Genomic DNA, 56,274 nt, shown 5'->3' with positions numbered 1-56,274 from the left:
TATATTTCATTTTTACAAATTCAATACATTCCTTAGTTGTTTCACTAGATTGATGTCTAGGATTTTCATCCCCCCACGTGCCTTCTGCCGTGCAGTTTTGCTTTCATGGGCCGACCATAATAAACTGCGGTGTCATACTTACTAATATAAGAATGTTAAATAGTAATGAGAAATGATAGTCACGAATTCAGGTAATTGTTTATCATTTCTTACTGTTGTCGTATTGGTGTTGGTGTTGTGTTGTCATAAAACCTTTAGTAATTAGAATATCAGGGTAAGCCAATCAGCGGCAGAGTAGGGCGGGGCACTTGGGTACCCTTGGTTCCGGAAGTAAAAGTCACATTTATTTGTCCTATATATCCTACGTGGCTCATGGTTGGAGCTCTTGTGCGGCTCTGTTTCTTTAATAAAAAGTAGAAAGTACAAGCTTGTATAGACAAAAATTTGGGGGACGAAGTTATCTACGAAACATCCAATCACCGATCTAAAATTATGTCACGTGCACCAGTAGCGGTGGGTGGTAACTACAGATTTATGCTATCGAGGGAACTGATTTTATAAGTATCAGTATCAACTCACTTTTATTTTTGACGTAAATTCTGTTTGAATTCAGCGATTATGACTCCGTGTTTTGTTACCAACTGCACCAGCGCAGCGTTTTGAATTCGCTACCGCCCTGATTCACTCCTCTGACTGGATCCTTCTCCATGGCAACGGCGGCTAAGGCTCATGGATGTTGTAGTACCCAGAGCCGTTCGCCATGCAAAAATGACCGAGAAAGCATGATTTTTTCAGACACAGTGTTGAAATAATTGATACACATGCTCATAACGTAAACCCATACCGTCTTTATATTAGCCTAGAGGGTCCAGTCTTTCTATATCAAGCACCACTGAGGACATTGCGGAAAGAAACCAATTAAATGGGAATATAGCTAGAAGGAAAGTCTTCCGGAACCAGTGGGCCCGCCCACTTTGCAACTACGGAAAAGCCGCTGGGTCAAACCACTGTTAAACCCTTCGCGATCAGCGATCTCGACAGTCCGACATTCTTCCAACGGCGAGATAATGACGAGAATGGGGCCGCTTTACAAGGCAAAGAAAAAAACTGCTGCATTTATTGATCGGCGCTGAAGTTTGCCGATATTCGATAGCGACGGACAGCTTGATGGTCAGAGGGAGCAGCGGCATAGAACGTTTCAGGTGGCGGCTTCAAGGAGACTGCTGTGATGCTACGTAGGCAACTGGAAGAAAGGGGCTTTTCTACCATGAGAGAGTGTGTGTGAGCCCGGTTTTCTGGAGACACAAGAGCTCTACCAATCCGATTTTGGGTGTTTTTATTTTTGTTTTTTTATTTTGTGTATTGGTTTGTTTTTACAGATAAGCTGTTTTAGGATACAGTGAGGATACACGGCGAGTGGTGAACTTTTGGGGAATGGCAGGTCGAAGCCGAAGAGCATGGTTTAGTGTTCTGTTGGGACTGGTTGTCGGGTTCACACTGGCTTCCAGACTCATTTTACCCAAGGCGACAGAGTTGAAGAAAGCTGGACAAAAACGAAAAGCAAACCCTGCCGGCTGCGGGTTGAACGGGGGTCTCAGAAAGGAATACGGCGGAGTACAATGGCCACCGCAAGATAACGGTTCACCGGCGACCGAGAAACCTGGCTCCAGGTCCAATAATTTCCTGTTCGTCGGCGTCATGACTGCCCAGAAGTACCTGAACAGCCGGGCCGTGGCGGCACATAGGTAGGTGATGTGTCAGAGAGCAGAGAATGCTGCTTTCTAGATAATATGTCCATTCAGCTCTCTTATGTGGAAGGTAACGGTCCACCAGTCCCCCTGTAAATCTGAACCACTTTCATGTGGTCTTCTTTATAAGCTTATCTAGCAGGACATGGGCCGAGAAAAAACACTTTGGGACTGGGTGTAACGTTGCAGGCCTTCAATACCCCAACGTTACATTTATTAGGTAGCTAGCTAGCAGCAGTTATTTCTCCCCATTTTCAGCTGAGGTCAGTGGTCCACACTGACTGCTACCACCCAGCCCTACGGTGTTTATTAAAGGGGATTCTTCACAAATATGTATCAAATTAGGTGCTGCGTCATATGTGGAAGTGTATGTACTGACATGCTTTAATTCCGAGAACAGCCCGGTGATTCGTCATCTCATGTTATGTTCTAGTAGGTGAAATGTTTGCTATGTGCTGTAAAATGACCACTGAAACCGCGCCAGTCTCTCCTTTCATGTCCCCTTAATGTAGGTGAAATGAACTTATTCCACTCTGTCTGACTTTTTCAGAAATGATGTGTATCATATTGTGCCTCCTCTTTGAAGCTGCATGATGTTATCACTGAGTGAAGTATGAAAACCCAGGACCCAAGTTGTTTTTTTGTTTTTTTTTTATGCCTGCACTGTGTCATCAGATGGAAATATTCTGCACGTCTGCTGCATCATATTAGCCACACTTCCTCAAACTACAGCCTTATAGATTTGGTATCTTTGGAAACCTTGAGATAGGACTACAGTTTTTCGGTTTTGCATCGTAACTCAGTCTGATTTTTTTCTCTAGTTATTCAATTACTCATTTAACCAAAGACATTTAAAAACATGGAGAAATGCCACCCTCACAATGTCCCAGGTGACACCTTCAAATGTCTTGTTTTGTCCGACCAACAGTCCAAAAATATATATAGTCTGAATGTTTGACAGTCTTCTTCACATATGACTTCCATGATTAATGAATTATCAAAACAGTTGTTGATTAATTATATCCTGTATTAGTCATCAGTAAATGTATTAATTGTTTCAGTACTAATTTAGGATCTTCACTGGCATTAGAAATAAAGCTCTGTGGGTTTGAACATTATTTGGCTGCAGAGTATGAGCTTGTGCTGACTGACCCACTAGCATGTCAGGTTAACAGGTTATTAAGATGGTGACTTGAAGTGTCTCATCTATCCAAGTGAACATAATGTGATATATTTGGTCTGCTAGTCCTGCATGAGGACGACAAGGCTACCAAGACAGTATACCAAACCAGGACTTCTCAGATCTTCTCATTTCAACAGCCACCTCATGGACTCACATCTGAGTTCTGACTTGAGTGCTGGCATTTCCTCACTGCACTACACACAGATTCATATTCAGTCAGAACTTGATATGTGTCTGTAGAGGCGTCCTGACATTTCTACTGAACACATTCTGGGACTTCAGACAGAAGTGTATAACTCTCATGTAGACATTATTGACTCCTGCACTGATGATGTACATTCAAGACCCAGAAGTCATTTAGGACTTTATGCTCTGCTATTTTCCATCAGCTTTTACTGACTTTATTTTGCACCATTATTTTCTTCTGATGCAGATATTGTCAAGACGGCCAATAACATCTGATAGAGACCTGCTTCACAGACTTCATTTATACATGTCTGTCTACATTGAGCTTCCTTTTTTTGAAAACAAGTTAAATCAAGGGTTCATTGCCTCAAGGATTGTCTCAGTTGTCCCGGTCTGTTTTCAGCCTGATGAGTCAGACCCATGGAACAGGATACAGGCTGCACTGAATTTGTTATCTGTTCACTGTCTGACTGAGGAGTACATCTCCCACTGGAAGCATCTAGAGTTTGACTTTTGGAGAAGTTGTGTGTAGCTCTTGTCTGTCTCTTAGCTGCGGTATATTAAGAAGTATGTCAGCATAAAAAAAGAAAATAATAATCAAATTGTCCACAAATACCAGATTGACCATTGCTTCACATTACATTCCCTCATCCCTGCGTGTTTTAGTTGTTTTTTTCGTTGCCCATCTCACATGCGTCTGACAGAAATGCACGTGAATGCATCCGTGTATGCAGAAACCCAATGTAGTATAAAAAGACCAGTGTTTGCGTCCATGTCTGCATCAATTTTTATGGCATCTCTTGCCCTTTAATCAGTACAGCTGTCTACAGCAGCTGCGTGACAGCTCACTTCACTTACACTTCTGCTATGTGTCTAACAAGGACCTGAAGCATATTTTTGTGCTTTTTGCTTTTATTCAGGCTTAAGTGTATAACTACAGTTATTGTGCATTGAGATGTGATGCCACAGGGTTCACAGAAGTACAGTGGCTGAGTGTGTCCAGTGATACTGAGGGAGGACTGCAGCTGCTGCTGACAAGCCGCTTTAGAGTCGCTGTCTTTGAGACAAGAGGTTTCACTCCTGGTCCTGTATGGAGGTGATGATTTATCATGTATGCATTTCTCTTGTGTTTCAAACTAGTTGACACCATATACTATACAAGCTAGGGCATTTCTAATCTTGTCTCAGGAAAGCACACTGCGAGCTGGCTGAGAAATGCATGGAGCAATCTCATGGAAATGCTGCACACAGATGAAAAGCAAGCATGCCTCTGTGTCTACCCTATTAGGTTTAAATGATTTCTGTAAAATGTTGAAATTGTACCAAACAAGGGGATATGATGGACAATCATATATTCATTTTCAAAAAAAGTTTTTTATTTTACCTGCAGTATCCAGCCACCTCACAACAATTGTGCATGCCAAGTATATTTGTTAAAGTATATTTGTACTTTCCACCTTCAGAAAGGGTCCATGTGAAGTAAATTTCATTAGCTGCTCATGTCAGTTTCCAAAATTATGACCGTTTGTGCATTCTGTGTGGACACGGTCGTACTGTATGTACAGAACATGTGAGCCTCCCATTTGGACATTACTATTTAGCATTTACTTCCTAATATTACAGGTTGTTGCATGTTAGAGATAATCCCACTTATGTGTGTGTTTGCAGGACGTGGGCACAGACAATTCCAGGTCATGTCGAGTTCTTCTCCAGCGAGGGCTCTGATACGTCCATACCGATTCCCATAGTGGCTCTGAGGAATGTGGATGACTCGTACCCACCCCAGAAGAAGTCCTTCATGATGCTCAAGTATATGCATGACCATTACCTGGACAAGTACGAGTGGTTTATGAGGGCGGATGACGACGTCTACATCAAGAGTGAGAAGCTGGAGAGCTTCCTGCGCAGTCTCAACAGCAGCGAGGCCATATTCCTGGGACAAACAGGCATGGGAGCCCGGGATGAGCTGGGGAAATTGGCCCTGGAGCCCGGAGAGAACTTCTGCATGGGTGGGCCAGGGGTAATCATGAGCCGTGAGGTCCTCAAGAGGATGGTGCCTCACATCCGAGAGTGTCTACAGGAGATGTACACCACCCATGAGGATGTGGAGGTGGGCCGATGTGTCAGAAGGTTTGCCGGGGTCCAGTGTGTCTGGTCCTATGAGGTAAGATCATTAAATTTTGTTTATAACTCATATTTTTATGTTATTGACACACACATTTCAGGATTCAGAACCCAACTGCATTTAAGACTTAAGGACCCTAATAGAGAAAAATCTAGAGTATTGAGTAGTAAACTGTCTACGACAGAGGTTCAGGTGGACAGGTGCATGTTAGTGTTGTAAAAACAGTTGAAAGTTAGTTCTTGTAGTTTGCTAGTACAGTCAGCAATTGAAGTAATAGCAGCATCTGTGACACATGGAGCTCATGGAGACAACGAAGGTACTTGCCTGCAAAAACTTCCAAAGGAAGGCACCCAGGAGGATCCTGATCAGATACCTGAACCACCTCAACTGGCCCCCTGTAAAGGAGGAGTGGCTCCACTCTGAGCTCGCTTTGGATGTCTGAGCCCCTTACCCTATTGGTGACCGTCTACAGGATACATTTAGGCCATGTGTATCCAAGTTCTCATTTTTTCTGTCTCTACATTAAGCTCATTTCCATAAGTGAGGGCTGGATCATAGATCTACTGGTAAATCGAAAGCTTTGTCTTCTGGCTCAGCTCGCTTTTCACCACGATGGTCTGTTGCACCAGCATTACCGTTCGTGCTGCAGCAAACTGCCTGTTGATCTCACATTTTACCCTCACTTGTGAAAAAGAACTCAAATGAATGTTTTCTTTGGCAGCAACTTACTTGCAACCTGAAGGAGAAGGCCACTATTTTCTAGCAGAGGACAATTGTGAATAAACATTCATGAATCTGCTCAGAAATCATAGAAAAAAGACACTATGACACACCTATGCCAGCACTCAGCAATGGCCCACAGCAAATTTTCTTCAGTATAAAAGTAATTCAGTGACAGTCATCATGTGCATCCATGGATATGTTGCAAACAGGAACTAATTTAGCATATTTTTAATGATGCTAATATGCCGAATGGTAACTCAGGGCCCTTTATCCCCGTAATGTGATTCATTCTCAGCATTAGACAAGGGGTAGAATTGGGCATCTCACCAGCATTTATTTGCCAGAAAACCGTAAGTATATTCTGATAAATGAGAAATGGACTGCATTTAGTACTTCTTTAGTCTTACTTACCCCCCAAACACTCAAAAAACACAAGCCAGCATTCACCCATTCACACAACATTCATACACTGGTGGCAGAGGCTACCACGCAAGGTGCCAACCTGCTCTTCAGGAGTGATAACCATTCATACATACACTCAAATGCCACAGCTGTTGGGGGTGATTTGGGGTTCAGTATCTTGCCCAAGGATACTTTGACATGTAGACTGCAGGGGCCAGCCATTTAGTACTATAACTGCCAAATCATGTACATGCACCATCACCCATGTGTATGTGCATGCATGCATCATGTCTGTGGCTGCTAGCTCTGCTGTGGCACAACTCATTTTACAGGCGGTTCGGTGTGGAATATAGAGCAGTGTAATTCAATACCACCACACTGTCCACTCCTGAAAATGACAATAGAGATGAGTCAACATCACTCTGATGCAGTATCAACAAACGTGAACATTAGAAGCTTCAGAATAAGATGATCTATTGCAGGACAGTTGTAGCACTGTATTACACTGCACTGATTTACAGATAGTCATAAACTGGTAACTCTGTAAGGTAAAATCAAGAAGTATTTCATACGTGGCTACAATGGTTAATCAGAGCTGCATGATGAGAATAACTGTTTTTGATGTCCCTGTGGTTTGATGACTAGAGGGAGTCATCAAACTGTCTTCAGTAGGAGCAATAACAGAATGCTGCACTGAATGACAATGTCTCTCCTATGAATTTGTGTTTATGGAGAATTAAATTATTCCAGTCACACTGAGATCCTGAGAAGCCCTTCAGGGACTCCTGGCGATCTTTGGACCAACTAAAAAAGACATTATGCAGGCCCCGGTTTGTTTGTTTGTTAGTATGAAATGTAGTCGTCATGGACCATGTAGAAAGGCCATTATACTCAAGAAAAGAGAAGAGATGCTTTGTACCAGATTGAGCTCCCCTCCTTTGCAGGTAGACACAATGTACTGTATATGTATGTATGTAGATTAACAGGGTTTACTTATATCATGGTATTTTGTATTCAGCGTGATCAGTCGGTGAAGGATAATAGAGCACTTATACTTACTGTAGTGCACTGATCTGATTTTCTTAAAAGCTGCAGTCAGAATTGGGCCTACCATACATTTGGCTGCTATCACCCAAAGCTGAGCAATCAGCCCCTTTGGATCCATCATTTTGAGTGCAGCTAGTTGTGCGTTGCAGCTCAGTAGAAGTGTCTCATACGGTTGTTTTTCCACTGGAGAGATGTTTGTCTTCTTTAGTGGAATAACAGAACGAAGACCATTTAATCTGTGTGTAGCGGACTGATGACCATTTGTAGGTAAATTTAGGGTCACAGCAATCCTTGTTTTTGTGTGTTGGCCCTGACCTTTGGGCTGACATTTGACCTGACTCAGTTTACAGAAGAACATTCCATTGGCTGGCACATATTGTCGTGCCTGCACTGTTGTGTGATGTTTACACTAAAAGGTTTTGTTTTGTTTAGATAGTGGCACACATGGGTATGTTGTATATTCAAGAGACTTGATTGCTTACACATAAATCACTTAAAGCACACAATACTCAGGGCCGAGACACGCAATTACAAACACAAATATTAAATTCAAATCACACTGCACATAATAGCAGTCAAGGGTGGAAATAACCTTAACTCTTCAAAGAGTAAAGTGAATATGTGTTTTTCAGCAGGCAGCTGAACTGGTTGTACTGTGCCTGCTGGATTGTATTTCATGAGTTCCCTTTGAGACTTGTGCAAATGTTGTGATTGTTATTAAAAGTCAAAAGTTATTAAGACAGCACTGCAAACCAAACCAGCCCACCACAGTGCCCCCCCCCCCCCCAGATAGAGTTATGAAAAAAGTGCTGCGGGTCTTGTCACCAGAGGAGAGTGTGTTTCTGTTCGCACTCAACCTGTTCTCTGACATGTCTAGGCATGGCCGTGCCATAGATCTGTTACTCATGTGACCAGTGTTCGCATGAATCCAAGCCCTTTGAAATAAAAGCATGTTACATAGTAATGTGGAGGTTTAATGAAGTGACTGTGAGGTGACAGGAGCTCTGATCTGTGAATGATGAAAGCTGTCTTTGTCATGTGCACAGCTTCCGTCTGTTCTGTCTTCTCGAGTAGTGGTGCACTATTCAACTTTTTTTTAAATTGCTGTATCACCACTTATAACCTCTCATTGCTTTGGACTGTATGTTATCCACTACACAGTCACAACACGTGCCTCCAATCGACAACAAATTCCCAGACTGTTGGCCTCAGCATCGCATCAGTTGTATGGAGCAGGATGAATCTGAAATCTAACATCACGTTACAACAGCAATGCCTCTGGCTGTCCTAATATCTTATCAGTTTTTTTTTTGTTCAGGCTCTCAGTTGAGAGTGTGCGTTGGTGTAAAGGGTTCCTGTCCATCGGTTAGACAAAAAATAAGGAAATAAATAATGTAGTGAAACCACATAGTGTGTGCTAACACATCAGCTTCACACACTGATAAAGGCTTGGCAACAAGTATAATGTCCTCTGAGAGGCACTGCAAATGAATTTATGCATGTTTTTTCTTTTTAGGTCTTTATTCTCCAGTTTTTTTGTAGTCTTCTTAATCAGTCTCTACCAGCATGTAGACAGTATCTGTGATGTCCTTCTCTCTGACCCTTGACCATGCAAGGCTAGTAGATGGTGGTGGGCTTGCAGCAGAGTGTGTTTTGAAGTTTTTTTTTTTGTTGCCATTTTAGCCATGTCTCACTGTAATGATGGAGAGCTGTTGTGGAAGAAACAGTCTCCTATCAAACATAAGAGCAGAGCATGCAACCGCAGAATGGTTCTTTTGGTTCTGTCAGCATTGCGTGGTAAAAGCCTAAGAAGGCGAAGGGGCCTATCCCAGCATGCATTGGACCAGAGGCACTTAGAGAGAGGCAGGACACCCTAGATAGAGTGCTGGTATATCCCAGGGTGAACACACAGAGTCACAGTGTTTGAGAGAATGGGTTCAACTACTGTAATGAATAATGACCAGTGTCTTTGACTGTCATTGCAGCAACTGCTGAATCATCTGCTCAGTGTCACAATCTGTCTTACAGGGCTGTTTCAAAACAACTGACTTCTTTAAATGAAAACCTTGAGGAATAATGTCTGACTGCCCTGTATTGACTTTTGACATCAGTTCTGATATATATCGTATTCTCTCTGATGCATGATTTATCCATTTCACATCCACATCAGTTGTTACTGCTGCTTGCTCAGTGTGTCCATCTAGATGTCCTCGATACACGACATCACATATTTTTCTTCATATTTTATTTTGAAACTGTAGACCGCTTGCTGTGGTTGCCATCTGACAGCCTTGCGTCTCAGGTGACATGTTACATAATGCATGTGAAGTTAATAAAAATACAGCTTGTTTATTAAAAACTAGAAAATGAATATTCTTTGAAAACAGAATTCCAAAATACTGTATACCATAGATTCACAATGTTTATTGATGGAGTAACTTTGGAGTCACAGGGGGGCAGAAAAGTATGGGAAGACCTGTGTCAGGGAGTATACTAACACACTGGACACAAGGACACTGACCCATCACTGCTTTCTCACAGTTCTTTTTCCTCATAATTTTTTTCTTCTTTTGTGGTTTCAGTGCGTCAGCTCTCAGACAGCCTATATTTCTAGCTCAGTCAGGCTCGCCCATGGTAGACCTATGCACAGGAAGTTAGCCTCCCACGCTCATGAGTGATGCCTCAACATGCTCTTATCTCTCTGACTGTTTCTCAACCCAACGTCCTCCCCTGGCCCTGTCACACACTCTCTTCCTGAATATGGTTCTGATGTGTGAGAAGCCACTGGTTCTTCCAAGTATTTTTATTCCACTGTGAATTCCCAGCACAATGTTTCTTTTCTCAGTGTTCCCCAGTATAGGAACACAGGACTCCTGTGACATTAACAGCACTGTAGGTTAAGTTCTGACCATCGGTTTGTGGTTTCCCTTTCTGTCAAGTCGCTGCTCTGTGGTGCTGAAAGTTTGCACCAAGTGCCTGTTCTCTTCTGTGTGTACATTTTCTGAGACCAGTTGCTGTATGATTTAAATGTTAAGGGACTTAATTTTAGATTCTATTTTATTGAGGATCAATTTTATACAACCATTTTGACAGTAAACCCAGTTGCATTGAGTTGCTTCAGTTTGATAACAGAATACGTTTCTTTCGGTGAATGGGTTTGGTGTTAATGTCATATTTCTGTATAAATTATTTGTGTGCCAGGGTACAAGATACACTCTGAGGTCTATCTGCCAGTGGCTGGTAAACGGATGCCTTATGTATGAAGAATAAAGCGCTAGGTGTCAAACCTGAATACTTATTCAGTATCAAGAACAAGTTTTACTAAATTGTTAAGATATGATTGTCTTTGTGTTGGCACTGGTGTATATGTTGCATTGTATTATTCTACTGATGTAACACATTAGATTGTATAGCCAGCAATCTCTTTACTAACTTGAGTTCTTCTTCTTCTTCTTCTTCTTCTTCCTCTTCGTCTTCTTCTTCGTCTTCTTCTTCTTCTTCGTCTTCGTCTTCTTCGTCGTCTTCTTAATAATGAGAGGATGAACTGTTCTGTCTGCTTCTGTATACTGTATGTGTCTGTCCTTTCCTGTTGTGGAGTGTGCTCAGACGGCCCAGTATGTGGTGAGCGCCGTGTATTTTCAGACATCCTGTGGCCACCACTCTGTGTGTTTCTCCTCTGTCTGTCCTCAGCAATGCCTTTGCATCGTGCTAAAAGTAGGCCCTGCGAGTTAGGCCCAAAGAGCAAATAAATGTTTACACTCATGATTCAAAAATAAGCAGAAATGGAAGGCCAGAGTGCTGAATTAGCATGAATTACAGCTCTGCAGCATGAAGTGCAGGCTGTGTGTGGCTGCATCAGCAGTGAACTGGTATGCCGGATGGTGACATTTTGGGAGGGGGCATGAGTTAATGAGAGACAGAGATTTTATAGGTCTAGTAGCAACTACTGAAACCTGTAAAAGTCTTCGTTACTGTAGGTGGGCTTTTTCTGATTAAGCGCTATTCTGTCATGGTGCACTCATATCTCATTCTGCACAGGATTTTGCTTCTTCCAGTGCATGGCAGATTCTCCAAATGTTACAATATAACAACTTGTTATCTTAATTAATTTTTTTCTTAATTTGCATACATGTGGCAGGTATGCTACCTCTGTAAACTATGTGCATGGTGTTTTGCACGTAACACACTATTGAACACAGCTCATATTGCAAGCTTTTGCAATGTAGCCCTTATCAGACATGCATCTTGTTACGTAATTGTGATGGCAGTTTTAGGTGTCGGTCTGAATAAACACCTGAATCACTTCCATTTAAAAGCCACAAAAGCGATGTGGCAAGGCCAGACCTGAAACATTTCTGTAGTGCTTTGAACGCGGCACACGTCTGAACTAAATGCTGTCTTGTTCTGCCTTTGTAGGAGCACTGTTATAAATTCATCACTTATTTGGCATTTTAATCACAAAGAAATCATTTCAAATGAAGTAACCAGGAGGCACAGTTAAGTTTTGCAGGAGATTCTTTTCCTAGGATCTGTCAATAAATATCATCTTCCTGAAGCATGCTCCTCACTGCCCAACTTCTGTCAACACATTACAACCTGTCCAGCTCTGACAACATTAAGTTCCATAGCAACTCTGGTCAGCGATATTATGGTGACTGTGCAGTCATTTCCATTTGAAATGTGCTGATACTTTGGGCTAAGGACTTCCTGTCGGAGAGGTGAAAGAATACAAGGTGGTGTCCAACAGTACCTGCTCAGACTCGATGAACACAATCTTTTTAACACATCTTCTAGGGTATGCTACCCCTGAGATAAATAACTAATTGAAAGTGGAACCTTAAAATGACCATCACAGTGATTTATGATATTTGATTGGAAAAAAAAAAAATCAAAAAGACAAAGGATCCGGTCCAGCACTACCTGAATGTCACAGGTCTGAGTCCTGCTGTGACCCTATGGCCTGCTTACTCTCTGTGGTGTTAATGTCTTTGACGTGAGCAGTAAAAAGCACTGAGACCATCCCATCACCAGCCTGCATGCCAGCTCACAAATAAGATCCAACACAGCTAATGGGAATCACAAGGCTGCACTGCTGGGAGCTATGAGTCTACCTTCTAATCCTAATTTCTCCTGAGTGGCCTGCAGCGCTGCCAAATCAGCAGCTGGCCCTCTCACTGTGCACTGCTGCATGTGCACTCATCCCAGCAACAACAGCACCATTGTATGCTCACCTTACTGCCCTTTTTCTTCTGGACTAACGACATTCTCCTTTCTACTTTCCTATCTCAATTCAGTTTGTACATATTAGTAGGCTTCTCTTTCACAGCCAGCTGCACATGGCTTCAGATCTAATCTGATAAATGTGTTGTTGTTTTGTTGCTGTTTCCTCTTAAATCTAAGAGGGATTTTTACACGAAGAGTGGAGGAAGCAGTGGGAAGAACATCTGCATTCAAGCACACATATATACAGTGTAGAGCTGGGAAGTGCTGCATGATAGAGAAAATATATTTTACAGTATAGCTATGAGTGGTGGTTCCAGGTTCAAGCCCCAGGTTCAAGAGGCTCAAAAACATCTTGAGTTATGAGCAAATTTGTGATCGGCCACGTCCATTTCCACATATGGCACTTCAGATGTTGGTAAATACTTGCCCCCAGAGCATGCACACTGAAATGGGTGAAGTTCTGTCTAGTGGATTGTGAGGTTTTTGGTGTTGGCAGTGCCCCCTATAAGTCAGGCTCAAAAAAACTTAGGTAGACCTAGGCCAAAACACAATGATGATTGGACAAATCGCTAATGAGTCATGGTCATTTTCCTGCTAAGCCCCGCCCCTTGTTATATTTTTTTGGCTGACGTTTTTCAACTAATGTCGCTCATTTTTAATACAAACGTGTATCTCTGTCCCGTGATGCGGAACACCCATTTTGGTGTTGAAACAGTCCTAGAGGACTGTGTGTCTTAGGTTTAAATGTCTCTGTCAGGGTAAGAATCATTCAGCCTCACACATATATGTGACATAAGTGATACAACATTGCGAGTTATTTGTTAATTTAAAAGAAGTGGAGGAGCACCAGTGCTGCCTTTGTAGAACTAGCTGAATGTGTTACTGTGAAATTATAAAATTCTTAACATGTGTGGTCACTCTATTCAGATCACGCCATCTGACATGTCTGTGGGGTTTCCTCCTCACTGCAGTGCTACAGGGTGTTGCATGTTAAAATGTATGATACAGACCACAATGACCAAACGCACAGCTCTCACTGAACGTTGTGAATGTCATCAGGTGTGCTGTTCACAGTTTCACATTCTTCCTACCTTTCATTGATTTTATTTGTTAATACCATTTTTTTCATGAAAGGTAATATCCACATACACTGTCCATCTCAGGATATGTGTGTGCGTTTGCATGAATGTCTCCAGTGATGTCTTTCACCTACTTGGTTTCAGTGATTGACGAATGTTCTCAGGCTGAATGGGTGGTGGTTGGCATGAAGTGAAAGCTGAAGGCAATCAGCAGTGCCACCTCCCATTCAGACTGGCTGTCCAGGCATGATGCCGTACCTGCGGCTAGAGCTGAGTCTTGCCTGATTAAGAAAGGTTCATTTAACTTTTTGGTTGTCGGCCCAAACAGCTTCTATTTCCGACATGTGTTCTGGTGCCCTGGGAGGAGCTTGCGTAAGAGGATCACAACACACAGCATGATTGAGCACACCAAGTTAACACACTCCGTAGCTGGAATGTAGCACTCATCGCAAACTATGGACAGTAGTCCAGCACATAGTTGGCATTAAGCTTCACCAGGTAAATCGTAACTACTCTCACGGCCACGAGGCCGGCTTCTGGCCTGACATACACCATAGCAAGTATGTTACCGTCCAGTATTGTTTTGTTGTTGTTGCCCATTTTGACTGCTGATTGAAAAGCATGTTTTCACTAATCTGCAGCATTCATTGCTACTCAGTCAATCCCAGTAGTTTCTGGATTATTAGAAAGTATGACCATGGGAGCAGGCAGTGTTAAACCACAATGCCTACATTGTGGTTCTTCAGGTCAAATTTCTTGAGATCCTAAAAGGATTCTTACAAATGTTCTATACGAATTCGAATTCCCCAAACTACTAAATATAGACCTCAAACTGACCTCAGATTATTTGCTGCAGCATCATCAAAGAGCAATGTGTTTGTCACAAACCTAAGTGAACTTCTGTCAGCTGAGCCTTGCTGCCTCCTCAGCAGCTCCTGCCAGCATTGCCTCATGTCTGCCTGGTAGGGGTGGCTGATATGACCTAAAATATATATCATAGTATTTTTGTTTGTTTGTTTGTTTTTACAGTAAATGTGTTACATCACGGTATTACAAAGATAAAAGGTATACTCCACTCAAAGCATGATTGTACTTTTTTCACTGTACTGGCAATGCAAGGGAACATATCTTAAGAAAGGAAAAAATGATTAAAAAAACACATGTTTGTTGGCTCCAAATAGAAATGAAAATGAGGTATAGGCCTAATGTGTTTTGGGAGGAGTAAACTGCCTCATAATGTAGGTTAATTAACAGGCAGAAAACAGTCAGTGTGCCACGGGCATGTCTATCAAGTACATTTACATAGCACAGCAACAGACACACATACTGTCGCAGCATGCAGCTTTCCTGTACCATGAAAAGCAGCTGAGCTTGTGTTGCGGTATAGAGTGAGGAGATAACGTACTACACAAAAAGCGATGAGAAAAAACAGTTTCCCTTATCCAAGCTCTTGCTCTGGTTATTTAGCTGGCTTCAAATAAGGCTAAACGTTCACACAGTTTCTCTTGATGGTCCCTCAATATTAAATACTCCAACATTGCTCCAGCGTGTGGGTCTACAATAGATGCTGCTAGCCACATTGTTTGCAGAACGTGCTAATGACAAATTCAACAGGCTAACCAGCAAAATAGCAAATCCGTCCAAAGTAAAATGATCAGAACACTTGTTGTACACTTTGCTGTGTAGGCTCATCCTGACTAAGTTGTCTGGCCTACTGCTGTTTGCAGTTGTTGTACACTTCTGTTTAGGGGACTGTATTACATATCCAACCAATGTCAAAATCATAATTTTGTCGTGCCTCCAATTAGTAAGAGTGAGGACGTGTAACATCTGCTAACAGACTGTGCCTTCATCAGGCTGATATGCTTTTGTTTGCAATTGGCAGAGAAATACAACAGCAAAGGACAGACAGCATAGTGCCCCACAACATCACCAACAATCCAGATTCATGTGAAATAGAATGCAAGAGATAATCGTATCGTTATATTGGAAGATACAAAGGATCTTTGAGCACGGATAGTCCACAAAAACTGGCACCCTCTACCTTCATCCTGATGGTGACAACTTGTCTTCACCATAGAGAGGATTTGATACACGACTGCCTGGCCACCCTTTCCTCACCACTCAGGATTCACTAAGTAGTGTCATACTGTGTTGTTGATGTGTCTTCATGCTTGCTCTGAAATCAGGAATAATTTCCTTAGTTTTCATGACAATTAGCCGAAGAAAACTGGCCTCAGCAGTTCCAGGGAGACATTCGATCATCACATGGCCTCATCCGCCAAAGTTGTTCATGGCTGTAGTGGAGAACACTAGTCACTGAGCTGGTCTGCAGCAGCCACTCAGCTGTGGAAGTCCTCCTGTTATTAGAGTCCGAGTTTGTGTCAGAGCCAGCAACAACAGGCGGACAGCAAATATCGGCCCAATATTAGATCCATATTTAATGCCTTCAGTGTTTTTCAAATATCAAAAAGCTCATAATCAGAAGGCGGTATCACACTTTGAACAAAACGAAAGGCTTCTTTTTGGCAGAACGAACAGTCTTCAATTACATCCCCAGGAGGCTTTCACAGGGAGGCATGGACAGTCCTCAATTATGTCCTCAGGAGCACATTGACCACACATGGCCCAGCTATATGCTAACGTTCAACCTAGTCTTCTTACACTTTGTACTCTTTCATTCTTGCGAATGACCTTGCCACAAACAGGTAGCCATATATAGCAATTTTATATTCTTCCAGGTCAGAGAGTTTGGTGAATCTCACTTGGAACACTGACTTGAGTTGTAGCATAAAAATAAGAAAATGTTCTTGCATGAGGCCTATTGTGTCTTGTTGTTCTTGAAAAGCCTTCTTCCAGGCACAGATCCCTGATCGCAGGCTGAGGTCCAGCCTGGTCCAGTCAGTGCAGTCAGAGAGAGAGAGGGCTGCAGCAGGCCAGGCTCCACCTATGTGTCCAGCCCACTGCCAGCTCATGCTTCTGCTTTCCTTTTTTACACCACCTCCTTTTTTCCTGCTCTAATTGTATGCTTACCAACTCTGCCAGGACTGTTGAAGCAGAATGCTGGCATTTCTTCTCTTCTCCATTCACAAAGCCACAGTTTTTACTTTTATACTAAGGTTATATGAAACTGGTTAACTGGAGGGCTTTGTACCCCATTTACACTTGATGCTACTTTATGCACGTTGGGTAGATCAGATAGCTATCAACTTTTGAAAAATCCAAATGCAATCAAGAAACAATGAAGACAAAATATCGCTGTACCCCCACAAGCTGAGGAGGACACATTTGAGACACATTCCAGCCAGAGTGTAACTGGATCAGCAAGTGGTATCCGGAATGAAAACGAATAACACTGGGACTGTTTCAGCATCCACATAATTTTGTGATGACACTCAACAAATGAATACTAGTCTGGAAATCTTTTCAGTGTACTCTCCATTCCATCTGCAACAGAAAGGAATGAAAAACACTTTGTTGTGCATGCAGTCCATCTATTCGCTTCACTCCTGTGTTCATGCATTTGTTGCCTGTTAGTTGTTAGGTACCTAGCTTGCATTTCTGTCAGGTTGTACCAAAATGTTATGTTAGGCTAATTGAGACGTAGTAAATTTGGCTGATTGTGAAAGGTTGTGTATTAAATTCACACGTGGATATGACACACGTGGAGTGATAAGTGTGAATGGTGCCTTTGTCATGTTGGTAGCTGTGCACTGTCACGAGACAGGCCTGTGTTTCCTTCATCTTTTCATTGCCACAGTCAGCATACACGCTCCCTCTCGAGGAGGAATTTTAGAACACATTTAGTGAATGTGTTGTGCATCGATGAAATTCAATATTGAAGTCAACTGCTTCCAGTAGTATTAAAGCAACTCTTGCCTTTTTCCACATCTTTTCTTTTTCCCCATATCTTTGTTCTCTCCCAGTTTGACTGTCTGCTTTCTCCTCCTCCCCTCTTGTCTGTCTTGTACCCAGAAGCCTCCTCTTCTCTTTCCTGTCTGCTTGGCCAAAGCTGCTGGCATTTACTGGCACTCTAAAGCTCTCTAAAGCTCTGCCACTGTAGGCCTTAGTCATGCTCCTGGCCTCCCCCTCCTCCCTCCTAACATTTTTCTTTCTCCCTCCTTCAACTCCATAAGGGTAAGCACTGACTGTTGGGAAATGTAGGAGAATTGTGGAGAATGTAAAGCATAAAACAGTCCATTTAAAGACACTTTTCAAATCAGTCCAATCCAAGTTGTACTGACATAGTAGACACACTGAAGGGACATTTAATGGCTGGTGTGGTGTTCGGTTTGCTCATCTCAACATCTCCAAGTTTAGACCAGGACCATGTTGATTGATCCTTTCCGCTAAATGGGATTGTTTAAAACCCTGGCCAGCACACCAGGGGAGGGCCGGCCTCTCTCTGCCATCTGCTGACTGCAAAGTCAACCCTCTGCTCAGAACCAGGTTCAGTGTCAGCCTTTGCAGTGTATCTAAGTGTATCTGCTCTATTCTTGTTTTCATATTCCAACATGTCGCAGTAGCTATTGTAGTGATTTAATGCCTTTAAACTGACAATCTGTTCATTTCCTGTCTGATTTAATGATTTTCCTATTGACTGTTCCAAAGTCTAGATCTACAATATAACAGCTGTTTCCTACTAGCCACAGTCTAGATCTAAAAATATTAGGCTGGCCATCTGAGTCCCAGCAGAAAGTGTTCTTTGTGGAGTTCACAGTGTGGACAGATGCACTAGATGTGGCTCAAGAAAGAAAACTGCTCAGGTGTGCTGAGTTATCAGATGCAGTGGAATGGGGCTTTTGACCTTGGACCAGACTGGTGAAGTCGGTCGCTGAGGGTTTGTGGGCAGATCAGCTGCAGTCCTCTTTGGTTTGTGCAGGAACCTGAAGCAGACAATGACGACTTTGTCAGAAGTAGCCATGGGTGAGAGATTTATACGACCCATCACGCCTCCCCCGTCCCTTTGACAGCAGGCTGACGAACAGAAAACGTGTTATACAAATGAATGCATTTGCAGCATGCTGAGATGTTAAACTGCAATCTCTAGGTTCTAGCTTATAAATGCTGTTCATGTCAACATCCATAAATATAACAACAGCAAATATGGCATAACCATTATCAGTGCATAGTATTTTCAAAATTCACTCGTCCAACTCTGCAGTCATGTTCTCTACTATCTATTTCTAAAAACTGTTTAGTCTTTTTTAGCATTAGTTGTCAACTTGCAGTTAACCCTCCCTTTTAATTGTGCACAATAATTGTGTGTTTAACCTTGGAAGAAGCATTGGGGTCTGTCAACGTGCCGGTCTATGAACTTTTGATATGGTGACATTTTCTTTTCATTTAACTCTGAATTAATCCTCTATATGAATGTGCTTTGGGTTAGAAACGTTCCCTTGTCTATCTGGCTTTGTTTGCTGTTTCCTGTGAACTTTAACTGTACAAGTTGCTGTTCTCTTGTCATTTTGATGCCAAACCATTATTTTCTCACAGAAATGCACGTAGACTAGCCAGCATATCCCTGTGTTTGTTGTTAATGGGAGGATTAGCCCATTCACATCGGTTAATTGGGCTGAGCAGTTGTCAGCTGGCTGCCATTACGACTCATTATGTGTTTCTGTGTCAGTCTTTTAGTGTCAAGGGCCGTAAAACAATATGGAACGACCACAATGAGCTTAGCTACATCTTAAAAACATTTATGCTTGAGCCCAACCTGATGAATCAACTGGAATTTCTTCCAGAGTGCAGTAACCAGCAGTTGGTATTTATTTGTGTGTATTAACCATTACAGTAACACGACTTATTAACACATTTTCTGTTACTACCCCAAATTGGCAATAATAACGGGGCATATTTACTAAGGGTTAGCAGACATTTTTGGTGCGAAGTAGCCAAATATTGTTTGTCCATTCCTGTTGAGCTGCATTTTGCACTGGTGAAGTGACACTGCAAATTGCTCGATAGCCCTAAATTGCACGGTGCATGTAAAGCAACATGTATTTCAGGGCGTTCTCTGTTGGACTGCAAAATGGGAGGAAAGAAAGGGAATTCAGACAGTTGGCAAAATCAATAATAATTTTTGACTGACCACAAGCACACAAATACAACAACTGCCATACACTGCTATAACAATCATAAACAGTTCGAACAATGAAAACACATATTACAATACATTAAAAGGGGCATATAAAAGCACTTCCCTAGAGTTCTTCTGCAGCACCAGCACAACATTAGACAAAAGACAATTGTATGAAAAATAGAACTAGCCTGCATTTTTTCATGCAGCTTAACAAAAAGATGAAATAATGAGGTTATTTCTGTAAATTCTCTCCGCCTTTCATTTTTTTTACCTCTAAACAGCCTAAAGATTCATATTGCAACAGACCAAACACACAATTTTCAGGCTGCTGATTTTCCTCCATCTTATCCACATAAAACCTCAGTGTATTTTTTATAGTAAATAAGCACAATTTCACTTTAGCACCTAAAATGGCCTGCAAATCTTTATGAAGTACCCCCTTGGTGTCTTGCATTCCGTCGTTTCAAAAAAATATGAAGGACATAACAGTTCATTAGCTGTTCATCAAAATTCCCCAGAGAAAGTCAGCCTTTCTACTATTTGCCATCAAACTAGTGGGAGTTAATCCACTCAAAGGAAGATGATTGTCAGTCATTTCAGATGGTCATCAGACTAATTTGGACTCAGAAGAAAATATACTTAAAGCTGAAATCAGGTTAGGACAGAATATTACCTGGATTTTGTAAAAATGTCCATGGTTAAAATTAGTTAAAATGTTGGGATGAGGGAGAATAAGTAGATGTACTTTTAAGGATTTTAATTAGATAGTGCAAAGTTTTTTGTGGAAATACCATATCAGAAACATATTATTATTCGAAATACAATGTTTTATATCTTTAAACATGTCTGGAAGGGATCTGTAACTCAACCATGCCTAAACTTGAGCCCTTGCTATTTTCACGGCTCGACTCTTATGCCATCACAAAACAAAGGGAACGCACACAGTTGCACCGGGAGAACAAACATATCATATTCACAACATATTTATTTACAGAAATGGCAACAGAAAGCATTAACTAAATATATGAAATGGGCAATCAGTAGATCATTAGCGTTAGTGGGGGGATGTTTAAAAGTGCAGTGTTATATGGTGTCAGATAAAGATAAACACAACTAAACCAAACAAAGAAACCTTGTGTTATAAGTGGGAGAGCCAGCAGTGAACCCAGGGAGAGAAGGAATGTGGACGGAATCCTAAATGCATTCTGGATGGACTGGCCAGGTGCTTCCAGGTGCACAGCTCCTCCCACCAGGCAGGACCTGAAAGGACACACAGGACACATGCAACAGCCGTGGGCAAGATGTAAACCTTCAGACTGGGGCAGAGTCTGAGGGCGTCACGGTATTGTTTGTAATTTTTCCAAATTACTGCTGATATGACATTGGGCTGTTGGTACTGATACAAAGCAATGCATTCTTTCAGTACCTGAGGTTGCGAAATATATATGTTTTTCTACACAACCTTTGATGTAGGAACAGATGCAAAACTTCTGAAATTTTAAATGCTTCTAAAAACAAAAAGCTGTACAAGATTGATCTTAGTTTTCAAGTGCGTCAAGCCGTGCCAAAATGTCCCTGAGATGGGCCATATCTAGTGGTGGGTCAAAACGCACCTGCAGGCCTCCAAGCAGGTTGCAACGACATCAGATGGCCTCCAGCAACATTCAGCAACAAAAAAATAGCATGTTGCTATTGCGAGACATAGCAGGTGCTTCATCAGTTTAAATCTCCATTTTTCAAGTAATAAGTGGTAGATGACGAGCAAAATCTTAACAACAGCCTGAAAATCTGTGATGATAAGTGGCTGGCTACCAACAACTGTGCTAAACAGCAGTGCTAAAGATGGTGCTGCTTTTAAATGTCATGGACTCAAGACAGTTAAAGACACCCCTTCAGGTGGGTAGCGCTGGGCTGACACACCCGCGTCAAACCAAACCAACCAGCTCCTGCAAACTGAAACAAAAGCTCAGAGATGTTTTTGCTACTGAGATGGCACACAGCACAGGCATGTTGTTTGGGAGAGCCCTGATTTACCCCAGTGGCTCTGGGGCATGGGGTGGCAAAAGGATTTTCTGGCCACTTTGAGTTCTACCTGGGAATATCTGGCTGTGGGAAGTGAAGTAAAACACTCCTGCTCCTCTCTACAAGTATCTGAACAAGCGTAAGAGCAAAGCAACATGTAGTTAGTTGTCTTGGTTGTGTGGATAGACATGAGCAAAGCAGCTCTGCACTGAAGCAAGCTGATGTTGCAGAAAGTCCTCATCTTACTATTTTGCTCTCTGACAGCGTATTGTGACTGATGTTGGTCTATAAATGCTGATACTGTTTGAGATATAAGATGCAAATTTTGTGAATGTGTGCTATAGTTAGGAATATATTGTAAAAAGCTCCAACATCAAGTTTCATTTCCGCTCTGGAGAAATGGAAATTTAAATACTGCAAACTATACCCTTTATCATGAAGGCAGCATATTTAGAAGAAAAAAGAAAATAATCCAAGTCTTGAGAGCAGCACATCTGCCTTTGATTCTCTCTCTCTCTGTCTCTCTCTCTCTCTATATATATATATATATACATATATATATATATTTGTCTTCTAAATATGCTGACTTCATGATTATATATATATATATATATATTACCCTTTTTTTCTTTTTTGCCCTCTGCCCCAGCATATTTCTTACAGTTTCATAAATTTGTGCAATTGTGGGCCAGGTTTAGTGTGCTTGTGTCTTCCAAGCACATTGTTAGTTTGTTTGGAGGGTTGCCAGGGCCATGCATCATGCCTGGAATGTAAAATATGTTAGTTGTTCCAGCAAAGGCGTCTCAGGTAGTTGTGATGTGTCTCAGTTTAAGGAGCTGACGTTTTGATCTGTCCATAAATTGTATCTCCCTGCCTGTTTTACATTCTGCTGTTCAACCATTATCACCTCTGCTTCAACCCTCTGCCTGTCCATCACGGCCCTGTCTCGCCGCGCTTCTGTCCCCCCACTGCATGTCTCGTACTGCGTTTTAAGATCAATGCCAAAAAATGAAATATATTAATCATCAGCTCATATGCACAAAAAGACGGATCACTTTAATAGACTATGAAACACTGTGAAAGAGCCAGTTGGAAGTGTTGAGACTCTTCTCATGAGATCGGTCTGACTGTTTTCCCCTCGGGTGCAACTGGGACAAAAGAGGTTGGAAAAAAAAACTTGTTAAAACAGAGCAGCTCTCTGTAACCAGTAGAGGAACGGCTACTGGTCTGCCCGGCAGATAAAGCAGATTTAAGCTCTGTGGCTGACGTTGGCCTACATTGGAGGCAGTGCACTAACCAGTAAGCCATAATCTTTATCCATCCATGCCAGGATGTATTTGTCTGTATGTCGATCCACCCACCACTCATCATCTAAACATTGACTCATTGTTCTGCCTCTGTTCTGGTTTGAGCAGATTGGAAACTGAGTTTGTAGAATAGAGTCTGGATGTGTAGGATTTCTTGGCTCACCACCACCACACTCCTGATAACTCCTCTCCTTTCCAGCAGCACAACGCCCATTTAATGATGATTTGTCAGCAGCCTTTAACCATTTGCTGTGCCTTACGTTCCCTCTTCACACCCCATCAGTACACACACTGGAAGAACAGTTTCCCTAACTAGACTTTGTTTGCAGAGCCACATGCTTGTATCAGAAATATTTTTTAAAATGTTCAGTTGAGATCTTTTACTTGGTCTTCTTTCATTGTGGCTAACTGCTAAAATAATAAAGATATAAATCTCAGGGATGTGGAAGTGTTTTTGATGGAGAGGGGCCTGTCTGTTGCGTTGCTCAGTAACAGCTGCACTGACACTCTCACAGCAGGTAGGTCTTGCCAGATGTGTATTCTGACTTGAGCTCATGTGGGACTGAGTTAAAAGCATCATGTCTGTAAATGAGCAGGTGGCCTAAAGTGCTAAAGAATAGAAATGAAATTGACTTGAGCCCCAGTAGAGTGTCATATTGCCACTATTGACCTGGATCTGCTCTGATCAGCTCTGATTATGGCGCGTCATCAAATAAAAGAGGGTTTTTAGAAGCAGGGGGAGTGTGTGAACTGTGAAGTTCAGGAAAAGGTACTTCTTATTGTTCTGTTTTATCATACTGCTGCCAGTGCTGCCGCTCGCTCTCTGTTCTTCTCTGCTCAGATCCACCACATTTAATTGTCTCTCATTGTCCTCGGGCCTGACTGTCCATGAGTTCCTTTCAGATCAGGCCTCATTTTTTCGAAAATTGTATGGATGTCTGGTTCGGATTAAAATATCGTATGTTTTGTTTTAGCACATTGGTATGTCCAGTTGAGTCACTGAGCCAGGTGTGGCTATTTCAGCTGCTGTAAGGGAGTTTTTGCTCAGTAAATGAATTGATAATGAAAATAATGACTTGCTGCATCCCCGGGATTCAGACAACATAACAGGCAGCAAGCAGGCGGCTTGGCCCTGACAGAGCTGCAGCAGGAGCCCTGAGGCTGGTCCATTCACCGTGCTCGATCCATCATGACACCCATCACAGTCAATCACAGTGGTGTTTTTAAGCCTCCAGCATCCAATTAGAGGAGATTAGTTTCTAAGAGTCTTACAATGACCATACAGGTCCTCACCATGTGTTTCCTCCTCATAGATACATCACAGAGGAGCTGGCACTGACACTGCATGTCACACTTCATGTTCACATCAACATGGCCTTTTACCTGCATGCCGTATGTTGTTGTGCACAGACGATTTAACATGCATGTCAGAAGGCATATACCAGAGATTGTGGATCGTACATGCTGACACCAGTATCTTACCACTTCACCACTGATTTGTAGCAGCAAGCAGCAATGAAATCACCGCCCACTACACACCAGCCTTGCAATTTACTAATGAGGTGAAATGTGATTTATAATTTAGAAATCAATACTACAATTTATAAGAGCTTGCCCAAAGTGCTGAATCTGGTTGATATGACTAAGCGTAGGGCTATGGTGAGGGAAAGAGAATAAGAGACAAAGTGTAAGTAACTGCATGTGTTGTTGCATAGAGTATGAGCCTCTCATATTGATGAACTTCACTATAAACAACCTCGCAGTTGTGTGGATGACACCTAATCCTCTTCTGTTTTCATTTTAGACCACTGTATGTACACACAGTATGCATTAGATGCATTTATTCAGTGTCAGAACATACCAGAGGGGGCCCACAGTCAGAGAGAGTAACACTCTCTGTACACTGTAATAGTGTAATAGTGTGTCTGTGAAAGATGCATGTAAAGAAAGTGAAAGTCATTGTCTAGCCCTGCCATACAAATACAGGCCGGCTGTTGTCTGCTGCTCACCTGTATTCACTCGCCACTAACAACCATGTGATAATGTGAATAAGATGATAAAACAGCTTAGAAATACTTGTATACTACTGTGAGTAAAAGAGCTTCATGTTGTCAGAGAGCTTTTCTCTGTTTTTCCTGAATGGATTTAATGATGGTGACATTAGTGTTTGGACAGGATTTCAAACGTGCTGCTCTGATGATGGCCAGACAGTGTACAGATCTGGCAGACTCATTTTAGAACTGGGCAGAATGTCTGCCAGATCTGTTGCTATTTGACATGTGTCTTTTTGAAGGAGGTCATGACGCCTGATTAATCACGTGAATCAGCGGTCTGGGTCGATTGCATTTCTGGCATATCAGCAGTTTTCGTCTCCAGTTTGAGCACTTCCACGGTCTGATTTTTCTTCATGGCTGCTGTCTAAAGATCCAAGCCAATGCTGGTTATAAACCAGCCAAAACTCATTTAAAGACATGTGTCATGAAGTGAGTTTTTATGCCTCCGTGTCCATGACAGCCATGGCCGGACGTACATCTGTACATATGCCTTCGTACAGTTTGTAGCTTCTACTCCTCTGTAAAAATAGTCTCTAAGTAAAGCCGGCATGTTTCTCATTTTTCTCACAGGAATCGTGTGTCAGTATAGTGATAACTTCCACTTTGTCAAAAAGAATACACTTTTTATGAAATTCCTTCAAAGTCTTGACTGCATATGTCATACATTCAAGTCTGGTCAAACATGGATGTAAACTGCAACTTGACTGGTTGGCGGAGCTGTGGCGACATACAACCACGAGGTACTGATTCTAGTTAACCTTTAAAATACCTATATCGGCATATAGGTGTCCAGCACCGAGTGTACACGGGATGCTTTGTAGCTGTGCTTGAACATGACAGCTGTCCAAACCTTCTTTGCGATGACTCGTTTTAAATGTCAGTAGAGCAGACGTCAGCTGTGGTTGAGCTTTTTCTTTATTTTTTCACACCATGTCACCATAATATAATTCAGATTTTATCTGCTGCGCAGCAGCCTGGTGGTGACTGCTGGTCAGCGTAGTGCTTCCGAGGAAATGTGTAAATATGACAATGAATTGTGAATTCAGCTGCATTAGACACAGTATAGGTAATCACAGAGAGGTTTAATAGGGCATCTCCTTCCCTGACTTTTCTTCTTCTTTCTCGGTCTCACTAACTGCAAAACATGTGTAACTAGTTTTGCTGTGTATGTGTGAGGACAAAGTCAGACACAAATGTCACCCAAAATTGATTTTAAGTAATTTGCCAATAAATACAGGACTTTAAATACATTTACAAGTGAATTTCACGCCCCAGAGATGCAAGCTGCTCCGGCAAAAATAGACCTGGCACATGCAGAGAGCGGTGTGGGGAAAGCAGTGAGCCATGGAGCTGGTGGACACACACACACACACACACACACACACACACACACACACACACACACACAGCTAAAATGGTTAAAATGGCAGTGGACTGTCTCCAGCAGCTGCAGCCCAGGCGAAACGCGACCCAGCCAGACTTTGTGTACATTGGCTGTAAAGGTAAAATCTGCAGTCACCACCCACCATCCAAGGTCTGCATGGCATTCCTTCATTCTATCAAGCTGTGTGAGGATGCCACCACAGACAGTTATCACATCTTGTCCAATAGGGGATTAATTGCTAAACTAGAGACACACGATACCATGATGGCATGCAGGGGATTCACTGGATTTGGTGAAGGAATCTGTGGCCATGTGGCCATCGACAGGGTTTGTAATTTTGTTGAATCAGTGATGGGTTACAGCTGTCACACCGAGTAGCTTCACTTACTGTGTCCTGTCTTGGTGCTCTTCTGGCCTTCTCTGCTAAGAGATGAGTAGAAGGCAGTGTTGTCCACAAGGTGATAATTTAAGTAATGACAGGTGAAGATTGCTAGTTGCTTGTGTTGGCAGGAGGGGGGCAGGGGAAATACTTGAGTGAAAAAGTTCCTCACCCAAAAGTTAATACTGTATTACTGTACTACTATAATATTAATCCTGTGTCCTCTGTGTATTGGTTTATATGTCCATGTTTTGAGATGTCTGTCTCTGGGGTTTGGGATTTTTGTCTCCCTCTCTACAGTGAGGCTCCTTAACAAAGTTTGCCAGTTAGGTTGATTGAATAGCCTTTGTCCATTGACAATACATGTAAAACCACTAAATGTAATTACATAATTATCTATCCAACGGAAACAACATTGCAGAAATGGGAAACAAAATATGTGAGCGGTGCACATTGGAGCAGGGTAGGTGTAAACAGCATAAGAACTTTTGGGTGTTTTTCGTCTTTTTGTCATTGTTGTTGTTTGTCAGTACAGAACATTTGATTAAAAAAAGAATCCCTAGAAAATCTTATCTTGACCCCAGATCTTTGCTAATCCTAGAAACAACCTATGCTGAGGTGTGTGTGAAGGTCACATTAGAACAAATGTTGTCCTTGATGAATGTTTCCACTACTGGTATTCAGACTGAGGAGATAAAACTGTCTCCACAGTCATTATCATATTGCTGAAATGCTATTCCTTGTAAAGTAAAAATGTGTCATTTACTTGAAAAAAAATGAAATGCAGACAGACATTCTTTGAATTCCTGCAACCTCCCAGGAAAAGCAAACCCAAGTCATCAGTTAGCAACCTGGACAGAGCGTATCTGTCCAGACAGACAAACCCACCCCCCCAAGACAGGAACTGTTGCTTGTCAGCAAGCCACATCATTGTCTTTAAGAGAAGATGGGCTGTGTGGCTTCCAGTCTGAGGCTCCTCTTGGTTGCCTCTCTGGGGATCAGCTGCAAATGTGTGGGTTGTAGCTCCTTCCACGTTCTTCGAGATGAGCTGTTTTCTTAGCTTGGCTGGTGGGTGGGTGATAACCTTGTCTGGATCTGGTGTGTGTGTGTGTGTGTGTGTGTGTGTGTGTGTGTGTGTGTGTGTGTTTTGTAAATAAAGAGCGAGCTGAGTCCCCACCCCCTACTGGGAATCACTAGGGGGCATAATAAGATTTGGGGATGGAGGCCTAATGGACCTGCTCATATAAAGAACACAGTTTGCTCTCAGTGTGCCGGGACTGGAAAAAAGTAAGATCTAGGGGTTGAGAGTGTAAGGTGTTTGTTCATGCATATGCACTTGAAGGAGAAGGAATTCCTTGCTCCTATTGCAGAGTGCTCTGTGCGGCTGTGGGATTAGAAAGCTGTCTTTGTCTGTGAGCTGCAGGAGGTTGGAGTTGGGTGGAGGGCTCAGGTTGCTGCTAGAGCATCGACTTGAGGGGAGCGAGGATGCCGAAGAGAGAGGAAGGATCAGGGCCCAGAGACAGGAGCACGATTGTCCTCAGGCACGATGCCTCGCAGGTGCTGTGTGTATTTCCACATCAATCAGTCAGTGCCACATTCATTTTTAGATGTCAGTGTAATTACTGTAAACAGATGAAACTATCATCAAGATTTGTTGCTGCCATATCTTGATGATATGTTGGATATAATTAACACTGCAGCGAGTCTACCTTTCCTGTATTAATTGGTGACATCTTCTAATGTCATTAACAGTCCAAGAACCCATTGATATTCACTTCACTGCAATGATGTGAAACAGAGAAAAAGCAGCAAGTCTTTACACTGAAGACAATGGAAACAGCATTCTTGCTTGATGCAACAATTAATTGATTTTCTTTCTATCAGCTAATCCATTAATATGACTATGAATAAATTAAAAAATTGTGACAAGTCATACATCAGAATTTATATCTTGCAGTTTGATATTATGTTTGACAAACTGTTCAAAACATAAAGTTTCCAGTTTATGATGATTTAAACTAAGAAAAGTGGCAAATCGTAACTATTTGAAAGCCATTACCAGCAAATTTGTGTTGTTGTACTTATAGATTATTGAACTAATGATCAAAATAGTCAATTGTTTTCTGTCCATTTAATAGGTTGTCAGCTAGTTATGTCAGCTGTAGACACAAGTGGATTTACTACCATTTTAGGCTCAATAGCAATTACAAATGGAATCAGAATTTTCACTTCTTACCATTCTTCCTGTGGAAGAGAAGCACTTTGTCAAGCTTTGATAGACTGCCTGTACTATGGAAAGTTCCAAGAATGTGAACATGAACCTATTATCTTTTTGGTTTTTGTCAAAACAACACCCTGTTACCTTAGAAAAATGGTGTCTCCTTACTTCAGAATAGTTTGATAGCCCAACAATGTAATCCCTTAAATAATAAATAGCTAGCAGTTGCCATATTTGTCACAGATTGGTCCAGAGGCGGATTGCATCATTGAGGCACTGACATGTTTTCATGTGTAGCATAGGTCAGATTGATGCATTGTTAGATGATGAATCTTGAAGATGCAAGGTTGGCAGCACCGCTGAGCAGAGCGTACAGTCCCAAGGCTACACAGGGAAAAAGAAGGCCATTGGAAACTCATTAGGCTTGTGGAGCATGGGCCTGACTTTGTGCTGACTGGATTCTGTCCCTGATGTCGTCGTCTCGGTCTGGCTGGGACTGAATAGGTGATTCATCATTCCCCAGTAGTCTGTGCTAACTGAGATGCAGGCCGTGCCCAGCAGTAGCAGGCAGAGGATCCCTTGCTGATTCTAGGTTTCGACGGTCGGACAGTGGCAGTGTCATGCCGGTGCACATTTGTTTGTTGTGGTTATTTCTACGGTGGAGTGTGTGGACTTGATGTCTTTAACTTGCAGCAGCTCTGTTGGCCTTGTCGTTTTTTTGCAGTAGTGTGACATTTAGTTGAGGCATGAGTCATCTCACAGCTCCTTCAACAGCTCTAGAATGTATTCACATCAAACATCTTCAATTATTGACATGTCAGTATGAGCTGCTGCTTCATAATGCAGTTGTTTTATCACAGACTGCAGTCTGGACAACACTTAGCCGCTCGCAGCCCTGAGCAGAGGGACTGCAGCTCCCTTGGACTGCCTGTCCACTGCGGAGAGAGGCGTGAGGAAAGGAGGCAGCCTGCCTCAGAATCTTACCTGGAGCAGAATATATTTTCTTTCCTCAACACTCAATAATGACATCCATCATGACATGTGTGCTCACTCACCAAATTAACTCATCTACCACTTCCTCAGCTCCCTCCTCTTTTTTTCTCTCTAACCTGTGCAGACTGTCTAGAAATGCACTCATTTTTTCCATCTGCTCACTCCTGTTCTGCTTCCCTCAGTGGAAATAGTCGTCTCACCAAATCCAGAGGTTATGACGAGGCAAATCCTCAAACCCGACACTTGGGCTTGTTTCAAAATCCAAGGTATCCCTGCTTCCCACTTCTTGCCTTTTCTTTTTCTGTTGCTATGTGGAGGGAGAGTACCATAAGGCCCTGAGATACAGGCTTAGGATCAGTGGTGATAGCAGTTTAGTGTTGATGGTGATCACAGTAACAGCAGTATCAGTAGTAGTAAAGGTAGTAGAAGTATGAGTGGCCTAACACACAACTTCATTTTATTTATTTTACTTCCAAGCAATTACTCTATTGTGATATAGGACGTTTTGTCCTCCTTTTCTTTTACCAAATCTGTTTCTACACATCTTCACAGTCAAATGCTTGTTTGCTGTGGGATCGAGCCTCTTAGCCAAATCATACACTCCAACAGTGAGTGATCCTCCTCCAGCAATGATTGACTTGATGAATTATGGCATGTGCAACAAGCTATACTGCACTTTGCATGGATCTTGTATCCCACACAGTTCTGACAGGGTTCTCTCTCCTCTACCCTGGTGAATGTTGTTGGTCAGTAGATAAGAATCTTCTAATTAGAGCAGGGATTGAATGTGAATTCACTGGTAGACTAAGAAGCGTCGCTCTCTTTGTGCATGGTTTGAGAAGCGACATGAAAGTCAGTCAGCGCTTAGATAAGGCATGATATTATCCCACTTATCTGCAGCATATTGAGACATTTTTAATTGGACTGGAAGATGAATATGATTGCCATGGGAGAAGTGTCCTCTTTTTAGAGAACATTAGCAACAAATTGACTGTTTGAAAGGAAATCTGAAATCATCGCCACCATTTTTAAGGCATTTTGTCAGGGCAGGGAGAAGTGCGGGTGCCTCAGAATGTCTTCAGGAAAACCTGGCACAACTATTAATCCATTTGGAAAGATGTGTTAGAGCTACTGTGGCTGGGACTGCAAATAAAATCTTATGCAGCTGGTCCTTTAAAGCGCAGACTTTAACTTCCCTTTCATTACCTGCCAGTGCCCTATTTCTCCTGCAATGAGACTGTGTCTTTATTGCATTACTACCTCTACAGATTGGGTAAAACAGGGTTGCAGCAACTCATTTTTGTTCTCTCCCTTTCTGTGTATTTACACTAACAGAAGCAAATGATTTGACTTCAAAGACTAATTGATGTCATTTGTAACTCTTGGAATGAAAGTTAAGTGGACTCCTGCTGAAAAAGAAGACTTTGAAAGTGCCAGTATGCATACATACGCACACACATATAAATACACGCATGCCACACCTCATCTCATGTCTCTCTTCTTGAGAGCCATTCACACAGATGCATTGCCATCATTCATCTTACCAGCTGCTAAAACCAAGCAAAGTCATAGGATACAGGCTTAGAGTGCCAAATGCAGGCAGACCTGTTGAGGAAATCAGAGTCATAGCACCATTCTATAAACTCAAACAACACTTTTGTGTGTGACATGCTTGAGTTTTCTGCATGGACAAAGCTCCCACACATCACCCTGTTAGCTCTACACAGTGGCAGACTAGAGGGAAGAGTAGGAGGAAGCAGAATGCAGTAGTTACTCAGTGGGAGGCTAATCACTGGGGACCATGTAGACCCCATGTCCTAAGCATCTTAGAGCCAAGATGATCCTAAAAGCTATCTTAAGAAGTCTTCTTGAACTCACATGATGTTTCTGAAAGGGGGATATTATTTGTTTTTGAAAGACATCTAATGACACCGACCATACAGAAATGCATACAGCATCACGTTTTTGGAAGGTTTAGGATGCTGGACCTTTGTTTGTTTGATAAAAGTAAAAAACAAACAAACACAAAATCAACGAGGTATAGATATAATGAACAAAAAACCGTTTGTTACTTTTCTATTTTTTTCTACAAAGCCATTTTTCATATTGCAAAAGATGTTCAGGTTTTCAGACTTTTGGAAATGCTTTTATAAAACAGTCGTTACAATCCATAGTTATCAGGTAGTAGCGATTAGGGTTTTTGCGCCATGGTTACAATACCAGTTCTTTGATGTCAGTACCAGTTCTGAATGATGAACTATTACGGCAAATAAAACTATTACTACATCAACTGCTACTAGTTCTAGTAGTGCATTTATCTTCCTCTCTTGCCTCTCATGAGCATGCAGTTGGGGTGTGTGTTTTCATTGAACACGTAATTGACATGCTCTAATTGTTTTGTTCTGATTGGGTAGTTGTCATGTTGCCACTATCCTGGCACGTAGCAAGGTAGTTAATTTTCTGAGCAATGTGTTTCATTGTTTTTCTTCTTCCAGTCCCAGTAACAAGTTTTAGCTCATTGCTTAGCTGTTTTACTGTTTTGGTCCAGCGCTGTCATAGTGTTGTTTTTGGCTGCAACAGGCATCTGTTTTAATTGAAAAAGCTCTAAAAACCCACTACACTTCCTGCTCAGCACCAAACAGCAGACAGACACAGAGACTAGCTGGTGAACATAGTGGAGCATTTAGCTGAAAAAGAGTCAGATATTTCTTTCAGGAGTCAGTAAAGACAAAAAAAAAAGCACTAAAAGAGAGCTAATGTTGGACTCCTATTCATCATGTGGTCAGAAACACAACTCCAAATGAATGATAATGTTGTTCAGTAACTGTTGGATGTGTAATAAATTAACTGTTGAAAAGATGACGGTGTGTCAACGTCTTTCCGGTGCCCCTCAGTTAAATCAGGTTTGCATGTTTCCGCTCTGTTGAAGGGAATTGTGGAGCCACTGACTGCAATGATCAGCTCTTTACCTGAATAGCATACTGTCACATCTGTAATATTTACGTCTGTATATCTGCCACCACTGCTACTAAGTGGTAGACAAACTGGTCATCTGGGGACAGAGAGGATCAAATGGGAACAGATATTTCTGGCCATTATAAAAGGCTAACACTGACACTAATATCATGTGAGCCAGCTTTATTTCATGTAGGTACGCCCAGTAACAGAAGTAGAGTTAAGAGGGGGGAGTGTAAAAGGTAACAGAGGCAGAGGACATATGTGACTGCACATTGAGCAGATCAACAGCCAGACTAATAAAACACAGACAGTAGGTTTTGTTATTTATTTACTCTGGCTGTAGGATGTTTCCTCTGAGAACAATAAGAGTTTTCTTCCTCTTGAGCCCTGGCTAATGCACTCCCTGGCACCATACCAGCTTCATCCACCAACACTATTTTAATAGTGGGAGACCTCATTGCAGTCAGTGACCTGACTGTGTTTGTTTATTATGCTCTACAGTGGCTCTGACTCTGAACATGCTATGGCCAGTTTAAATGAGGATGAAGGCAGAGCATCAGTGATCCCCTGGTCTCAAAGGAGCTGTTTGAACCTGTTGTGTTGATTCCACATGCAGTTTGTTTAGTGATCCAGTAGACACAGATTGCAGTTCAGTCCTGGTGTCTGAATGTAAGCGTGTCTTCATTGATCTCCTGCTTGCGTTTGTTTTTTTGTCTGGTAACGTGTAACTGTTTTTACACAGACAATAAAACATTTCTAAATTTTATTGTACTTGCTTCAGATTTTTGCTGGTGTTTACAAATGAATGTTTGGTTTCACAACAATGCGATGGATGTTTGTCTTACTTCTTCTGTATCCAGCAGGCAGCAGTGTTCTACTCATCATACATACAGCACGGGTACAAATGAACTAAAACAAGTTTTGCCCTGTACCAAAACCCTGTAAGCCAAAAGAATATTCCAGCCAGAATCTTTGTCGTGAATATCAACGTAGGCATGAAAGGCAACTCTGAAAAGTGGGTAGCGTGCACCTTTAGTCACCTTGGACTCTCAGCAGTTTGTAGATTCAGTCATGGCAAAAAAAGAAGAAAAAAAAGAATCAAAACGTCCATTAAAACTACTCCAACCACTTCTGAGCTTCCACCTTGTCTTCTATGTAACAGTGGATGACAGCTACATGCACTGCATCTATACTGCTACAAACATAGTAAGAAGTGAAAGTAGGTCCCAGAATATCATAATTTATTAGATATAACAGCCCCATCACATCTTCTCTTCATCCATAGACCAGCTGTAACACCTGAACCAGGTTATGCCAGTTGTTTTTTTTTGTTTTTTTTTTTTGGTTCTTTTTTAGTGTGAATCTGTGTAAAAAGAAGTGAATGGAAACACATTTTTGAAATCATGCCTAACATATGGAAAAGTAGGTTTGTTGTGCTTAACACTGATGCTCTCTGTATCACTCTCCTGCTGTCTTTGTTCTTCACTGGCACACACACACACACACACACACACACACACACACACACACACACGTGCACTTGTAGATATGCTGGTGATTCATCGATGTAATACATCGTCTTTTCTTCTGTTTCCTCATTAACCTCACAGAACGAACCAACATTAGGTTGTGACATGAATCCAGAAAACACTAGGTCGAATAGAGCTGAAGCTGTGAATGAATATTTTAAATTCAAATATTTTTTCCTAAAACAAATCCATACATTAGACTGTGAAAATTAATATTGAGTTATGAAAAGGGAAAGCAGCCGTGGCAGATGCACTGTATGCACTCCATGACAGAGACGAGTCACAAACCAGAGTTTCTGTTGTCCAGTGGTTGCTGAAAATATTCTAGCTCTACACACCATTTTCGCTCTTCTCCTGACTCGGTGAATTGAGAGTTGCTGAAAGTTGCTGTTTCTGTGAAAGGTGACTGGTGGCTTTGGCAAATATAAACCAAAATCTGAAGTGCCATATTGATTAGTGCAAGTGGGCGTGGCCTATCACATATTTTCTTCATAACTCAATATACCTCTGTGCAACCCTGATTAAACCCTCATCCTGTCAACATTTTTGTTGGCCAACCCTGCGTAGTTTTGCTGGAGGCCCCCGCACCGCACTGGCACTTACGCTGCACTCATGGACCGACCTTGTTCAAATGAATTACATTTTTTTACACTACGTTTTTTTACACATGACTCAAGTCAGTCTGAACGCAGCCTGACACTGACTGACAACAGTGGAGGGGAGGTCTCTTTATGCCTGCATAAGTGACCACTGTACTCCATTTGAATTAGTTATCGGATGGCCGAGCAGCTTTGGAAACTCCCTCCCCCAACTCCTTTACAGTATCTAATTGGAAGGGGGTGGCTGTGTCCAACCCTTTTTTAACTTTTCAAAATTGATGATTCAACATTCACACCCACTTCATGCCATCCTGCTGTGTGGAGGTGAGGCTCAGTTAGTTGGGTTCTGGTTCTGTACGTTTTCAGCACAGCAGTTAAAAGAAATGCTGAGGATAAAATGTGATGTGATTTATTTGGAAAAATTACAACATTAATTTGTCACTGTTTCTTTGACTTTCTTTGATACTAGAGTGTTTGTGACACATGTGCTCGTCATTGTACAGCCACTTCTACAGCACTATTTGATTGGCCAGTGCAGTGCATTACTGGGCAACATCACACTGCATTGCAGCTTGAAAAATAAACACCCGCTCGATTTTATCGTAAATGGTTTAGCATGTTAAGATGGAATGACATCACAGGATGTGGGTAAGACACAGTTTCAGTCTGTTCCACCACTCTTTCTTCCATGTTGCTGTACTTAACTAGAAATCCACAATGCTCCTAAACAAGGGATTTAAATGAAACAGGAGGCTCCCCCAGCTCTGGCTTCTCATACAGATGATGTATGGTAGTGAGTTCATGTGACTAACTAAAGCTGAAGCTAACAGACAACATGATGATGTCGAGGCTTTCAGAGTAGAACCGGCACGTTGGACTTTATGTTGGTCACTTGCCAGGACATAGACTGTAATTAGGCTTTATCAAGCTAATAAAGCTAACAAAGTAGCCCAGCCATTTGGATGTACCCGACCGAAGCAAATGATGGGTTTGCATGTTTCCTCAGCCTGTGACCCTCGTTTTCCAGGTTGCAGCAGGTAATGCATGGATATTTCCTATTGTTTGTTGATTCTGGTGAAGCACCCACCCAAGATCCAGTATGCAAAAGTTGCTTTGTATCTTATGGTATGAAGTCAAAAATAGGTAACAAAATAAAACAAGAAAAAAAGCAAAGTTGAGGAGGAGTTCAAGACACAGTTGCCATCCCTGGTGCCTTCTTCTCGGTCTCCAGAGGTGTGCATGTGTGTTTTGGTTGCATGTGTGTGAATGGGCTCTTTTCCTGGATGGTACCATGAAGAGAGTACAAAGCTTTGTAAATCCAGTTAGTGGTAGCACCATCCATCCCACCCCCCACAGCTATCCATCAGTGCTGCCAGGCAACCTGCTGCTCTTAACCTGGGCTCTGATGTAACAGGGTTAGCCTGGGCCTCGTCTGTGTCTCCCCACACTGTCACTGTCAGGATGTCTCTGTTTTTGGCAGGAGGATCATTCACATGCAGACGTGCAGTGACATTCACTGCTGGCCAGCTCACTTCACAAGCGTTCACTCTCAAGTCCTGATTGCACGTGTTCGGGATTGGGTGCCAGTTCGCGAAGCTTTAACATGAGGAGTTATTACCGAGTAAGCTTATTGTCCTTTGAGTTCACGGGCCAAGACTTTACATTTCTGCATGAACCAAAGTGGATCTGGCTTGATCGGCTTTAGTTGGAACTGGCTGAGTTTCTGACCTCAGTTTGTGGAAAACATCATTGTTGGTCAATTCTCAACAGATCTGGGTTGTAGTCACCTTTGGGGTCAAGAAAACAAGCTCAATTTAGGAGCCACTACCACTAAGTAAGGCTTAGGCTTGTGTAAAACACATGATCTACACTGGAGAAACATCAGACTCCCTCTGAGGATTTTTGAGCATGATGGGAATGTAAGCATGGGCTACCCCTCAATAAATTTTAATGCACCTGATCAATGTATAGTATGATGTGGTCCGCTGTCAGTGATCCTGATTGCCTGATGCAATGGCTCTACATTTATTTCCTCCTAAGGAAGTTCTTGCCTGCAACAAACTAATGGACACATGGAAATTAAATGACTGAACTTACTCACTTTGAAGTCAGCAATGTGACATGAAACACAATGTGGTTCAGCAAAATAAAAAAAAACCCTCCCTTAATTCCTTAATTTATACCAGAATGCCAAAAGAAACAACTTGCCACCTGTTTTGGACCAAAATACAGCATAGAGACTAAACATCTGAAGGAGCCCAATCAACAACTCCAGATTCAGATGCAAACAAAAAGCCAATGTCTCTGTCAGCAGCCAGTGGAGGAATCTGAAGAGATCCCAGATAGTTTCCCAGGCCTGCTCCATATGTCAGCGTTGACACCTGGACCATGAGCCATAACCATCAGTGTGCAGCTGTTGCCCCATTTACCTGGGGGTCGGACGGCCATGCTGTTGGTAGGATCAAACAGGGACAGGGTTGTAATTAGTACCCCACTCCCGTCATCCCCCTGGGCAGGCCACAGGGCTCGGGGGAGGGACTGATCACTGTTTGCATGTTTCAGCTCCATAGCTGAATTCCCCAAACACTCCTGGAACTCAAGAGCCTGTTCCACCTTGCTGCTCTGCAGTTTCACCGGGTGTTCTCTCCTCTTCATTACCCACCACTACCTCTGCTCCATACACGGGCCGGACTCAGGAAAAGCATGGTGTGATGGCAACACCGTCATGTGGAGAAAGACACGTCACTCAACCTCATCTTCAGTTCAGTTGTGAATTGGCTTCATGTCTAAACACGATTCTTGATGGAACATCAATAGGAGCAGTGAGATAGACATTTAGATATCAAACGTGACAGAGTGGAATTCATATTGTGGGAACCTTCATCAACAACTGTAGAAACATTTGATTAAAAAGTTAATATACAGATTTCATCTGCAAGATTATCTGCTCTAATTAATCTGTAGTTCATGGGAGGCCATGCTTGGTGCTGAGCACAGATTTCTGTGGTGGTTTTGTAAAGTAATGGGACAACATTTTCCTTGGACTTTCTGTTGATGTTGTCTGTTGTCTGTTCAGGGTGTCTACCATATTCACATACTAGCAAACCAGTTTTTCTCTGTTTACTCCAAATACAGTGGAAATGTGAAACTCACTGCTCTCGCTGTGGGAGAGGATTTTAGGGCCTGACTGTGTTGTTGGTGTGTTGTACATTGACACTGAAAAATGACAAATGCCTAAAATCCACAATGTGTAAAACATCCAGCCTTCAAGTGACATTTTGCTTGATTGGCATTCCATGTTGGTGCACACTGTTAGCCCACAATGCAATATGCAATGGAAGAGTGTGTGTGTGTGTGCGTGTGGATGGGGAGGTATAGTCTGTCCAGTTTTCTAATTTGAAATTCGCAGTTCTGTGTCAGATGTCTTTTGACACACACCTTTTATCAGTTCCTGGTAGTAGGAGGGAGTAGAATGAGTGGAAGAACACCAACTGGATTTGTGTTTTGTCAGTAGCTCTACATTGATTACCTTGGATAAAATGAGTCTGTCTTCATCAGAAAAACGGTAGCATTGATTGTTTGTCCAAATTTACTTGCATGACCTACATGCATTTCCCTGACAAGTGACCCCAACAGCTGTGTGAATAATGACTGTTGTCTCAGCACAGGATGTTGCGTGATGTTATAACAGCACAAAACCTCTGGCTGACGTTTCACTGTAGATCACAATTTACATCCCATCTACGACCAGCAGTTAATGTTGGTTTCTTATTTATAGTCTTATAAGATTATAAGAAGTTTTGGATGTCAAAAATGTCTGTTCACAACAGCCTATTTTGTCCCTCGTTTGGGACTTAATTAAAAAAAAATAAGCACACTTGTTTTTTTTGTTAGCTTTATGAACTGGTGAAGTCCAGTCATTATTTGAATAATAAGATCTTGTACTGCCTGGACAATTCAGCCTTTTCACTTTTTGTTGTTGGAGGTGATGGGTAATTTCCCCAAATCAGAATATGTTATGTTTCGATCTCTTTCCTCATCTTTGTCTTCCTTCGTCCTCCAGAGGATTTTAGCTTCTGACAGGATTAAAGTTGAGAAATTGTGCCAGGTGCTGTTTTATGCACTTCCTCTCTTAATTTACACACACTGTGATAAGAGCTCCAAACATGGCAGTGTGAGAAATTGGACTTCAAAGGGAGATTTGCTTTTGGAACGGAGGGATTGTTTAGGGCAGGGACTGAGGTGCAGATTATAGGCTTGCACAAACATATTCACTTTCAGTTGTTCGTGTGTCTGTCTGTGTGTGTGTGTGACTAGAAACACTTGTCTCTGAGCTTTCCTACACCCACGTCCCAGTTCCTGTTCTTCTTTCAGCTTCCTTGGGCGGCACTCACTAAATGCTAGCTCCATGGACCAGCAGGACTCCACAAGTATGCCGCTGCCCACCACACAGCTATAATTACCTTCAACAATAAAAAAAAAAAAAGACCAATATTGGGTACTTTTTCCCTTCGCTTTCATGGAAGGTTTTAATTTAGGCTTTTGCCTTGATGTCAGAAAGCAGTTCATGCCGTAGATCCACCCATGGTCTGCTCCTCTGCAGGCAGGCAGACAGTAATGAAGCAGCTGCCAGCTGTTACCTTCTTCTTAGCATGATGAGTGACTGCTGTGAGCCTTTGGTGACAGGAAGGCCTCATCCATATCACACCTGATAAAACTTTAGAGAAACTTTTCAGTCTGCTGTTCCAGGTTATAGTGGTGTAGTCACCTTTTTGGGCTACTGCTAGGATGAGGACTGAACTGGTGGCACTTAGCTATTGCTATGCAATGTATTGTATTGCATGTAATCAGAACATTTCTGGTCATTTCAAATGTTAAATAAGATTCAGTTAATCTGTGAATCTGTGCGCATATGTATATAGTGTGTATATGAAATCAAAGCTTCATGAACAGAAGTAGCGCTGTACTTGGGACAACTGGAGGTGTGTCCAAAGCTCTGAATGGGATGATCCCAGCCTCTCCTGGTAATGGACTGGTATGTTTAGAGGGAGGATGGATTGAGGGAGAGGAGGAGGCAGCATGTCTCTATTGTAGTGCCAGAGTGCAGTCCAGGACATGCACATCTCGGTGGCTTCGTGCCTCTGTCACACTACACTGGTTGAATCTGCGTTTCGCAGCCCTAAGTCCTCATTACAGTGCCTCTGAACTAAGAGCCAGATATCCATCCTGTCACTGTCATCACTCCAGTCTGTTCTTTTTTTGGTTGTCATTGAAGTCTACATAAGTGTTACCTGGGAAGAGTTTCAGTGTGGGTCAGAGTCTTACAAACCCTGCTTTCAGGGACTCACCTCTCTGTGTTGCTTTTGAGTGGATCTTTTTTCTGTATCTTTTTCTTAGATACAGAAAGCAAGTGTGTTTGCCCATTGAGTTTGTGTTTGATTCTCACTGTTTCTGTTGAACAGAGTAAGAGCAGCCTCTAGAATAACAGGATCAAAGTCACTGCAGGATTAGGCCCCCTCTTCAGACCTCTTGTGTATTTTGCAGCATTTTGGCTTTGCACATAAAATATTTTGTCAATTTCCATACCATGCCTTCTGTTGCGGCCCAGTAACAAAATAATTGAGCTGAACTTTTCTAATATATCTAAGTTCACCTTCATCTGTATACCACAGTCACTCAGCAGCAGTAATGCTCTTAACTCCTTATTCTGTCATTTGACTGATTACACGGCAGCGTGGGCACTGGGCAGTATTCCAGTAAAGATGAGACAAAAACATCTGAATGCTGAATGATACTGTTGAGTACACAGTTTACAACAAGGGTTGATTTGCAACATTTTAGCTGTTTTTGCTTTTTTCAGACATGTCTGCTCGTCTGACTGCTCATGTTCCTCGACCTATTGACTTCATTGTAGCGCTGTCACTGTATTCCCAGATCTCAGTGATTGCACTGAGGACAATGTTACCGTAAGTGAGCAAAACTATCACAATAAGACCCAAGTTGTAATAAACTGGAAGTATCCTTTAATGTGTATGCTGTACAAAGAGGGATATGGCTGGTAATTGGTTGGTAAATGAATGTATACGGTAGTGTTTTAGTTGTGTGTGGTTGAGATGTGCACTGGGATGTGCATGGCCCAGAGAGCCCATGTGCCCACAATTATAAGCAGCTGTGCCCCTGGTGGCAGTAGTTATTAGTGATACAGTAACAGTATCAGCAGTAGTAGCAGCTGTTTCAGTCTTGAATTTTCTGTTTTGGTGATCCATAGTTTCGACTTGATGAGGGCCTCTGTGTCACCTGTTATTGCTTTTGAATATTCAGTGAGCTCTGGCCCCTCATCTGGTGGAATGATACGACAGACTGACTGAACACTGACTGTACCTGTTAAAGTGCAGCCTTATCTAGACGGAAGTGAAGCGAGTGTCTAGTTCTGCTTTTGCTGTGTGTAAAGTCATTGTGGTTGTGTTGTCCTGTAAGTTGCGAACTGGGGCCTCTGCAGATCCTCAGTCTGACTGAGATCTGGAGAACTTGGTTTCAATTTGAGACACCATTGAGATACTTCTGTTAGGTGCTTGGCTGTACGCCTTCCTTAGGGCAGGGTTGTACTAGAAAAGGATGTGTTTATATCCGATCTGAACAACCACACTCGAACACAGAGAGAAAAACTGACTATCATAGTGGGGGGTGACGCTGCATCATTTGAATATGGGGATAACAGCACACATTCTGGGACTGTCTCTCCTGGAAGGCATTCATTGTTTGTTCACTTGTTTGGTTTACATGAAAAGTGACAGAAATTGTTGTGTAAGAATGAAGTGAGAGATTTCCCTCTCTTCCATTTTTGTTGAAGCTTTGCCTGAGAATATTTTGCCAAAGTTAGAAATTCAACACTGAGCTTTTAGAGGCCTTCCTTTCAGCACTCCACTGCTGAGATCAGGTCTGAATTTATTAAAAAAATAAGTGAGACGCTGTAGTTAATGACATTGAAACAAAGGCTCTTTTTATGCAGCATTCTGGACTGTACCATGAAAACATTCACGTGGTGTTCTATACTTACACAGATTAAGTTCTTGTAAAGAGAGCTGTTGCTCCATTGTTAACTGGGACTTCAGAGATAAGCTTTTTGCTTTTTCTAAAACACTTATTTGATCCTCTCTCAGTGTCTTTGGTTATAATATCAGCTTTCCCTGAGGCCTCCACTGATACCCTGTCTGTCCACCGACAAGGCTCCATTTCGGCACAGGTGAATCAAAAGAGAGACTGCAGTGGGAGATAAGCTCTTCAGGTTAGGTCATGTTCAGCAGAGGCTGACATTTGATCAGGAATCCGGTGGGTCCCATGTGTCCCCCAGGTGGGAGGATGTGTGAGCTGCACCGTGTCGGGACAGGATGGAAAAATCATAGGTCAGGATGAATATATGTCTCTTATTTTAGAGCGATGGATTCTGTATAGGCTTCAGGTGTAATGTCTGACTGTTGTCTCATTATAGATTACAAACAATGCGATTAAAGGCCTGACATGTTGCTGTTTAGTTTTTCAGGATGTTTTAATATATCTTTTTGTAATTTTGCACTGACCTGATGTCAATTCAGAGAGAAACAATTTATTGTTACAATTGTATTTGTGGTTTATTTCCTAAGAACTGTGAGAAATCTGAGAAAGCTTTTTTTTTTTTTTTTTTACATGTGGCCTTGGTACTCTTCTGTAATTGAGTCATAACAGTGCATATCTCCCATCTCTCCCTGGGAGCCTGAGCCAAGGAAGAAAGAAGACATCTGGATAGAGGGACCGGCTGGGAAGAACAAATGGCCTTTTCTGCTCCCTGTCACCCAGTCCTGTCCAATCCTCAGTGGACACACAAACCAAAGGGCCTGTTCACATTCCTCCTTTATTAGTGCTATCAGCATGCTGCTGTAATAAGAGCTCATATCCAGTGGAAGTTGCACCAAGTGATAATGGCACTTATCAAAGTGATCATCATCTTATTGTGATGTGCAACGTGTAGAGCCTGACCAGAAGATTCTTCACGCCCTGGTTTATGCTTACTTTCAGACTTTCTCACCCTGTCTGTGGCACTCAGCCACAAGCTCAATTGGCTCATACTGAAGGTGCAAATATTTAAAAATGCTTCACAAATATACTTTCCTTTTTTAAAAAAAGGTTCAGTTATTTCCTAAAACAGTTGGTCCCTGTAATTTTTAGCAGATGTTACTCAAGCAGAAGGAAATAGAGCATATGTTGGGGTAATGAAGGAGCATGTCGCCCAGTGCAACAGTGTGGCTCACTGACTCACTGTTTTTAGTAGTTTTGTCTTTTGGACATGAATGGAGCTCTATGGCACAGAAGAATAAGGTATATCCATCCGTGGATACATACAGTACTTGTTAGTAGGATATGTTCATTGTTGGTTTGGGTCTGCACATGGGATTTGTTGACAACAAGAAAAAAAAGAATATTAACAGTCTTAGACCTAAACATTTCGAAAAAGACCCTGAGTATCTTGTAACTCTTCTGTAAGTCTTCATACATGGCTGACATCTGAACTTAGTGCAGTCACATTAATTGAGACAGCAGACAGTTGGTTATAATCTAAATGTCTTCATGTACTGTATATAATGTGCAAATTATTTATGCAAATTAAGTGTCTCATACCACAATCTTAAGACTGAGGTCTGTATTATCAAGAAAAAAACATGCTGGAGTTAAAGTAATGATCCTTCACTGTAAGCCTCAAATGTACTTTTGGCAGTTTGATAAATATGGGCTCAGAGGTTTATTACTACTATTGCTGTCATGGAAACGGTGGAGTGTAGTTCATAGTGTTCCTCGCTCAGTTTCCTTGTCTAGATTCCTCCAGTTTGTCTGTGAACAGGGAATATCTGCCAATGTGTTGAATCATCAAGACTAGCAATGACCTTGCTGGAACATGACTGTGCACTAGAGGAAATCAATAGTAAATTCCACTGCCAATGATGTTATATACTGACAAGGTTAAATGTCTTACAACTTTACACTATGAGTTTATTAGGCTGATGGTCCGACAGGGGGGCAGCAGTCACCATCAGCAGCAGAAAAGGCAACAGAGAATGGATGAGTAGGTGGATGAAGTTCAGACAGTGTAGTGCAAGAGGATGGTGTAACATCAGATAAAGTGACTGTGATGTACTTCTAGTTGTGCTCCAGTGACAGGAACATGTCAGTGCTTGCGTCGCCCCTGTGGGCATTTCTCCACAACGCAACTTACCCAGCTTACTCACACTGTGCTATGCTCTGGAAAAGTGGTTTGGAAAAGATAAACATCTGTCAGCACTGAGAAAACGGGACAATAATGTTGGAAGTGGAATCTCTGTTTTAGCAGTTTGTAGCCCAGTAACTCTGGTGATGTTGTTCTAAGTGTAGAAGAAAGGAAAGGATAGCATTTTACAGTTTGTATTCATGTGCTGAATGAATGGAAATTTTATCTGTGTTACTTAAATTGTCCTCATTGGTGTTTGGAGCAATGATATGTGAGCTGCTTATGACATTAACAAAGAAAAGTAAGATTTTGTCGAGCTACTTAACGAGTATGAGCCTCCGTTTGGCAGCAGCGAGTCTGTAGTTCTGCTCTCATATCCTGCGTGCTGTCTGTCTAATATCCTGAGCTGGCCCTGTTCAGCCTGCACCTTGCCTTTGTTTGGTTCCTCATCAAATTAATTCAGGCCACAAACTCCACTATCTCTTCAGTTCCTCTGACTCTGCTGAGTCAGAATCAGTCATTCCTTCCCAATCTCTCGTCTTGCCACAGGCTTTATACGCTTTAATTGGCATCACATTTTCACTCTTGTTCAAACTAATCGGACCCGTCTTGTCTGTTTATGTTTTGAACAGGATCGGCCATCCTGTCATTCAAATTACGACAGTAAAACATTTCTACTGAATTCCCAGAGACTAATGCAAGTCTAGACCGGCAGTGTCTGTTGTCACAGGCGGTTACTGGAAGTGTTTCAGATAGAAATGTATAAATACATTTTACAGTTGAAACACAGACATGAGAAAACAACTGGAAAAGCTACAGAGTAAATAAAGTCTGTAATTGGTTTGTTATGGAGCCACACAGTTTTAGGCCAACAGTTTTTAGATGAGGCTTTGTAGAGAAAAAGCAGGAAAATACAAGCCATGACTTTTCCTTCTTGGTTATTTAGATCATATTACACTGATGTGAAGATGTCAAATACTCCTTCAGCATAAACATGTACAGTATGTCAGCACCTTTGTCATTTGTCAAATTTGAAATCAGTAGCGTTCTTACACTTATGATCCTCTTTAACTGTTTTGTTTGTAGTTCTTGTATGAGGTTAAGTGAAGTAGAAAACAACCTTAGAGTCACAGGGGATCAGAATGAGCCTGATTGGTTGACGCTTTGGTTGTCAGTACTCTTAACTTCTCCATGGTGCCCAGGGCAGTAGCAGTGGGTTTAAACTTCATGTCTTACAGCTCAGAAAACTAATGCCATTGGCACTCAATATGGACTCGTGGTGGACAGCATGATGTCACCCCGACATCACTTCTCTTGTGAGCACCTGGACAGTCAAGCCTTTCGTGATTCCAGGAACAGCGAAGACTATAGAAAACAGTGAACTCGCATGAGCGTGCCAGGGGGCATTAGCATAAAGTTGAAACTCTCTCAGCTTCCACACGATGCTTCCACTTCCGAGTGTGTGGCACGAGAATTTGTTCCAACATTCAATCTGTAGTGACTGCCATCTCATCACTCCTCCACTCTTTGAATCCACATGTATGAACAGGGGCTAAAGCAGTGCTCCTAACCTTGGAATAAAGTTCTCTGGACTGCGTCTCACTCACCAGCAGTCCACAGGTTAGATGGCTAATATGAAGAAGTCATCTGGTGTCATGATGCTGTTGATGGTAAAACCTCCTCCCATCACACACACCAATACCAGACTTATTGTGGAGCTGTCTTAGGTGTGAGAAGCTTTTCCCTAAGTTGAGAAATTAGTTTGGACAGACCACCCTCGTTTACAAAAGAGCCAATTACCGCAGCATAATGCCGTCTCCAATTAGATTTGCATGGCCCGCTCAGAGGCAGGCACTGCCTATTGTCCTGCAGATTAAAGCCAGCCAGAGTGGCAGCCACGCTGCTCTGACTAAGCCTCAGGCTTCACTTCCACTGCCTCCACATACTCCACTTGCTGCACCAAGCCTTCCAGCATCACACACACAAGCCTACATCTGTACATCCTAACATCCATACAGTCTGTACTGATGGGTGAGTGCTAGCATGCACTTGCTCTGCTGGACCCACAGGTGATAGAAAAGAAAAAGAATAGTCAAAATTGAAGCAGCAGAGGGTCACGTTTTCATATTGGCTCTGCCTGGTAAATGCCCATGTCTTTCAAAATCCAAATGCAAGCTTTCGCTAATAGATTTGTTGTCTCCAAGCCCAAACTGACATAACCTTGATGACATCACTATGACATCATCCAGGCTTATTTTCTCAGACTTGAACTCCTCCAGAGTCACAAAAGACATGATACAACTGTTTTTGCTGACAGAGTGGTACAAACAGTGATTAGTGATGCCATTTATTGATGTGTAAAATTGGTCAAGTGCCCCTGTAAAGTTAAATTGCTAGTTTGTCAGAGCTAATATGGCACTTAGACACATTGTTTATTCAGAGTGACCTGCAGTTTTATCACATTTTGCACACAGACCAGCTGCTTCTTCTGTCTGTATGGCACATTTGGTACTATGGATCGAAAGTGATTGCGCTAAAACCTTCAACATTAAAAGATTCTAGGTCAGTTCAGTAACTATGGCAATGTGTTTTATCCCCAACTGCAACAAGGAAGCACTGAATTTTCCATAGCTCTGATTCATTCTCCATAGTAACAGTGGCTGAGGATCATGGGTGTCGTAATATTTAGAGCCATGATCCGTCATACCAAAATGACAATTAAAAAAAACATGATTTCTCTTAAAAGACAATGAAATCATCAAACCTTATAGTCATGACGTAAACCTGATATATGTTTAAATGATCATATATTACGTTTGAAATGGGAATTTAAAGTGGGGGGAATTGCTCAATCACAGATTACCTTTGAGATGTGTTGTGAATAGTAAACGGAGTTGGTTCTGACTTCTCTCAGGGTTCGTCCAGCGGGGTGTCCTAGGTGAGTCTTGAGGGTTGCCAGGCTGGAGAGGGATTCTCTGCAGAGAATCAAAGTCAGGGCACGTGCAATCTTGTGGTGTGTTGCAGTGTGTTTATTTAGTGTCTGAACCCCTGCAGGATAGTGGTATCATTTCAATAGTGTAATCACAGCACAGACCTTTCACATGGACTCATTGGTTTGGCATCTCCCTTCACTTAAGATAACTCTGTCCTCTGTCATTGACCGTGTTGTTGGTTTGATAATAATCCTGTTAGTCTTGCTTTGCTTTGATTATTGTGTTTGTCTTACCAAACTGAAAAAATACATAGGGCTGAATGAATTAATTCAGACTAGCACGTAATTCTTTCATATAAATTCAAGTGCAACTTGTATAGCGTCTCCTCCTCCATTTTTATTTATTAGTTTAATGATAGGTCGATATGGCATGGAATAGGTCAAGCTGATAATGAATTTGAAGAACACCCTCTGCTGGACCATGACACACACTACTTCAAATGTTCTGCTGCGCATATAGACTGTAAGTTTTAAATCCAAACAGGTCCTTACATTTTAAATGTTTATTTTTTTTTCCTACATTCGAACAAATGTTCAAATTTTTAATAGAAAGTAGCCGCCTTAGTGTCTGAGGATTCATTGTAAAGCACAAGCCTTTCCTGGCTTTCCATAGTTTGTTCTAATATAATGTGTTCACAGTGCTTATTTATGTTCAGTGTTGTGGTTGAGATCTTAGAGCAGACATTCTGCTCATCATCAGCACTTAGAGCTATCTGACAGCTGTGTTTAAAATGAAACCCACAAGGCTTCAGCTCTAAGCTACCTGTGACTTGGCTTTCTTGTGCCTTCGTTAGAGAACCATTGTGGTCGAGGCAGGGATGTTGTGAGGTTAATGACTGTGAAGAAATTGCACTAATGAGTCATAAGTTGCAACACTGACCACAAAAGTGAAGGTCATATAATTAGGAAGGGTGCTAATGATGGTGAAGCTGCAGGAGAGAGACACAAACATCCTGACCAATTGGCTGTCAGCTGATGACCGCTGGTGTTACCCTGCTGGATACAGTCTGATCCGGCACAGAGGTCTCCTCCAGCATTACTATCAACTGAACTAGTCTGGAAAAATACAGCTGGGAAGGGAGGAAAACTACTCAGTCATACAACTTCAACCTTTGTCCCACAAATAAAACAAACAGAGACAAAGGCATACTGTATGGCAGTAATTGGAGGCCTATTTTTTACCAGAAATGTAACAGTGACTCCTACATCAAAGCCCCTTTATGTTCATCTGAAGGCATTTTTAAGTTCTCAAGGAGTCCTTTAATATTGGTTATCTCAGATATCAAGAACAATTTGATTCTTACATAAATTTACCAAACCTAGACCACGCAAGGGTCACCACACTACTCAGCAACATTAATACATATGAAAAACTGATGCAAGATCCCACCAGTCGATACAAGAAAAAGGCCGTACAATGTTTGCAACAGCTACAGAAGGAGAAGACCATCACTCATGAACAATATCATCACCTGTATCCTGGGGAAGCCATCCCATGCATATATGGGTTCTCCAAGATTCACTAGAAAAGAAGGGCTACTGCTACAGGACAACACCTTTAACAACAGAGCCAGCACAGACAACAGCTGGACATCTGTCTGAACACTACCTACCTCCAGCACACACAGGGCTTTGTGGTCACCCTCTACATGACAGAAGTAGAAGGCAGAGCCCTGAATTCTTTCAGAGGAACAGCACTGAGCCACTGGTTTAGATATGTGGATGACAACGTGCGTCAAGGTCAAAAATCCATGAAGTGCAAGCCTTTCACACTACACATCAACTCAGTGAACAGTACCATCAGGTTCACATGAGAGAGTGTCAAGAACAACAGCGTGGCCTTTTTGGACTGTGCCACACACACTGAAGAGGACAGGAGCCTCTGTAGTACACAGGAAACCCACACACACAAACCAACACTTACTCTTTGACTCTCACCACCCGCTGGACCATATGTTAGGAGTTATCAGATCCCTTCAACACCAAGTCTACCAACAAGTGCCCGGCCCCAATAGAAGGAGTACAAACATTTGAGGGATACACTTGAAGCTTGGGGATACTCTAACTCGACCTTTGTGAAAACTGCCACAAGGTCTAGGAAGAAAACAGCATTACAAGTGGTGAAGAAAAGTGCAAACACAACAACACTATCATTCCATATGCATGTGGAGTATCTGAGAAACTCAGGGGATTTTCAACAAACACAGTTTTTCAAACCCAGCAACACACTAAAGAAGTTGTCCACTTGAAAGACTGCACACCTAAACACAAGAAATCAATCTAGTGTATACAGTCCAATGCAGTGAGGAATGTACATACTTGAATATCAGGGAAACTAAACAACCATTAAACAAACACATTGGCACAGCACAGGAGGAACAACTCCACAGGTCAAGACTCAGCAGTTTACCTCCACCTGTAAGATAAGGGACACTTATTTAAGGACAACAACATGCATATTTTGGATAGGGAGGATAGATGGTTTGAAAGAGGAGTCAAGGAGGCTATTTACATAAATATGAGAAACCATCCCTCAACAGAGGAGGAGGTCTACGACACCACTTATCCCACATCTAAAATGCTGTCCTTTCATCCCTTCCCTGGAGATTTAAAAACTATTCAAAGGTGGCCTCATGTGACAACTCTAATGACTGTCATTTACACTCAGCCTCAGGTGACTCCAGCAACTCTAACGACTGCCATTACGCAGCCAGGAGCACAAACGACAAAAGTGCTTTCAGTGACCGTGATAACGACCCTGCAGGGGTTATAAACCTGGGACTCCCTTCCAGTCAGTTAGAACTGAAGAAGCCCCTTTGCTGAGAGGCAGCTGCTCTTGATTCAGCCCTTCTTGGAAAACCATAACCTGGATGACTGAGAATCTTAAGACACAAACCTACCTAAATGTGTAAATATGCAATATCTTATTTCACAAGCTACTTGATCCAAATATTGAAGGCCTGGTTGAAAACTTTAAAGCTGATAAGCACAAATTCTTGATGAGTAGAAGAATGCAGCTCCTGAAATTGACAGAAAGTCAGTTGTTGGGACTATGAAAAATAACTGTGGTTGTGCAGTGGTTTTAAGAGTGATGCATCTTATACCTCAAACAATGTTTGGCAGAGCACATGCACCAGTTGCAAAGAGCACACAAACACAGCAAGTTTTGTTTAGCCTTTTATCAGGTTACTCACAAAATTAATGATAATTAGTGACAGCTGCTACTAAGAACAGGTCATTTTACCTGGTGAAAATAGCGTTCAGCATCACCTAAAAATGAGAAGCTGCTTTGCACACTGAAAGAGAGAAGATAAAACAAATTTGTTGCCATTTTTGTTTTTTTGTTTTTTTTCCCAATAAAAAAATGTGTTAACGTTGGATCCGCGAATTTTGACAACCCAGGTGTCTCAACAGAGTCAGTCACCTTGAGCATACCTGAACATCGTCAAAAAAAGGAAGTGTTCCGCTGGAATTAATGTATGAATTTCTGTTAGTTGTGGCACATGCAGTGGCCTGATTTCCGATGTAAAGGCTGACCCTTCACCTCTGAGGGCACAGCTTGTCTCAAGACTTCCATTAATGACAAGGTTACAGTGTGTTTTGATTGGCAGTCTGCCCTCTCGTACGTGCAGAGGAATGCAGGCTAAAGGCATGGAAAAGCAAAGAGTTACTCATGCAGTTCCTGTGATCGTATTCAGCTTCAGGTATCACTTTCCATAGCGCTCAGGCCTGTCCTGTCTTTTTCCCTGCATGGCCTTCCCTAGGGATCAGCCTTGTGGCTGCATTCCAGAGCCGTTCTCTCAAATTAGACTTTCTGGGGGTTGCAGCCGTTCTGATGCTCCCTTGATTGGGAGGCAACAACACAAACCCTGCCTTCTTGACCATGGTTGGGATTCTGCCAGCCAAAGCAGCTGTCCCAATGTTTACACTTAAAGCCTCCTGCGATTTGAAGAACAGTAGGTTTGTAAAGCTCCGGCAGGTCTGCAGTAAACACTAACTCACTTACTTGTTGTCAGAATCGGACTGTGCATTGGGTGCTGTACAACACACTTCTTGAGGCCCTTAATTCTGAGTTTGCATCAGCAGAATACAGGACAACAAGTATTTTTTATTGGTTTACATCTAGTGTGTTTACATGCACTTAAACCTGCATTATGCAGTGGTGTTGGTAAGATATGCACCAATGTGGAATGTCAGGGCCTTCACCCTCCCTAGAGTATAGAAAACATCTATTTTTGTAAACTTGTAACCTTAGTTTATTTTTTTAATTTGTAGATAAATCAGACTGTATCTCCTCATTTACAAGCAATCATAGTATAGAATAGAATAGAAAAACATTGCAGAAACTTTGCATACAGAATGTTGAGAAAGGCCACAAGCTTTTTTAAAAAAAGTGGCCAACATCTTGTCATCATTCATCCTCTTCTCTGTCCTCCTCCCTCTGCTGCTGATGAATAGAAACTCATTGCTGGACAGGTACTTTTTGCAGAGAGGAGTGGCTGGTTGGTCACAGCCTAAAAGTCTACAAGACTTAAACTAAAGAGACTAAAAAGACTTCGCATTTCTGCAAGTTTATGTTCCGCTTATTCAACAGGTGGCTGATAAGTTGCTCGCACTACCTTTCATACTACCAGATTTTGTTACACTAATTCATGCCAAGCATTGCTAAAATACAACCTCAAGTCTGTGTAATTATGGCCTCTACTTTGAAATGCTGTCCTGTGTGTGTGTGTTGGGGGGGTCAGTCCTGCCCTCGTGCAAACAGGCAGCGACAGCAGAGAAGAGGAGAGGAAAGGCAAATGCCCTTATGTAGAGCCAGGTTTTAAGAGGTGTCTCTAGTCCACAATCAAGGCTCCACATCATCAGACAAATTATTGGCTGAATTTCCATTACCAGAACAATAAGGGTTATTTAATTTCTTTAGACCTATGATATATTGGCCACCACATCGTTGCATCTCTATTTTTTATCTTTGAATAAAGACTTGACATACATTGCATTCACAAGCTAGAGTCCATGTAACTCCATTTTATGGATGGATTTTAAGGGCTGAAATGAAAAAAAAATCTCTAAGTATGGTCATAACTAATCAGGTTGGCCATGCAAGTCTGTAGGAAAACTTTATTGAACATTCATTCAGCAGACTGGTACTTACAGCAAGGTGCTCTTGTTCTTGCAACATCAGGGGTCTGAGTGCAGCTGTCACAATAAGACATGTGCTTTGGGCCAGACATGGCAAAAGTGATATTTTACATTTGAATTTGCATGTGTAATAATGAACATCCATTGTGTGCCACTAACACGGATCCATCTCCTGTCTCCACAGATGCAGCAGCTCTTCTATGAGAACTATGAACCAAATAAGAAGGGCTATATACGAGATCTCCACAACAGCAAGATCCATCGAGCGATCACCCTCCACCCCAACAAGAACCCTCCCTACCAATATCGCCTGCACAGCTATATGCTCAGCCGCAAGATCGCAGACCTGCGCCACCGGACCATTCAGCTCCACCGGGAGATCGTCCAGATGGGGCGCTATGGAGCGGCAGAACCCAGCCGAGAGGACCTCCAGCTTGGCATGCCACCCTCATTCATGCGCTTCCACCCACGGCAGAGAGAGGACGTCCTGGAGTGGGAGTTTCTGACAGGGAAGTACCTGTTCTCATCGTCTGACGGTCAGCCTCCCCGCCGTGGAATGGATTCCTCCCAGAGGCAAGCCCTGGATGACATCATCATGCAAGTGATGGAGATGATCAATGCCAATGCCAAGACACGGGGGCGGGTCATTGATTTCAAAGAAATTCAGTATGGCTACCGGAGGGTCAATCCTTTATACGGGGCAGAGTATGTGCTGGATCTGCTGCTGCTGTACAAGAAGCACAAAGGAAAGACCATGACAGTTCCTGTGAGGAGGCACGCCTACCTGCAGCAGACCTTCAGCCGGATCCAGGTCAGAGAGGAGGAGGAGATGGATGCCAGAGCTCTGGCCAGCCACATCAACAAGGAATCAGACTCCCTCTCGTTCTTGTCCAACTCCCTTAAGATGCTGGTGCCCTTCAAGCTGGCCACCTCTGGTCAGGACCAGAGGGAACCGAAAGAGAAGAAAGTCAACATCTTGGTACCGCTGTCAGGACGCTATGACATCTTTGTGCGCTTCATGGCCAACTTTGAACGAGTTTGTCTGATCCCCAACCAGAATGTCAAGCTGCTGATCCTGCTCTTCAGCACAGACAACAACACAGAGCGGGTCAAGCAGGTGGAGCTGATGAGGGAGTACCACATGAAGTATCCCCGGGCCGAGATGGAGATAAAGCCTGTCACCGGCTCCTTCTCCAGAGCTCTGGCTTTGGAAGTGGGTTCCTTACACTTCTCTAATGATTCACTGCTCTTCTACTGTGACGTGGATCTGCTCTTCACTAGCGACTTCCTCAAGCGCTGTCGGACCAACACTGCCCTGGGGGAGCAGTCCTACTTCCCCATCATCTTCAGCCAGTATGACCCTAAGGTGGTGTACGCTGGGAAGGTCCCTAGCAACAACCACTACGTCTTCACGTCCAAGACGGGCCTGTGGAGGAACTACGGCTTTGGGATCGTTTGTGTCTACAAGGGAGACTTGGTCCGAGCTGGAGGCTTTGATACCTCCATACAGGGGTGGGGATTGGAGGACGTGGACCTTTTTAATAAATTTGTCCAGTCAGGGATTAAGTTGTTCAGAAGCACAGACACAGGGATAGTGCACGTTCACCACCCTGTCATATGTGACCCCAACCTGGAGGCGAAGCAATATAAGATGTGCCTGGGCTCCAAAGCCTCGTCACATGGCTCCACACAACAGCTGGCCGAGCTCTGGCTGGAGAAGAATGACCACGGCTTCAGGAGACTGGCCAGCAATAACGGCTCAGTTAGGACAGCGTGAGAAAAGCCGGGCTGCAGACTGAGATAAACTGAACCCGAACTGGGTCTGCGCTCACTTCCTCCTCCTAGTGGTGTTTTCACTACCTAATTTATTTTTTACTGAAATTGAAGACTTCACATGGATATATTTTGAAAATATGTCTTTTTTTTAAAGAAAATATACAGAAACGCCATGATGAACAATTCATAGACACAGTCTGGGCTCTAGTATGGAGATACGTGTTTTGATTAATAATAGAAGTAATATTGACCAGTATTCTTGTGTGAGCGTGATTACAGCAGGGGCCCGAGGCTCCTCCAGCCTGTTACATGTTATCTGTAAGGACAGTGGGAGAAAGGGAGGCAGGGGTTATTAATGTGTACCTCAGTGAAGTACACCGTCATGGTCCTTAAATATTCCATTTGTCTTGTGTGCAGAAAACAGACTGGTGTCCATGTACTCTCAGACCAGCAGTGCTCGAAACATAACTCAACTCTTGATTGTGAATGTTTACAAAAGACTGATTCTGAACAACATTTCAACGAAAACTTAAATCACAGCTATCTCAATGATTACTATGGGCCATTTAATTTGATTTCATTGATTTACAGTGGTTTTCTTTTCCATTTGCTTTTATGGTTTTGGTAATATGACACAACACTGTTACTGTTACTTTTCTTTCTTTGTTTTTGTTATTTTCCTTTATTATTAATTTCTGTGAACCCAACTGCTGGATTTTATATCTGCAATTCATCCTTTGCTGTCTAATTTATTGAATTTGCAGTCTCCATTTTCGACTTTCTGACTGTTGAAATATGTATATTGGAAAGATCGTATAACCGTGTCAGTTGTGGGATAGTGTTTTTTATGTTCCTTTTCTAAAACTCATTATCACCAAAGAGTTTTGCACAGTCTGCTTTAGGTGTCATGTTGCCTGTGTGTGTGTGCGTGCGTGTGTGTGTGCGTGCCTGCGCGTTTGTGCGTGTGAGTTAATGTGTATGTGTGCGTGCATGCATGGTGGGTGGTGTCTTGCAGGCTCAAACATGAAACTGGCTGTATAATGAAGAGTAAACACAAAAGCTCTGTCTATCCCAGGCCTTTCTGATTGGTGAAGTGGGAACCAGTCTGGCCTTTATTCCAGTGGGTTGACATGGGAGCAGCGCTCTGGTCGGCCAGCTCAAGTCACACATCACTGTCTCTTTATAAATTACTTTCTTTTATGTTGAAATACAAAGTGTTGTGGCTGGTCCCAGTCTACCGAGGTGTGGCTTCAGTGCTGATTCCATTGAGCTGTGATGTGAAAACCCACATTGTCTGGTCCTGTGCTACAGGTTTGAACATTTCCTCGTGGCAGGCCAGAATCACTGTCCTGCTCCTGCCTGTGTTGCCTATAGGCAGGTACTGTACATTGTAGCACTCCATCGGATTAATGCTCCTCTTTCAGCATTACAACATGAATGGCTGATTTTTAAGACTGATGTAACAGGATGAGTCTTTTTTTTTTCTTTGACTTTTTTTGTAATTTTTGTTCTTTCAGCTCTGTCCAACTGGGCAAGGTTTTCTATTTAAAAAGAAATAAAATGGGGGGGAAAGTATCAAAATCTGCAGTTTTTGTGGTATTTTTCTCAGTCTGTTACATTCTCAGTTATCACCTGCCAGGATGATAGTCACTACAAAAATAACAGGTCAAATACAAGAGTCAGACTAGAGCCTTTATCATTTCAGTTTTTAATTGTGCATAAGGGGTGCATACTGCCAAACAAATTTTCATTTCACATATGATGATGACACAGTCTTTGGGGCCTGGAGCAGTCACCCACTCTTCCTAGTTAGTAATCCAGCCTGGGGAACATTCCTGTGCTTGAATTCCCATCCAGTACATGGAAAGAATCATTTCACAACAGGCCC

At 42.3% G+C, this 56,274-nt stretch overlaps 1 protein-coding gene across 1 annotated transcript; it reads left to right on the top strand.

The window, feature by feature from the left end:
* The first annotated feature begins 1,028 nt into the window (after nucleotides 1-1,028).
* On the top strand, nucleotides 1,029-55,951 carry chsy1 (chondroitin sulfate synthase 1). The gene is made up of 4 exons (XM_041935009.1): nucleotides 1,029-1,275; nucleotides 1,380-1,745; nucleotides 4,786-5,281; nucleotides 52,795-55,951. Exons 2-4 carry the CDS (start codon nucleotides 1,435-1,437, stop codon nucleotides 54,385-54,387), a joined length of 2,400 nt encoding a protein of 799 aa, XP_041790943.1. The 5' UTR covers nucleotides 1,029-1,275; nucleotides 1,380-1,434; the 3' UTR covers nucleotides 54,388-55,951.
* Nucleotides 55,952-56,274: the final 323 nt, after the last annotated feature.

Source organism: Chelmon rostratus, chromosome 1 (assembly GCF_017976325.1).
Source record: "Chelmon rostratus isolate fCheRos1 chromosome 1, fCheRos1.pri, whole genome shotgun sequence".
In the NCBI taxonomy this organism is placed as follows: Eukaryota; Metazoa; Chordata; class Actinopteri; order Chaetodontiformes; family Chaetodontidae; genus Chelmon; species Chelmon rostratus.
The sequence above is the reverse complement of the archived record's forward strand: the minus strand, read 5'-3'. Positions and strand labels throughout refer to the sequence as shown.

Coding starts and splice junctions, on each gene's coding strand:
- chsy1 (XM_041935009.1), top strand. CDS start 1,435: ATGGCAGGTCGAAGCCGAAGAGCATGGTTTAGTGTTCTGTTGGGACTG. Junction 1,746..4,785: donor CGGGCCGTGGCGGCACATAG/GTAGGTGATGTG, acceptor GTGTGTTTGCAG/GACGTGGGCACAGACAATTC. Junction 5,282..52,794: donor AGTGTGTCTGGTCCTATGAG/GTAAGATCATTA, acceptor CTGTCTCCACAG/ATGCAGCAGCTCTTCTATGA.